Below are 51553 nucleotides of genomic sequence, written 5' to 3'. Positions count from 1 at the left end.
TCAATAAAGATGTAAGATGGTCGCTCAATAAAGCTGCGATTACACTTAGTTCTGTGTCGTCTTCATTTTGATACTAACCCATGAACGTAAAAATATAGAGTTATATTTATGAGGGTGTCTAAATGAATTTTCTTAGATTTAAGCATTTCATTAATGATGTTAGTTTTAACGTTATTATTGTAAGGAGGGTTAAACCACATTTGTTAGTCCCCTTACTATTCACTGATGATGACATGTGTGAAAACTCCTAGTGAGTACAAAAAAAAAATAAAATAAAAATAACACCGACTATAACGATAACTATAATAAACACCAATATCAACAGCAACAACAAACAAACAAACAAACAAGCAAACAATAAATAAATAAATGCAATAAAAAACAAAAAATAAACATAGAAACTGATTCAGTCAAAATATATTATCACCGGAAAAGCAGCTTCGCAGAAAATTAAAGACGAAGCAAATAACAACATTAGCAAATCTCTTTTAGAATTATTAGTTAAATTATTTAATTTTACATTTCGTTCAATATGTCATTACTTTAATGGGAAATCCGTATTGTTTTATCAAGTAAATAATGTTGATCTTAATTGAATATTAATATTCATAAAAAGCAGACGACGGTCGCCATATTGACTTTCTACGTCGCGTATTGGAATTGCTTTTTTCTGTTTGCCATTTGGCATTTATATTTTTACTTTCTTTTAACAATATTTTTTTAAAAAACGAACCATTTGAAGGTAAGTTTGTATTGTTTTTTTTTTATATATTGGTTGTCAAAAAATAAATAAAATTAATTTCAAAAGTTAAAAAAATAAACAAGCGACATATTAGGAGCAACAACTACGAAATAAAAAAAAAAAACATGGCGATTCATTTTAATTCAATCTGTTGACATATTTTTAAGTAGAACGATAATATCTTATGCATATATTAGTATGTCGTGATAATTCATTCAAGATTTTGAAAACAAAAAAAAAAGAAAATATTATTGAGATAGAGATGCGAACAATTTTGTTGTTTTACATCAATAAATATTTCAACTTTTGGTGTAGAATTGCAAAATTCTTCTATTAAAATATAAAAAATGCCAATACATTTTGATATAGGAGTGATTTCTTTTTAAATTTCATTTTAACTTTTAGTTATTACATGTAATAGCTGATATTTCTTTGACGTCAATTAATAATATTGCTACTACCGGACAAAAACAACTTGTCGGCATCCTTAATACAGGCAGTTTTAGAGTAGAATAACATTTTTAAAGAAAATAATTGTTTTCAATCGAAATGCGCCCAGAATAATCGTAGAAATGTAGAATAAACATCTGAAAATTTAACGGATATTCCCGAGTTTCAACGACAAATTCCGGATTTTACCGATGTATGTAAACAATAAAATATGAAGATAAATATTTGGAGAACACGATTTTTTTTTCTTCTTTAAACTGAAAATTTTTTTTATGCCAATTCTGCATTGTCGACGCCTTCGTTCAGTCTCGAAAGACAAAGAATGCACCTTGTAAGGGCGGCTGCGGGCTGCGCGTGTAATTGTGTGGCAAGGGTTGCGCAATCCCAATCACACCTTTCCTAAATCGGCACTGCTTGAGTCCAGTGGCAAGGAGAAGCCCGGGGTGAGTGTAAACAATGCTTAGATAAGCGGAAAGCACATACAGCTCCTAGAAGTCCCAAATGGTCAGGTCACCCATCTGGTACTGGCCAGGCTTGTCGTTGCTTAACTTCGATGATCTGCCGGGAACCGGTGTGTCAAACGTGATATGCCATATAGTTCTGCATTAGGACTCATTGTTGTGGTGTTCGCATTTAAGGTGGAACTATTTATTTTAAATGAAATAAAAAAAAAATAAATAAATAACGATGTTGTTCACGACGGAGTGGTAAGAATACAGATTCTTTTGCATGCAGTATCCATAAATTATATTTTTATATTTCGGTCATTTTAATAATTTATTTATATATTTATTCATTTAAAGAATTCTGATAAAGAAAGGAAGGATGTAAGCTTAATAAATATTTTTAAAACCAAGTTTATTGAAATAATATCAAACCAAACAACGAGACTTACAATTAAAATGTGGAGCTTTAGGGGCATTTGGGCCTGTTTCGAACGAATATCACATTTAAAATTGTCGCCGGTAATTAGTTTTTATTAAGGCCTTCATTTTCCGATATTTTTTGCCTGTTCGTTATTTTGAATATTATTGTTTACAAGTAAAATAAGTAGCCTTGTTATCGAAAACAAGTCAACCAGATTTCGTTTACGATTTTCAAATTTAATTTTGTGTGAGGGGATGGGGTAGGAGTTTCATTTTTATTTTTTATTTCTCGGCCGCTACTTCCACCCCGTGCCCCTCCAAAGGCAGATTTGAATCCCCCACCCTAAAAACATCGAGAAATAAAAATGACCCCTCCCCGCCCCCATCTAAAAAAAAAAAAACCCACTTACTTCACTTGTGCGGACACAGGACTTTTCAATTCTCCACAACCACCACCATCGCCACAAAAAAAAAAAAAAAAAAGTATGAAAGCAAAAAAATACGGAGATTTGAATATCCCCACTCCCTAAAAAAAAAAAAAGAATGACGACCTCCCACCCCATGTTAAAAAAAGAAGAAGAAAAAAATTATGTAGACGAGACTATCTAATGGCGATCCCCCAGTCCCCCACTCCAAAAATAAATAAATAAAATAATAAATTTTTTGAAAATCGAAAACGAAATCGGATTGACTTGTTTTACTTGTAAACAACAATATTCAAAATGGCGACTAGTGAATTTATAAACAAAACATCGAAAAATGAAGGTCGTAATATCATAAAGAACTACTTGCGATACTTTTAAATGTGATATTCGTTCGAAACAGACCCGAATACTCTTGAATATTAACTTTTAATTATAAAAGTCGTCGTTTGGTTTACCTTGTTTGTGTCACTTCCTTTTACATTTTATTTTAATTTGAAACGATGAAATAGCTAGGGGGAAATTATGGTTCTGCGATTATTAGTTTTTTTATGAGGGAGGGGCTAATTTTTCGAAATATTAGCAATTTTACACCAAAGTCTCTTACTATTAGAAAAATCTGTACTTGTGAACTTTTGCCACCGTGCTGAAATAATAACGTTATTATTTATTTTGAAAGCCATTCTTAACATGGGAAGGGAAGGGAAGAGTGGTTTGTAACTATTCTGTACTTCCACCTAACAAATTAATTAAAAAAAAAAAGAAGATATTGCGAAGCTTGAATTTAACCTGAAAAAAAAACTTGTAGCAGCCGCTACAAACAGGCAGAAGTGTTCGAACATGTTTTTCCTCACATACACGCACCCACATGTACGCACACATACGCACACATGGGCAACGTCACTTCCCTTTAAAGGAAATCCAGACATGACCCCGGTATAAAAGTCAACAACAACGTTCAACTTCCTCTTTCTTCCCTTCTGCCTTGGTTTGTCAACCAGACAAGTTCGCGTCCACAGCTTGTGGCCTGAAGACACTTCCACGTGGACAACTGCTATCATGCATACGCGGCTTTACTGAGGTCAATCCTCTCTCTCTCTCTTTCCTTTTCTACATGCTGGACTGCCATTTCTCTTTCCCCTACTTTATTCCTTTTTTTTCATGCGCGTAGTCGTCAACGACTGAACTAAACACATGTTCCACCTAAACCATTTATTTTCAACAGAAATAAACGACATGTTTATTTTATTCAGCAATTGAGTTCTTTTTCCTTCCTTCCATTCATTTCATTATTTTCTTTTTGTAGCGAAATTAGGGTTATTATATCCTGGTCCGCAACAGAAGCTACTTCTCACAACTTCGAGATTTGAAATCCATTTCCTCCTCGCTTGTCCAATCACAAGCTAGCTCTCAATCATGTGACAGAGTATATAGAAGGCGAAATATATAACCATTAATTCTCTTTCTCACTGGTCTGCCCTACAGCAAACATCGCCGGGGGGGGGGGGCTTTGTCCCTGGCAGAACGTGAGTACTAAGAGCTAGCTATGGCTCCCTTCAAACTACCATTCATTTCCACATGCGGTACCCAAACGAACATTCTTTGTCATGCTAAAAAACATACTTCTCACACTCACGCACGACAACACGTCAACACACAGAAAACTTTGCCCTTTCTTTCTTTGCCCCGGCGACTACTAGCTATAAACACGTGCACGCCCGAAAACTGAACTATTCTCTTCTTCAACCAGCCGGTATGATATTAATTCTGTCTTCACGCAAGAACGCTTCAATCTTACTAATACGTTTCTCTCTCTTGTGTACACTCTACTAACACAGGTGACAAAGTTTGTTTCTTAATATAGTATGAAACTCCATTGCATTGCCTCCTTCTCCTCTCCATATTTTGGTGACCCGGACGTGATATGAACACGCAGCTCCAATTCCGTTTTGTCATTTCTATAAACTATTTAAAAATAACGCGGTGGCAAAAGTGCACAAGCACCTAAAAATCTTGAAAGCAATTGTTTATTTATTTATTTTTGTTTGTTTTTGGCAAGAAAAAGTCATTGAGGGTTACTGCAACAACTGGTACCAATCCAAGTATCTCACTCTTAAAATATAATCTGTGGGGTGGGAGGGATATTTTCATATTAAACTTTTGGCACACCGGAAGGACGTCTGACTCAAAGTCTGTATAAACCAGTGTCCTGTTAGATTTGGTTCCTGATTTTAAAAGCTTCCTGTTTTGGGTTGCTTGTGGTTTGCAAAATTTAGTACTAATTTTATCTATTAATTCATTTATTACATTGTTAGACGAAAGTACAGAATCGTTAACAATGTGTTACAATTGGTATTCTACATAATGTCTGTAGTTTACTGGTCATGCTGGTGTTGAATGTTTTAGAATTTTTAATAGTGTTTGTAGAAGACGTTCGTGTTTGCAGAAGATGAGGGATCAAGCTTCAATTGAGTCATAACAACTCGAAAAAATAGTACTTTTTTTTCGATTATTCATTCCAAATAAGGCATATTGACACTTGAGTGTAAGAAGTTACTATTTGGGACCATTTCTGTAGGGAATTATATAGGGAGTTTAGCAGCAAGATGTCTGTATGCATTACATTTGAACTTTTGCATATTACTACAGTCATGGAAGCAGGAATCGAGGAGGGAATTCCAAAGTCTAGCAATCAATGAAAAACCTATTAAAGTAGAGAGGTTTCTGGCATGTAGTAACTTCAAGAGTGAAGATTTTGTTGTTTGCTGAGTTAGTTAAGGGTATGTGCATCAAGGTGGCACAAGTGGTATGAGTTGCTGAGAGCACATAACATTAATCAACGAACAATTTCTCGAGTAAAGTCGACAAACTGCTGTCAAAACTTCCAACTCCATAACTCGATATTCTGTTGTTGAAACTTCCAACTCTATTGTCAAAATGTCCAACTCCACAACTCGTTCCCCTGTTCGCATCATGTTCATTTTTATTCACCTGTCTCATTTGCATAAAAACGGCAACAGTCTGCAGGGCTCGTGTGACCGTCAACCATATAACCAACTGGTATCACCATTTTAGCCTTTCCTTATTACCCTTTTTTTTTGTAACATGGCCGATCCTTGGAAGCATGCACACATGCTAGCCAAGTAAGTTACGATTTTCCCTACAAAAAGTAACTCAGAGATAGGGTAAGATATTCTGGTGAATGATAACATATATAATGAAACAATTGGAACTAATGAATAGAATAAATAAAATTTGATGATTTATGAAATATTTATTAGCATTAAACTTGAAGATGACCATGTCATAGGCCAATGGTAAGTAATCTGTAGCAACATGTGACACAGATGGGAAGTTCATCTCGCGGTGAATCAACCTTGTGTCCAGCCATAGAAGAAAAAAGGGTTGACAATACATAATAATATATTTGTAGTATCAATATGTTGTCATTTATTACATATACATTTTACAATAGTCTTCTCAAGCAATAAACTCCCAGGTATTATTCCCTCTTTTCACATTGGGAGTACCTTAAATCCTGAAGAATTTCTGATGCAATTAACCAGATTATTTTCTAACTCAATTCATTTGGGGGGAAGGAGAGAATTCTCCAGATAAAAATGACCTCGTGTCTAAATTTCTACCTGAGATTCTCATGAATGGGTCGGTTTTTGATGACAAATTGGCTCTAAAACTTCTTAGTCTTTCTTTCTCATCAAATCTTTCATGGAGGTCATATATTAGATCCCTTGCTTGTTCTGCTTCTCATAACATCAGTTCTCTCAATCATTTTATTTTTGGAATATTCTCTATCTCTACAAATCTACTATAAGACCATGTATGGAATACTGTTTTTATATTTGAACTAGTACATCTGTGTACGCTTTGAGGATTCTTCATAATGTGCAAAAATGTATCTGCAATTTGAATAGTCCCACTCTTCTACTCTGTAACTTTTTTTCATGGATGTGATGTTGTTAGTCTCAGTCTTTATAAATGCTATTATAGCAAGTGTTCTTTAGAAGTGTGTGATTTATTCATTGCTTTCTTTGTTCCAGCTCAATTGACTCGATGGTCTAGTGGTTTTCATCAATTCACCATTTTAATACCTCATTGCAATACAGCTTCCCGCATCAGTAGCTTCTTTTCAAGAACTGCAAGATTGTGGAACTTTTTTCTGCTGATTGTTTTCCCCTTGTCTATAGTTTTTTCATCAATTCACCATTTTAATACCTCATTGCAATACAGCTTCCCGCATCAGTAGCTTCTTTCCAAGAACTACAAGATTGTGGAACTTTTTTCTGCTGATTGTTTTCCCCTTGTCTATAGTTTTTTCGAGACTAAGGTCAATAGATACTTCCTGTCTTTGTAATAATTATCTTTTGTTCTTGTTATTTCCTTACATCAAGTGGTTTCATGCCTTGTCTTGAGCGATTTTCACAATAAACTACAATCTTAACTATAGTTTCATGCATTTAATATAATGAAATTGAATTAATTTTTATTTGCATTTCATTCATATCAATTAATTCAAGATAATTTAGTACATGTGGTCTTCATTTTTAAATTTATTAAATATGAAAAAAATTGTAAAAAATAATCAAATATGATGAAAATCTTTAATTTCGAATTCTTCTCAGTTTGTAAACAAATCATTTATTTAAAAATATGAAGGTTTTGCTTTCAGATCCTGAGTAACTTGAAAAAAAATTAACATTATTATTTTTAATTAATTAATTAATGTTTTAATTAATTAATTAATGTTTGTAATTAGAAATTGAAACAAGTGGAATGGAAATATCTAATGCCCCATCAGAAAACTAAAACTAGAATTATAAATTGGAAAGATAGAAACTCAAATATTTTTGATTTTAAAATCTTTTAGTAATGAAAATATAGGGAAAATTGTGGCTTACTATTAAAGCGTCCACGTGTCATGTGGAATCAAGCTTTCAGGAGAGGGGAAAAAGAATCAAGATGGAAGTGGCCACAGCATTTATAACTAAGCAGTCTCACAAATTGACGGAAAATGTTGCGGCTTGTGTGGAAAATCTTACTGTGCAACTGCATAAAAAGAGGTCGTGGGAAGAATGCAGACAAATGATGACGAGAATCCATGGAGACGGTTGTTGTGTGTTACTGAGTCACTTTGCTGTCTTGCCTTTTTTATTACTTTTTTCCTTCCTTTTGTTGTAGAAATAAAATTCAGACAAAGTTGAATTAAGTTGTTGTAATATAAAACAAACTGAAAACTTACAAATTTTAAAGCATATTAGATGTTTTGCATGCCAGACGACCATTTTCCTGAGAAAGAAAAAAACTCGTTTATACAATGGCAGAATTTCATAGTTAGAACTAAGTTACCTTTGTGAGAATATAATCTAATTTGCATACGTAATCTTTATAGAAGATAGATCAAAAACAAACTAGGTGTTCAATTTGGAAAGATGAGAGAAAGTTTTGTTTCTTAAATTTTGTCAGTGTTGTTATAATTTTAGATGAACAAGTGTTCTTTCTGAAGTTCAGGTCGTCATTGTGACTTTATCACGATTATAGGATATTTACTTACATATTTTTTTCTGGCAGAAGTTTTCATTTATTTGCAACCAAAAAAATTAGGAATGGAGTCCGATTATTTTAATTTTGTTGCAAGAATATAAGATACTTCACATGATTGGTCATCGTTAATCCTCGGTTTACAAACTACATGCTGAGTTTTCAGGTTTATTTGTGACTGCTCAATACTATATAAGCACCGTTTTTTTAGTTTCATGTTTTCAAATTACTATATTAACCATTTGGTAAGACTTGATACATTAGCGTTGTAACCTTTTAAATAGTTGATCTTTCATAACAATCTCTAACAAGGGCGCTTACATATTGTTGATGATTTTGAGATTTATTTAGATTATTTGCTAGTTATGGAGTGTTACTGCTATGTAATTTGTAATTTGTCCAAACTATTACATATCAATTTAGTAATACATATATTTCTGAACCAGAGTATATTTTTCCATTACTTTTGCTATTGCTTAACACCCCAGTCGTTATTTTATTTATATTTTCAATTATCAGAGCTATCCGGCATTGCTTGGAGTAAAAGTCTAATATATTTCTATTAAAACTCTATCCCTATTTTTGCACCTTCCTCCTCAAAACTTCTTTTTCTCTTACACTCAGACCGTTCTTATCTAACTAGATTTATAAACACACACACACACACACACAACTCTCTTTTTTATGATCGATTCTTTTAGTAATGGGCTGGATTTTGTTGGTTAATAACTAATCAATTATTGAATTAGAAATCAAATAAAAACATACTTTGTTTATTTCAAATAAAATTCACACTGGAAGTCATATCGACGTTGACAAAAAGATAAATATTAATTAACACATAAAGATGTTTTAGTTTGAACACAGACACAAAGGGACCGTCTGTCCTTATTTACATTATCACAATCTTTATATACAAAGGGAAGTAACTCTAAGTTACTCAAAAAGCTTATATCATTGAAAAATAACGTCATCATAAACACATACACAGACAATGGAAGTAACTCTTTACACGGTTCAAGAGAGATAACTGTTTATTTTTCACAGTATTAAAACCTATATTTACATTGATAATTCCAATAGAATTTTAGTTCCAAATTATTATACAACATTTAAAAAACGACCCCTTGATGAAATTTGGCCCAGTTTATCAACAAAAAATGAATATATTTCTTAAATTCTAGATATTATTTATCCAGGGTAATGCCGAATATCAACTGTCTTGTATAATAGATAACATTTTTTGTACAAATTAGTCACCGCTTATAAAGTCTAACTCAAATAAAACTGTCAATGGGTTTGCCACATGGACGATGAGACAACAAATTGAGAATTGGAAAAAATGATTTTATATTTGGCATTCGACAGAATTTGATTATTTAAGAGGACGGATTGACGGGAATTTGTTAACATTGAATTTGAGAACAATCCTGTTGTAGTCATTTGGTAAGGAGCTTTGTTGAATTGTTTTCCACAAACATTTAGTTTAGAAAGAAACACGGTTTTCTGAGATTACCTTTAGCTTTAGGCACAGACAAGAAGCAAGAGAAATAATTTACACTGATTGTATTATACTGAACAGAGACCACTTTTCTATACTTATATTGTTCCCACATAAAAATGGTGCTTCATGAATGATTGCCTTCATATTGTCCATTCTTAACTCAGTTGTACAATGCCAAAAATCTTTGAAAACACTTGTACTAATATCCTTTGGTATTATTTCTGTCTAAGTTCTCTTTTACATTGTTTAATTGTGACATGATTTTGTCATATTCTTTAATACAATTGTGTTTTCATGTTAGCCTTATGTCAAGAAAGACTGATACTTATATAACTCGATTAACATAAAGGAATCCTATACAATTATAAATATTTAATGTTAGTAATAGCATTTTATCAACCTGAATAATGTTTTATACTTTATAGATTCTTTACTTTTTATGATTCTATTTTTCAGTCTTTAACTATCACTACAAGAACATTATGGATATTCTTTAAAAGTAAAGATTTTTAAACTACAAAATTTGTAGATTAGCTGAAAAAATTTGTTGTCTCATGTTAGAATAAGGACTGATTGTTATACAACTTGAATCCTAAGTAATTATAAATATTTAATGTTGGTAATAGCATTTTGTGAACCTGAATAATGTTTTATCTTTCACGGATTTTTTACCTTTTATGATTTTATTTTTTCAGTCTCCATCTATCATTACAAGAACATTATGGATATTCTTAAAAAAGAAATTTCTTTAAACTGTGAAATTTGTGGATTATCTGCTTCCTCAAAATCCTCACTGGAAAAGCATATGAGGACACACACAGGCGAAAAACCATTTTCATGTGAAGTGTGTGAAGCGAGATTTGGCGACAATTCAAATCTCAAGAAACACATGATAACACACACTGGTGAGAAAAGCTTTCACTGCGACATTTGCGGAGCCGGATTTTACAGGAATTCTAATTTGAAACGTCACATGATTACGCACACTGGAGAGAAACGTTTTCACTGTGAATTTTGTGGCGGTCGATTTACACAAAATTCGACCCTCCAAAACCATGTTCGAACTCACACAGGAGAGAAACCTTTTCGTTGTGACATTTGTGAAATCAGATTCACACACTATTCAAATCATAAACGGCACATGCTAAAACACACGCAAGAGACGCAATTCTATTCTGAAACAAGCGATGATAGATTCCCACAAAAGTCATATCTTCACCATTCCAGAGAAAAAGTTTTACACTGTGAAATGTGCGGAATCGGCTTTAACGGAATCACCAAGCTAACATGGCATGTAATGACTCATACTGGAGAGACGCCATTTTACTCTAATGTATCTGAGGTTGGCTTTTCTAATGATTCAAATCTAAACACGGCGACACATAAAGGAGAGAAGAGTTTTCACTGTGGTATTTGTGGATCTCTGTTTTCAAAGAATTCAAATCTGAAACGACATATGTTAACACACACTGGTGAAAAGCCATACCACTGTGAATTTTGTGGGTGTTGTTTTTCACAAAATTCAACTCTTCAAGGTCATGTACGAACACATACTGGTGAAAAACCTTTTCAATGTGATATTTGCGGTGTGAGATTTTCTCAAAAAACAAGTCTTAAAAACCACATGTTTACACATATACAATGTAACTTTTCTACTGGGCAACTAATATAGTTACGGTTTTCTGCTATTTATATCTCCAATAACATATTCTAAGAAACCATACAAAACCAGATATACTTTTCTATTGAACAACTAATATAGTTACAGTTTTTCGCTATCTATATCTTCAACAACATATTCTAACTCAAACTATACCGTAACAAAACTGTTTTTGCAGGGTAAAAAAAGGCATTGTAGATAATTTTAGTAATGTAAATTATATATTTTTTTAAATAATATAAATTATATTTTTACTGATTAGGAGAAATAAAAAAGATAAATAGAAATAGAGTTATCTAAATATACTAAGAGTTAAGAAAATAAAATATGAGATGAAAACTAAATTATAAACATGAATATTCGACGTGTGACTAAAACACGATTCTAAAAAGCGATGTGTTTAGACATATTTAGTGTAACTTTTCTATTGAGCAACTAATTTTATCACAGTTTTCTGCTATTTATATCTTCATTAACAGGTTCTAACAAACTATACAAAACCACCTGTTCTTTTCTACTGGGCAACTGATATAGTTGCAGTTTTCCGCTATCTCTATCTTAATCAAACTCAAACCATACTGTAGCAAAACTCTTTTTTCAGGGTACAAAAATAATATGTTAGTTTTTTTCATGATGTAAATAATATTTTTACTGATTAAGGAAAATAAAAAGACAAATAGGAATAAAGTTAGGTAGATATACTTAGAGTTAAGAAAATAAAATGAAAAATAAATTATAGCCGTGAGTATATGAAGTGTGACTAAAAAATAAGTCTAAAAACCACATTTTTAAACATGCTTTCCATTGAGCAACTAATGTCACAGTTATATACTGTTTATATCTTCAACAACATATTCAAACTCAAAACATACTGTAACAAAAAATTTTTTACAATGTAAAATGGCACTGTAAATTTTTTAAATAATGTAAAGTATATTTTTACTGATTGAAAAACAGAAAAATAAATAGAAATAGAGTAAGCTAGATATATTCTGTTAAGAAGATAGAATATGAAATGAAAAATAAATTATAAAAATTATTAAAAAAACAATAAACAAGTATGAAAAACATGTTTACACATATTAAATGTAATTTTTCTTAGTAATATAGTCAAATTTTTCTGGTATTTATATTGTTAACATATTCTTCCTCGAATCTTACTGTAGCAAAATTGTTTTTGCATGGCAAAATGGCATTGTGGATTTTGTCAGTAGTGTAAATTATATATTTATATTAATTGCATGAAAATCAAAAAGAAATAATCTTATGTAGATGTACTCAGAGTTTAGAAAATAAAATATTAACTGTAATATAAATTATAGGCAGGAATGTGTGCGGTCTTACTAAAAAGTAACATAATTAATGTTAATAATTTCAATTCAAAGCCACAAATTATCTGGTAGGCTTCTGTACACGTATGGAAGAATTTTCTGAAACGCTCTTTAACTCTATTGGTAAGACTCTCTTAATTGTCTACACCTGTTCAATATGGGTCATCATCATAATCCTCTAGAGTTTAGATAAAAGAAAATTCACAAGGAACAAAATTATATGAATATAGTGTCTGTTTCCATATGGCAATACTCTTTTTGGCCTGTCGAATGCCTATGGATTTTTCAGCAGGTGCATTGTCGTGGTGAAGATTAAGATGTATGAAAATTTATGTGAAACAATACAATGGTTACAGAAAACTAACATTCCAGTTAGATGCTTCCAAGCTATAAGTTTAGTTGATAACACAATGTAGCTGATCAGTCACGTTACTTTTTAGACAAGCTCATGTTTTACTTTTCATTTGAAACAAGAATGAAAACCATGCAAGATTTTGATATTCGAATAGTTAGGAATGTAAATACTTAGAAAATTAATTTTCAACAAATGTGGCTGTTTTTAAAAGAAATTTTAAATCATGCTAATTATTCTATTAAAGTGTGTGAATCAATCCAAAATATTTAAAGAAAATTCTATGTTCAAGGCGAATTTGGTAATTATGCCAAATATGTTGCTGAAAAATAATAAGAATATGGTTTGTATCTCTGTTATATATATATATATATATATATATATATATATATATATATATATATATATATATATATATCTGTGGAAATATGTTTTTTTAATTATATTTCACTTTTTATTTATACCAATCCTTAATTTATGAAACTCAATGTAATATATATATGCTCTCTCTCTCTCTCTCTCTCTCTCTCTCTCTCTATATATATATATATATATATATATATATATATATATATATATATATATATATAATGTGCGTGAGTGTGTGTGAATATTATGGAAGATGATTCAATATCCATTAATGTAAATTGAATTTAAAGTGTCAGCAGCGACTGACTCAAAGTATTAAATTTGCAGAAGATATGTAAAAACGATAGATAAATTGACAAGTTCTGTTTTTATCCAGTGATATTATTTAAATGAAAACTACAGTTAAAATTTGTTGAAATTCACAAATTCTATTCAATGAGATTGAAAAAATAACGTATTTAATTCTTTTATGTTATTTTATAATAGTGTTCGTTATAGTGACCTTTCTGTGTATAATTAAGCAACAATATTATTTAAATTCTATTTGATTTAATGTGAATATTTAAATGAAAAGTACAATTAAAACTCTATTGTTGAAATTAACAAATTTTATTAATGAAGTGAAAATAATGTATTTAATTCTTGCACAAATTTTTTTTATAATCTGTTCTTTATATTTACCGTTTTGTGTGTTAGGATGATAGGACAGGATCAAAGGGCGCTAACCCCTTTTCTTTCAGGTCGAATTACTCTCCTTTTACTTCTGTTATGTGAGTTCTCGTGTAGAGATGTGAGAACTTCATGACAGACGCTAACGAAAGAACGAGTTCGACCTGCATATATAAAGATGGAGATATACTATTTCTGTTTGTGATAGTTGTGATACACAAACTCAAGTAATATCGGACTAAGACTGATATATATAATTTGTACCATTCTATGTGTGGCTTCCTTGTAAATAAATGTGTATGTCAAGTCAACTGTCATTTTTCACACTTATTTCTGTCATCTATCTGTCTATAATACGACCATGTGTTGCCCCATTCGGCCTTAGCTAACCTCAGCGTTGTGTACTGTGGATTTCTTTCATCTTTTTCTGGCCGTGTCGTTATTTCTCAGATTGGAGTGGCTGAGGTATGTTCAGTAGCTCATAAGTATTAAAAAATAAAACAAAACAAGCAAAAAAACAAGCAAACTCCGGCACATCCTGTAAATATCATTTGGATTCTGGATGTGCGTGTGCATGACATCATCAACCCTCTTCCGACTAAGGTCCATAACTACATAGTCATCTGCGAGGCTGTGTTCATCAGTTGATGTCAGCTCATTTCAATCTGCTCTAAGGTACAACTTACATTCAACTGTGTCTTAATCGCAACTCTCCTCAACTCAACATATCCTTAACCTTTGCAAACGTAAAACTGTCCTCAACTGTCATAAACTGTCGCAAAACTCATCGCCACTCCCAAAACGAACCATAAACTAATTCTAAATATATTGACCTCCATTATTTAGTCTGTAGTTCCAAATCACGGCAACACCTTGATTAGCAATCCTATTTCAGCTTCCTTTTGTGCTCCTTGGTGAACAACTTTCTCTCCAGTGTTCTGCTGATAACTTGTTTTTCAATTTCCATGATATTTTCTCTCTTTTATATTTTAGTTTTATTTTTTGCTTCCTAACATGGGGACGTTGATAGTTAAACAATATTGTGGATTGCAAAGTATGCATTAATTTGTGAAACCCACACACAGGATTTACTGCTGAAAGCTGAGAGTAAATCATTGCACATTTTCGATAGAAATAAATATGATTTCAATAAACATGGACAAAATGGGACGTTTTAACAAGGTGGGGAGTTTATGAAGCAAAGAAATTTGTAGTATAAATGAAATACACGAATATTAAAAGAGACAGATTTTTCTTAGTAACGAACAAAATAAGGAAATAAATCTGTGAAAAGTGTAAAATGTTGTATCTTCACTTCTTAACAACGAGAATTCGTCATTTCGTGAGACGTGGAAATTCAGAATGAAACCGAAGAAATATGTCAAGCTACTTGTATGTTCAGTGGTGAAAAAAAGCAGTGAAAGTGAGCATTACTATAGTTCCAAAGGGACTCTTCTTTTTTGGAGAGTTATCTAAGGGGAGATAATGATGACATACTATCACATCATACTTCTTTCAAATAACTAAATGAAAAGAGAAGAAAAGGAAAGTTTTAGAAAACGATAAAAGAACTTACTGTGTGATTGTTTCATATGTAAACCTTTTGGGTTATTTGATTATACGTCCAGGTCTGGTTATTTGATTTGTTCTATTGTTGTATGTGCTTGTGTCTAGTACTCTGAGCTGTGTTTGTTTAAGAGGTAACTATTACTTTTGTGTGTCGTTTTTCTCTACACCGAGTGTACAATTTTTGATGGGCTCTTGAGAGATTTCAGTTGGGCGTACCTCAGGACTTTATGTGGTTCCTGATGGGTCTACTCTAAGGTGCTGTTGATTTTGATTGAGGGTTTTTTTAAGAAGGGATCTGTATTATGTACGACTTTGGTTCTCTGTTCAATTGTGTGATAGGTCCAGGAGACCACTCACCTGCTTCTTTATTTAAAAGAGGCACAGGTTGTCCTACATGCAGTTTGGGCAGAGATTTTGTATGTTGATTATAGAACATCTGATTTGCCTGCCTCTGATACAATCATGTCATTATCTTCTTGTTGGTGTTTTCGTTTGTGCATTTGATTGGAATGTTCCAAGTTAGCTTCCTTTGCTATGGAAGTTCAACTGGTGATAGAGTGATATAATCTAGAGTAGTTGTCTGCAAGCATAGAAATACTATGACCACTTGAAGCAGCTTTTTTTAATGCAGATTTTTCTGCCTGGACACATTCGACTACAGAAATTTGGGTGATGACCTTTGACGTTCAGAGTCCTATTCTTTTGCGAATTACTTGAAATGGACTGAGCTGAAGTGTAGACCATTGTCACTTATCACTTTCTCCTGAAAGCAATCTCACAAAGGGGAATTTGGAATATTAGTTCACAATGTGCATAAAGTTAAAGCTTTCAGTGTGAAATAGGTCAGTATTTGTTATGGCTTCACTTGAATCTCATGTGGCATTGGGGGTTCTGCATTTTTTTGTTTTTAGGTGTTGCTGACATAAGGCGCATTGTTATACTATGTTGCCTATGCATTTATTAATGTTGTACCAAAGGAAGCAACATTTTGTACAAGGCTTTTATTTCTCCATCCCTTGATGTCCATAATGTATTTTTTTAATAAAGAAAGTAGAAAGTGGATCTTGAGTTTACATTTGGCAGCTGCGTAATTCTTGCTTCCCTTATTTCGTCCTTTTACATTCCAGGAGAGATGTTTCTGACAAAGAAGGAAGAATTGCTGTTTTCTGGGTTTGGATCTATTCCATCTAAAACTTATCCTTTGATGTACTATTTTTTTAGCTCTTTGCATCAAATGGCTTCATGCCTTGTTTGGAGCGATTTTCATTTAAAAAATACCTCTTGGTATATTGATTTAGGATTTATTATTCTGTTTTATTTCAATAAAATTCCATTTTCAATGGATAATTTGTCCCAATAAGGTTAATATGGTCGCATAAGAAAATATAAAATGTATTGACCGAAATAGACAACCATATCTAGGCATGACATAAAAAGGAACCACTGTACTTACGGCTTACAAGATATTCAGTATCCCACAACACAGACCCGTACAGATTCAATGTGCATACAAGGGGGAATAGAAATGGATTAAATTCTATATATTGGCCATCAAGGGACCTACTGTACTATAATTATTCTCTCTTCATGATTTAAAAATTGTTAGCCTACACTGCTCCATCTAGAAAGCAAAGTGTCCCCTAGTCAATTATGCAGCATGTGATCCAGTTACCCCTTTAGACAATACTCCAATCAATTCCATGAAAACATGATAGAAGCTTTGTTTTCTTTCTAGTATTCAATTGTTAAGTGATTACATGTTAATAATGGCACGAGAAGAAACAACTGGACACGTGTGTATAGAACAAGAAGTTTTTATTGACTAACTTCTATTAGTAAAATTAGTATGGAAGTAGGAGTTTGCAGTTCATTCAAAAGAGGAGTAGTAGGTAAGGGAAATAACTTCTGTTTGACTCTATATAAGCATATAAAGAGTTAGTAAGTAAAACCAGATAAAATCTATTATTTTAAATTACGATCTTACACCATAAACAGACGAATATATTGAATCTAAACTTTTGTTGTAAACGTTAGGGGTTTCATAGTTAGTTGAATCACTGAAACTAGAAATGCTTACTAATATAAATACTTAACGAATGCAGATAATTCACGAGTACGTAAATACCCATTTTATTACAAATCGACAAACATGAAAGTCATGTAACATCACAAATACAGAACAACAATAATTTGGTACTCACTTAGAAGTGATTAAAGTCCTACTTTTTTCTCATAGTGGGACAATGTTTTCACCGGGATAAAACCTTACATTTTCTGTTAAGGCCAAAACATCTCTGTGTATTTCCCATGGGTGTTATGCCAACGGGTGGGGGTGGGGGGTAACACAGCTGCTCTTCTCGATGCTCAAGCTCGTTCTCCCATGTCTCCGTGTGTCAAGGGAAATCACTTCCCTGGTGTCTATATAAATCGGTGTTCTTTGCCTAAATTCCCCTACACTTTGATTAAAAACTTACATTGATAGGAAACAAAGAAAAATCATGCCAGTATCATATCTAAAATGTGACATTGGAGCTTAGTTTTATAGCAATAGTTTCATGATTTTGTTTATCGCATTTTGCAGTACAACTCTTCATATCCAGATCAAACTGATCAGATTAGTAACTTTGCAGGAGAATGCCACATCTTACTTTGACCAAATAATCATCTGTTCATGCACCCATAAAATGCACCATTCACTTGAGATACGGAATGAAGGCAGAACTGGGTGAAATGTTATCCCAAAGAATAACCCAACAAGTCAGATTCTTTGGAGCTATCTTCGATGAAAATAAGATACACCCTGTTGTGATAGTTATGTCTTCTTATTATAACACTGAAGTTTAGAAACGTTATTGTCCTTATTTGTTATTGTTCCCTTATGTCATGGCGTCTCGTAAATACAGCATGTACTTTGCCTTGCTCTCATCTTATCAATTTATTATCGTAGACATCCTGACCGATGAACTCCATAACATAACATGGTGTCAGAATTGGGATTATAACGACACACTTGTACCAAAAGTGAAACGAATTGGAATAATGAATTAACAGTGATATTTGTTTTTGCTTCATGAAGATTTATAAGAAAAAAACCTAACATATTAATGTGTTCTTACTGGAACACTTAGCATGAATAAAACAGACAAAGCTAAATTATCATGGTTACAAACAAGGAGTGTTAAGGTCACTTCCAAAATGGCCACGCCTCACCTCATTTATTTACAATAATAAAACAGCAGAAAAAACCGGCTATGCCCTCTGTTTGTGAAGGGCTATAATTAGTCACATTAGGATAAGTGATGTAGTAACTCTGCCCAATATATTACATCCCTTCAATTTTGCTTGAAATCACAAACATAATTGTTAAATTTTGTGGGTAGTATTCAAATACGTCCTGACCTGTGAGTGGGTGGCGATGCTGGTTTTTCACCACTGTGGAAGTCCCTGCATCTTCATCCATATATCTGTTCTCAGGTACTAAACTTTCCTCAGGAACTTCAGGTGTGCCGGAAACTTTAGGTGTGCCAGAATTCTCAATATTCTCTGAAGCTTTATCTGTCTGTATCTCAGGCGTCACTTTATCTGCTGCCCTTGATGGAAGTTTCACCAGCTGGTCCACATGCCTCTTTACTATCCCTCCACCAGTCCCCACTTCAAAATTCACTGCTTTGATAATGGTACTTTCAATTTATCATTGAACAGATCCATAACTCTGCAAGAGTACATGATCAGCTACTTTGAATTTACAAAGTGGTTATGGTGTTTCTCACTGAGAACGCAAACGCCGAGTTTGTTTTAAGACTTTATTCAGCCGAGAGCCCACCGCAAGTATCTACATGCTGTCTCTTTCTGCACCGCCCGTTTTATGGTGTTCCCCCTGTTATCGTCCCCTGTTTACCTAAGTACATTACATCTTCCCCCAAAAAAGAAAGGTCCATTTATCATGGAAAAAGGTCAGAGTAGACTTCCCTTGTGACCCTTTTGTGGTCGAGAATTATTCTGCCTCAGTATGTGACCATTGAAATCCCCCCTTTTTTTTAAAGTTAAGAAAAAATAAAAGGTAGTTGTTCAATCTTTAGTCAATCCGGACTAAAACGATCTTATTGTACGACCCGATCGTCGTGGCAGGGCTAGTGGGGTATGCTCACTCACTTCTCTATCTGGCTGCTCATAATCGGGCGAATTCTCATGTGTCAATGGAGTCTGTGGATGTGTGTTATTTTCTGTTGCCAAATCTGGAGGCATGTTTAGTTCCGTGAAAATGCGTTCTGGATTGTTTTCACTCGGGGATTGAGGTGCTGGTTCGGTGATACAACGGCGAGACCTGATGTGATCCTGATGGCGACGAACCAACCGGCCATCCTGCAATCTGATTAGAAAGGATAAAGGAGATACTCTTTCCAGAATGTGACCAGCCAACCACATGGATCCGGAACCAAAGTTCTGTGCAAATACTGCTTGGTCTTCATCAAATGAACGCATCTGGGCAGATTTGTCATGGTGAAACTTTTGACATTCTTGGTTGTTATATACAACACTTGAGGTGGCGGGCTTCATACGATCCAGATTGGTGTGCAATCTTCGCTTCATCAACAACTCTGCCGGGGTAGATCCCGTTGTTGTGTGAGGCGTTGTCCGGTATGTCAGCAGAAAACGGGATATCTTTGTTTCCAGAGTTCCTCCCAACATTTTTTAATACCGTTTTTAACCAGCCCAACTGAGCGTTCGGCTAGACCATTTGATGCCTGATGATGTAGACTGACAAATTTGTGTCCGATACCATTCCGTTTCATGAACTCTGCAAATTCTGAACTGGTGAAGCATGGGCCATTATCACTGACAACAATGTGCGGGAGACCATGAGTAGCAAAACAGCGCCTCAACCTTTCAGTTGTAGTGGCTGAAGTAGCTGCACTTGTGGTATAGACATCAACCCATTTTGAGTGTGCATCCGTAATGACAAGCAGGTACTGGCCATTGTAATCGGCATAATCAATGTGAACCCGCTGCCAAGGTTCAGCTGGCCATTCCCAGGGGTGTAGTGGTGCCTTAGCAGGTAGGCTTCTGGAGCACTGACAAGGGTAACAGTTGTTCACCTTTTTTTCAATGTCAGCATCTATCCCAGGCCACCATACATAGGTCTGGGCGAGGGACTTCATCTTGACTATGCCAGGGTGGCATTGGTGAAGCTCGTCCAACACTCTCTGCCTGAGATGGGGGGGAATTAACACTCGTGAATCCCACAGCAGGCACCCCCTTTCAACACTTAGTTCGTTTTTACAAGCGTGAAATGGTAAATATGGAGCATCATGTGGGAGATTGCACCCTCCATGTTGTGTGGCTTGAACAACCTTAGATAGGATGGGGTCTTTGCGTGTATGAGCACAAATGTCAGTCAAGTCAACGGTGGAATTGTCCAGGTGATCCATGAGATGTATAATGCAGCCTGGTGTTGGGACATCTAACGCTTCCTGCAGGGGGAGACGACTCATTGCGTCGGCAGTGACGATGTGTGAACCAGGCCTATATTCTATCGTGTAATCGTAAGCACTCATCAATAGTGACCAACGTATTATTCTTGGTGGCAGGGTGTCCAATGTTGGCTTTGTTGGGCTAAAGAGGCTGATAAGTCGCTTATGATCCGTAATGATATGGGATACATGTCCAAATAAGTAGTGATGAAACTTTTTAACCCCAAAGATAATACTCAGTCCCTCCTTGTCCAACTGACTATAATTTTTTTCAGCCGGTGACATTGTTCTCGAAGCAAAAGCAACAGGTTTCTCTGAACCGTTGGCAAAGATGTGCAACAAAACAGCTCCGACACCATATTGACTGGCGTCACAGGTCAGTACCAGTTCCTTCTTCGGGTCATAGTGAACCAGGACATTTGTGGTCTGCAATGCATCTTTGGCTCGCTGAAAAGCTGTTAATTGGGGGGTGCCCCACGTCCAAGAGACACCTTTCCACAGTAGATAATAGAGGAAGCCCAACTTATCTGCGACGTTGGGGATGTACTTAGCGTAGAACTGGAATAAGCCCAAGAAAGCCTTAAGTTCGGTCACATTGCGTGGGGCTGGTGCATCCCGGATGGTACGGATCTTTTCTGCTGTAGGGTGAAGACCTTCGGAGTCAATCCAATGACCTAAGTAGGTTAAGGAGGGTGCCATGAACTTGCACTTGTACAGACGAACGTGGAGACCAGATTCTGAGAGTTTCCCTAACACTCGGTCAAGGGTGCTCAAGTGTTCTGCATCTGATGATCCTGTAATTAGTATGTCGTCCTGATAGCATACGACATGTGGTTCATTTGCCAACAAATTATCCATACAGCATTGATAGATACCAGGAGCTGATTTTACTCCAAAACTGAGGCGGTTGAACCTGTAGAGATCCCGTGGTGTATTGATTGTAAGGTACTGCTTTGAGTTTTCCTCTAACGGAACCTGCAGGAATGCTGATCTCAAGTCAAGCTTGGTGAATTTCTTTCCCTGCACCAATTTTGCATACAAATCATCAATCCTGGGGATAGGGTACTCGTCGAGATTTGAACATTTGTTTATTCTAGTTTTATAATCTCCACACAACCGTATTGTTTGGTCAGTTTTGACAACTGCTACTATAGGGGCAGCCCATTCTGAGTATTGTATTGATTCGATAATACCCAGAGACTCTAGTCGATCCAGCTCCTTGTCAACCTTTTCACGCAATGCAAAGGGCACGTGTCGAGCCTTGCAGAATATGGGCTTTGTTTTCGGGTCAACACTAAGTTTTGCTGTGAAACCCTTCAGTGCACCCAATTCATCCTTGAAAACATTGGGGTATTTTGCAATAATATCTTCAATTGCAGGTGTAGCATTTATTGCTTTCAGCTGATGGATGCGTTTCCAGCTGAGTTGCACTACTCGTAACCAGTTTCTACCAAGAAGTGCAGGGCCAGAACCAGGAACAATCACTAATGGCAAACGAAACTGTCGGCCATCATAGTCTACCGACACTTGACACGTACCACACGGCGTGATACTTTCTCCCGTGTAGGTTGCTAGTTTCTGTGACATAGGCTTAAGTACCGGCTTATCAGGTTCACTCCATAGTTTTTCAAATGCATTGCAGCTGATCAATGAAACAGCAGCTCCGGTGTCGATCTCCATCTCGACATTGCGGCCATTTATGCCCACCAACACCATCAGGGGCTCGGTTTTGCTATTTGCTGGCAGGTTAAACAGCCTATGCACCGAGGCGCAGTCGCTGCCTGTATCTTCGTCTACTGGTTCTTCACTGGTGACCTTGTGGGTTTTACGATTTCCAGCTCTGTTGTTGTACTTCCGGGTCAAACAGGCTGGCGAAATGTGACCGGTTTTGTGACAAAAATTACACGTTGCCTCTTTGAAACGACAGGAGTCGGGGTAATGTTTTCCGTTACATCGGAAACATGGTCTTTGTTTTTGTCTCCGTAGTGGAGTAGGCCGTTCAACCTGGTTGACTTTTGTCTGCATTGTAAAATTGGACGTTGAACAGGCTGCCATGTCACTAACATTCCTGTCTGCACTTTCCATGGCAAGAGCTATCTGTCGGGCATAAGAAAATGTTAGTTTCCTCTCGGAAAGCAGTCGCCGACGGATTCGGTCATCCATCAATCCAACGACGAGCAAATCTCTCAACATCTCTTTTATCGTATTTCCAAACTCACAAAACTTTGTAATTTTTTTTTAAATGAGCAATAAAATCCAAAATGGACTGACCTGGTTGTTGGCGGCACATGTAAAAGTTGAATCGCTCAACAATTACGGACGGTGTTGGGTTGCAGTGCTCCTTTAACGAGAGCGAGAGTTCCACATAACTTTTGTCTCTTAAGCTGTGCGGCGTAACAAGATCCTTCAGCAGAGAAAATGTTTCACCACCACAAACAGAAAGAAGGACGGCCTTTTTCTTTCCTGGATCTTGTATTCCGTTAGCCTCGAAATAATACTCCAATCTTTCTGAGTATGTGTCCCAATCACCTCCACTCGGCGAGAATTCGTCGATTTTACCATAAGACGTCATGTTTTTAAAATGCGTGTGTGCAGGTAGAAATATGTCGCTATTTAATTTCTATTAAACGCAATGTTTTTCGGAGAAAAAGTTTAAATAACTTTCCCCTTTATGAGAAATGATCTCATCCTCGTCGCCATGTGGTGTTTCTCACTGAGAATGCAAACGCCGAGTTTGTTTTAAGACTTTATTCAGCCGAGAGCCCACCGCAAGTATCTACATGCTGTCTCTTTCTGCACCGCCCGTTTGCCGGTGTTCCCCCTGTTATCGTCCCCTGTGTACCTACGTACATTACAGTGGTAGTATTCATTGGCTCCTCCTTTCCATTTTATTTTTCATGTGCAGAGCTTTGTGAATGAAACATTGTTTGAACATCAGCTCAGCTGGAGAAACCCCAGTTGATGAGTTAAGAGTTATCCTATAAGTGAATAAAAATCTGTTCACCACCTTGGTTTCGAGTGTAGCCTTGTGGTCTGTTTGCATCCTTTTTGAGTCCTTCCTTGAATGTGCGCACACTGTGCCATGCTTGTCCATTTGAGGACGGGTGTTAAGGAGCCGTGAAAATGTGCCGAATTCATGAATGCTTTAAATTCTTGACTTGTAACGCAGGGATCATTGTCACTCACAACCAATACCGCTAGTCTGTGTGTTGTGAAGATCCCTCTCATTTTCTCAATTGTCGCTGTTGCAAAAGATGTTTTGATTATACATATCTATATCCAATTTGAATGAGCATCCACTACTATCAGAAGCATATGTCCCAAAAATGGACCCGCATAATCTTTTCCTACAGCGAACTTGGATATTTCCAGCAATGAATGGGAATCTTGCTGGGATTACTTTGATTAAGCATGCAGATTCCACAAGCTTTTCCTGTTTTCTCACTGTCAGCGTCTAGATTTGACCACCACACATAGTTGTGAGTAAGGGCCTTCATCTGTATGATCCCTGTGTGCCTGAAGCAGTTGCTGCAAAACTGTCACTCAAAGTTTGGCCAGAATTACAACTCTACTTTCCCATAATACCGCACTATCTTCACATGTCAACTTTGTTCACTTGTTGAAATAGGGCTTCATCGCTGTGTCTGGGATACACTTGCTCCAGCCATTCATGATGTATTCATACACCCGACTCAAAGTTGGGTCTCTTCTCATCACCATTCTTACTGCTGCCACAGCTACTAGAGTGTCAATCAAGTTCATCAAGTGTATTCTGTTAGTGCATGGTGTGGCATGTTGTTTCTGTGCATTGATTGGAAGATGACTCAGACAATCTGCATTTCCATTGAGGGACCCATCAAAATACTCCAACTTATAATTGTAAACAGCTATAAAAAGGGCCCAGCATTGAACCCAGGCTGCAGCAAGAGAAGGAATTGGTTTGTCCTCAGCAAATAGCCCCAATAACAACTTGTGGTCTGTGAACAAAGTAAAATCATTCCCATACAAATATTAGTGTAATTTTTTAACCGCAAAAATCAGGGCCAACCCCTCCTTCTCAATATGTGCAAAGTTCTGTTCTGCCTCAGACAGCATACTGGTTTCTCTCTTTTATCTTCCATTTTTTTTTTTAAGTGAGTGATCACTTTTCTATAATAATTTAACTAATAATGGGTACCCACCATATGGCCATCTGTTTGTTTAAGAAAAAAAAGGGTTTTGCCAATTTTTTTCAAAGTCGAGTGTCTCTCCCCCCCCTCCCCCCCAAGTAAACACATACGTTTTGTTGGGAGGTGGTCAACGTTCGGGTGCTCATTTTATGTAAAATTGTGTTTATTGTACGTTGCACCCTCACACCCAAATAGATGGCTATAAAATGGGTGCTCATTATACGTTAAATTATTATAGAAAAGTGATCCCCCACTTTTTAAAAAGTAACATGTCTTCATATCTAGGAAACTACTCGTTTACTCGAGTAATTGTAAACGCTATTTTCGTTTTCAGCGTACCCTAAAACATAAATTTGTTTTTCAGGATGATTAAAACATTTTTGAAGGAGATTTTGAAGTATTATTAAAGCCGTCGGTACTTGTACAGTTTAATCAAGACATTAAAAAATGAAAATATCGAAAATAGGTTTGTACGTATACGTTAAGGAACAAAGTTCTCCGAAAAAAAAAATTCACTCAATTTCATCAAGTAGTTTTTTTTTGTTTTTTTTACAGCGAAAAAACAATTTGTTATGACACCGAGCAAAAGGTTCGAATTTTAGGAAGAAAAGCTAGTAATAAAGATGGGGAGGGAGTGTCGGCGCTTTACATGTAGTTATCTCCCCGTGGCGTGTTAAAAATTTCCACAATGGCTGATTGGCTGACTTCAACGTGCTCTCATAAAAACGTGTTTTTCCGCTGTAAAAAAAAAACTACTCGATTAAATTAAACGAAACCTTTTTTCGGATATCTTCCTTCAGTCCAAAAAAGATACATACAATATAACCCCCTTTTTTTTTTTTTTTTTTTCGATATTTTCATTTTTTGATGCCTTGATTAAACTGTACAAGTGCCAAACCGTCAATTTCTGGCTATGATTAAGGTTTATTTATTTTTATTCTGTAGTCTCACCTAGCATTAGCAATTTAATAAAACAAAATATACAGTAAATTGAATATAATAATAATTTTCAAAAATCGCACCGTCCTTTCTCTACCTACATGCATTGTCAAAACTCTTATCCAAAAATAAATAAATAAAATAATTATCCATAAAATCTTAAAATGTACAAATGTATTTAAAAAAAGGAAACAAATAACAAAAAAAAGGGAAAAAAGAAAAACGTTCAAATATCCTCCACAAGATAAAGTGTTCGTTTTCTCTCTCTCTCTCTCTCTCTCTCTCTCTCTCTCTCTCTCTCTCTCTCTCTCACACACACACACACACACACACACACAAGAGAAGCATTTTTCATTGACTATTGGCGGTTTAAATACTTCAAGGCCCTCTTGCACTTTAGGCAAATGGAAATTAGGAAGATACAAAAGGAACAGCAGTCGTCTAACACCGGTTGAAAGAATGCCATTGATTCGATAGAGAAATTATGACGTCATTTTATAAATAAACAATTTTTTACGTGTAATTTTCATTAATTAGAAAATAAATAGTTCACTATAAGTCAGCGATAGAATTGTTACTTAATTGACTTTAACTCTTTTAAAAATGCTTCTACATTAATTATTTTGGGGTTTGTATTACTGTACACATAGATTCGAAAAAGTTGTCAAAAATCAAATATATAACAAATAAATGTTATCAAAGGCAAGATAAGTTACTTTTCTACCAAACTGGATATATTTTTCGTGTTTTTATTCAATGTAACATGTTTATTCAGCTCGAAAAGCATACAGTGTTTACCGATGTATTGGAAAATTCAAAATGGCGCCCGACGCTCTCTTTAACACGGTAAGTTCAGGAAAAGATGTTATAAATAATAAACTAGACAAAATACTGTTAGAAATTCGCTCAATATATGTTACTGTGACATTAGTTGACATATATCGGTGTTTTTTTAATAGTATTTTGTCTAGTTTATTATTTATAACACCTTTTTCCAAACTTACCATGTTAAAGAGAGTGTTGGGCGCCATTTTGAATTTTACAATACATCGGTAAACACTGCATGTTTTTCGAGCTGAATAAACATGTTACATTGAATAAAAACAAAAAAAAATGTATCCAGTTTGGTAGAAAAGTAACTTATCTTGCCTTTGATAATATTTATTTGTTATATATTTGTTTTTTGACAACTTTTTCGAATCTATGTGTACAGTAATACAAACCCTTATTTTTATACTATTAAATACTTATTTACAATACTTTCAATTCTTAAATTCTATCTGAACTTAAAAAAAATCTTTTAACTGGCGAGCTAATTAACGTTTTTAAATTTAAAATAAAATTAAAATAGTTCACTATAAATCAGCAATCGAATTGTTACTTAAATGACTTTAACTCTTAAAAATGCGTCTACATTAATTATTTTATACTGTTATTAATAACTTATTAAATTCTTTTACAATAATTTCAATTCTTAAATTCTTTCTTAACTTAAATTTTAAAAATTCTAAAAATACTATTAATTATTAAATACTTAGTTATCAAATTCTTTTCCAATATTTTCAATTTTTAAATTGTATCAATATTAAATAGTAATGACGTCATAATTTCTCTATCCAATCAAATTGCATTGTTTTTACCGGTGTCAAACAACTCCTGTTCCTTTTGTATCTTCCTAATTTCCATTTGCCTAAAGTGCAAGAGGGCCCTTGCGCAAACGTTTGCTTTCCACGAGCTGCTCCATTACCGTACATGCGAAGAAAGTTTTTTTTTTTTTTTTAATCGAGCGTTTTCTGTTTTGACTTTTTTTTCTTTGAATAAATTTCATTTATACTTTTATTTTGTGCTTGTTTTTATTTTATTTGTTCATTTTAAATTTATTTTAATTTTGATTGATTTTAAATTTATTTTATTTCATCTTTAATTTTAAATTCATTTTTATTTTATTTTCTCAACTAAAGTCAAAACAGAAAACACGCTCGATTAAAAAAAAAAAATCCTGTGCGCATGTCCGGTAAGGGAGCCGTTCGTGGAAAGCAAACGTTTTCACAGGGTCCACACTCTTCATCAAGTGCCAATTTTTGTTTTTGATTAATTATCATCGTTTCAAACAAGTTTATTTATTATTTGTTATTGATTTAATTAACATCATTTCATTGTAACAGGTTGTTTACTTTTGTTTTGTGCACGTTAAATTAACATCGTTAATTAATAAGTTTATTTTGTTACTTAACATTGTTATATTTTAAGTTCGTTGATTAACTTCTTTTTTTTGTTTTTTTTTGTTTTTTTGTTGAAACTTTCCGGGATTAACTTCACTCGCCGCTTGCAGTTGTTGTTGTTGTTGTTGTTGTATTATTATTATTATTATTATTATTATTTATTTATTTATGTTTTTTTTTATTTTTGGCAATCTCCAAAAATACCGTTAGGGCTTACAACATGGCCGCCAGAAGAGTCACGTGATCCGGTTGATCCAAAACATGAATCGCCGTATTACGAAACCGGAAAACGCAAATTTAAAGCAAACTTTGACAAACAAGCATAATAATTAAGTACAAAAACAGTTTTTCAATATCATAATAATAAATAATTTATTTAGAACGGTCATTTAATTTTTTGTTGAGAAACAATCACAGTTTGTTTGTTTTTTAAAACAGTGTTTATAAAAAATATTTTATTCAGAGTTTTTCATAAAAATGGTATTTAAAACAAGGTGTTCATTTTTTTTAAGATGTAATGTTATAAAAATATGATGTAAAAAAAAACAGTTTATATTTTTAATTTTCATTTTATAAATTTAGACAGAATAGATGGAGGCGATGCAACAAATTAGCTCACAAAATTTATTTGGGCCAACTCTTTCACGCCACATAAATTCATTTAAATATGAAGTGAAGAGAGCCCTTGATGTACCGAATTGACGACAAAGTTTTTCTTCGCTCGCATCCACGTATTTTCAATAAGTTGAGTATTTATAGTCGCGTCGTTAGGCTCCACAAAATTTCTTTCGTGGACAACAACATCGTGGCTGTAAATACCAAAGTCAATGTCTGCTACGGTTGCATAAGCGCTCCACCCATCGCTTATTATACGAGTCCCGGGTAAGATCCATTGGCGAATTATAGGGACCAGAGTTTCACGTTTTCTGTCTGGAACCTCGATCAAAAGGCAATTCTTAGAGCCTCGTTCGATGGCGCCGAACACCCAATGGCTACGTCGGACAGTTCCTCTGTGATATTTCCGAGGGTAAAAATGGCTTTCATCAATTTCAACCTCTTTTGGGGTCCAGGTCTCATCTACACCCCCCAATTGAATTGGGTTTTGTTCAATGTACTGAGTGCACACTTCCCTCAAAAAGTTGCACCAGTCGCTCACTGTGTTGGCACTCACCTCACTTTCTGTTGCCATAGTTTTTTGTGGAAAATCCATGCTCCACATATACATAATTATTACAATGGTTCTTAGATTGAGGTTGCTTCTTTGAAAAAAAGAGTTCGTTCTAATTGTATTACGATATCCATCGTTTCGGCAACGCCATCTCCAACCATCCTTGGATTCGGAATATCGAGCCAACACGCATGGTGACCCACAAATTTGACAATTGCATGAATTGGCTATCAGACGTCTCTGTGCAAGCCATGTCAATATGTGCACGTCATCTGGCATTGCTAACATTAGCCGAGACAATGTCATAGTTTCGCCAAGTATAGCGTTATTGTCATGAACACGAGGAACGAGGAACAAGGGTGATACGTTAAGGGCCATTGATATTTTTGTAATTCTCTGAGGTAGGTAGCAGTTCCAATTTCAGGAATCGCCGTGGTTCAATTCCAGGAATTGTCATGGTTCAATTGCGTTCCGTCGACCGACCACTTGTTTGTTCTGAATAAAATACTTTTTATAAACACTGTTTTAACTAAAAACAACCTAAGATTGTTTCTCAAAGTTTGCCTATTTTTATAACAACATTATATCAACAAAAAATTAAATACAAACAAATTGTGATTGTTTGTCAAAGTTTGCCTTCAAGGCTGCGTTTTCCATTTGCACGATTCATGTTTTGGATCAACCGGATCACGTGACTCTTCTGGCGGCCATGTTGTAAGCCCTAACGGTATTTTTGGAGATTACCTTATTTTTTTACTGCTTAACACCGACCAATAAAATTTGGCGTTTTAGATAGGTTTTCGGAGTCGCTGACGACGAATCTGATATTCAAACCCGTCGCAAATTTACCGTTTGCATGGTATTAACCCATGAACCCTCGCACTGTTTTGTGCCAACCACCGCAACCGCACGCACCGCCATCGTTTATGCTATTATAAATGATGCGTTCGCGCATGGACGCGTGTAGTAAGGTGACTTGTCACATCGCGGAAGAATTTTTTTAGCAGACATTTCAAATAACAGGAAAGTTTTCAAAAACAAAATGTGGTTCATTTTTCTGTGTTACGTAGTTTTTAATGCTTTTTTAATTGATTTAAAAAAAATTAAGAGCGGTCTACAAAAGCATTTTTATTTTTCGTTTTTTATTTTTATTTTGTTTTGGAGGGGGGGGGCTCAATTATAAAACTTGTACAATATTTAACAGGTGCTTCTGCGGTTTAATTTACCGTTTTTTCCGTAAGTAACGCGCCGACATACACCGAGCAGAAGAACTGTTTCATTTTTCACAAACATTCTGTTTACATTGAGGTGTAGGGCGGGGAGGGGCAAGGGGGACGGGTGGTGTCCCCCCTGCCCCTCCATCGCCCTACCTTACTACGCGCGTCCATGCGCGAACGCATCATGTAAGAATAGCATAAACGATGGCGATGAGTTGGAACAAAATAGTGCGAGGGTTCAGGAGTTAATATCATGCAAACAGTAAATTTGCGACGGGTTTGAATATCAGATTCGTTGTTAGCGACTCCGAAAACCCATACAAAAGCCAAATTTTATTGGTCGGTGTTACTGTTACGGTGTTCTGTTGTAGTTAAAGTAAACATTTACCCATTAAATTTTTCTGCTGGTCGCCATGGAACTCAACGCCCAAGGAGTACCGGCTACAGTAATCGTGTAATCTTTTTCTTCTTCTTTTTTCATTTCAGATTCTTCCATTGTTCTACTGATTATTTCAGCGTCCCAAATTATATCTTGCAAAATATGCTTATTTTTGCTATGTCTATGCTGGTTATCTCCCTTAGATTTAATGATCCCTTATTAAGCACCGATGTTTGTTTTTTATTATTATTATTAAGGAGAAATTCTGAACCAGAACAGTAGTTTTTAAGCATTCTTTCGAAAGAAATTTATTTCTGAAAAAAAAAAAAAAAAAAAACGACCAGTAATAAGGGGCAGAGTATGAGGACAAACAAACTGGGAAAAGGGCGACCAACAAGGGCTATCGCTTACCCGTTTAGCATGTAAGTACATTTCCACGTGAAAAAGACTCGATATCGTCTTAAATTTACAAATTATAAAGGCATTCATTTAACGTTTTTTCGTTAAATTGGATAAATTATTTAAAAGAAAACGGAAAACGTAAGTAAAGCGTAGATTTCTTTTCTTTTTTATTTTGCAATTAAGAGTTTATTAACTCTCAAGGCTTCAGCTTCATATTCTGAATGGTATTTTATTCGACGTTATTTTATACGAAACGCACGTTAAATTATGTAGAAAATAGGTACGGGCAAAAATGGGCGGACAAAAATAGGGGAACCTAGTTTTGAAAGCCGATTTATCATTTTTTTTTTTTTTTTTTTTTTTTAGGTTTCCGACTATTTTTTGATCGTATTTGAAAGATTAAGGACTAAACTTAATTTCCAACAGGGGAAAAAATATTTGTGCACATAAAAAAAAAAAAAAAAGTTATGAAAAATGTTTTCACGGCGAGCTTTCAATTCAGCTAAATTTTGAAGTTAAATAAATTCATTGTAAAAATCCTTTAAAAGATAAATAATAGTTTTCTGGGTCTATTTCAAAAATAATTAGTAAAGTAAAATCCTAAAATATTGAATTAAATTAAAACACCCACACACACACACATACACACACATGGTTTGTACAAAACATACATTAATTAGCCCCCAAACCGAGTGATTTTTCCGTTCACAAAACGCAACAAACTAAAATTTTGTATACACGGAATACACGGAAGCCCAAAATTTCAGGCAGTCGAAAGACTGTGAACATGATGTCATGTAATTAAAAGGGAGGAAGAGGTGTGATATTTTTCTTTTTTTTTTCCCAGACGTGCATCCATACATTCCTATTCTGAACGTTTTTATAATTTTTTCCATTTTTTAATTTTTTTTTTTTTAATTATTGTTCAGTATTATATAAAAAATATGCTACGCCAAAAGTCTCACATTCTTGCAAGCAAGGAAATTATTAAAATCTTGCACATAAAAATTATGCGAAATCTGTAATTTTAAAATAAAAAAGTAGAAATATTTTTTGCAATTATAATTTTTTTGTGTGAAAATATTAAATAAACAATGCTTAATTCAATGGTAATATTGGTAGTTCGAGAAATTCATTTTTATTCGAATATATCGAATTCATTAATACGGACTTTAGGGGCTTTTTTTGTAATGTTCCTGTAAAAATTATTTTATTTTTATTGTTACAAATTACGATGCTTTATTTATATATAAAAAAGCAAAAATAAATTCTTGCGTTTTTTATTTACTACTGAAACCCATAACTTTAGTAAAGGTATTTTTTGTTTAAACAAAATAATATATTTTCACTAAGATTTAAATAAAAATAATTAGTTCATTATATTTCGCGATCATTATTTGATAAATACTGAAAATTTCATTAAAATTGGTTAATTTCCTGATTTTTAGTGATTTTTTTAAGTAAAGGGAGGGGTCAAAATGTTTATACATTTTGAGCATCAGCACTCATTTTGCCCGTACCTAGTAGAAAATTATTCACGTATACATTCCAGGAAAAACGCAAATTCGATGCGAGGGCAAATTGTATAATATCATCATAATTTTTTAAAGATTTGGTAAATGTTACCTTACGCTACAACAGAACATCGACCACTCTTATTTGGTTTTTTAGAGGTATTTGAGGTCGCTGACAATGAATCTGGTAATCAAACCCGTCGCAAATTTACCAATTGCATGGTATGAACCTTGGGACTATTTTGTGCCATTTCATCACCTTCAGTAGTGTTTTTCTTACATGATACGTTTGTGTGCGAACGCGCATAGTGAAGTGTCTTATCACATTGCGTAGGAATCTTTAAGCGGCCATTTGAAATAAGAAAGTTTTTTAAAAAAAAATGGTTCATTTTTTTTTTTTTTGTCCTGCATAGTTTTTAATGCTTTTAATTGATCTAAAAAAAAGTTTTCATGACCGGTTTACAAAAACATTAGCACTAAACATTGTTTTTCGTTCTTTTTTTTGGGGGGGGTATTAAATTACAGAACTTGTGTAGTTTAACAGGTGTCTGCAGTTTAATTAACCGTTTTTACATAAGTAATTTACCGAGTTGCATACTGTTTAGAATTTCACATTTCACAAAAATTCTATTTACATTGAGGTGGGGGGCATTCCCCCAATGTTTGGTGCTTATGTTTTTGTAAACCGCTTGTGAAAACATTTTTAGATCAATTAAAAAGCATTCAAAATTACTCCCTCACTGCATACCAGAATGACATAACTAGCCCTCATTGCACGCCAGATATAACTAGTCTCTCATAAATTTATTGACTTTCACTTTCAAAAAAATAAAAAATTTTAAATCCTACTCTTGAATTGTAATTAAAACTTCTCCAAAAGATATTGATGCCAATACTCAAAAAGTCTAACACAAATCGTAATTATCATTTTGAGTTGTAAGCCATATTTAGTTTCAGTATATTGAAAGTATTTTAGACATAATTTTCGCAAGGCTCAGTGCAAGCAAACAACACTCTTGAAGGATTTCCACTATTACCTGTTACTTTTTCTTTTTACTCACATTCACACTAGGAATGGTTAACAAGATTTTGGTTTCCATCACATTTAAACTTCTCCAATCAGTACAGCCAGGGAGCAGGTAGCAGGAAGGGAATTCCAAAGTCTAGCTGTTTGAGGAAAGAAACTATTAGAATAGAAAGCTTTCTGGCAATTAAGGACCTCAACAGTGAAAGCGTGAGATTTTATTACTAAATGGTTTTGTCAGAGATATGTCCATTGAAGCGGCACAAGTGCAACGAGTTCATCAGCACATTCAATTAAAATATTTGTAAAACAGGCACAGAGATGCAGCATTGCAGCAATGGGACAGGGGTTGGAGCTTAGTTGACAAAGTGGGATCTATTAGATTGAAAACTCTTTTTTAGGCCCTTTCCAAGAGAGAGAGAGAGAGGTTAGTGGTAGACGCACCAACCCAGATGTGGCAACAATACTCCATGCATGGGCGCCTTGTAGAAGTACAGGATACTCTCAGGTTTGAGTAGTTTTCTAGCTCAATAGAGGGAACTCACCTTCTTTGCACCATCTTTTGCAATGGTCTTAATGTATTTGTTCCAGTTCATATTGCCCGCAAATGTTAGGCTGAGGAGTTTGAAGGAAGAATTCTCAGGTAGGGTGTTATTTGTCATGGATATTTTTGCTACTTCATTCTCAGATGCACATCATATGGCTTCACCCCCCCCCCCCCGGTGTTATTTGTTTACTTGGAATTCATTGTTAACTTATTTCTGTTATTATGACTTTATTCTCCTGTTCTGGTTACTCTGCAGATTATTCTTCTATTTGGAAACCACCCTGGTTTTTTTTTTTTCATTTTCACAATAAAAACTTGGTTAATAGACTCTCCATGTCTACGAACAGTCATGAAATCTCTGTATTTCACAAGACAACTACTTTCAAGAATTATCACAACTTTTCCCTATCTTCCCTTTATAAGAGAAAAAAGATTTTTCAACAGTATTAGTGAATGATATGTAATTTGTGCATTTCATGTGTGTTTGAAAGTTTATAGTTGTTTCTTTTACCAAAAGTAAATTCTGGATAATGTTCTTTTTTAAATCTAAAAATGATTTCCTATTAAACAAATCTATCTAAATGGTTTCTTTGCAATTAGTTAATGTGAAGTAATACTTCAATAACTGTTTTATTATGTAATGTATGTGCAACCCATATGATGTTAAACATTACTATTGACAACATTAATTATTTTAATAGAAATGTGGTCAAGTAATTAGTCAAAAACAATTTTTGTCTTTTATACTTATTTTTTACCTGTTTAAGTTATAAAAGTTTCATTCATATAAAATATAAAGATGTTTATTGTAAGTAATCGGTAACAGCCATCTTGCATTTTCAGGAAATAAAGGACCGGGTGAGATATTGCCTTAATTCAAGCATTAAATATAAAGTAGCTTCTTTTATATGACAGAGTTGCATTTCCAGTTCTTTAGTCTGGGACTTCCTTATAAAACAGGTGGCTGCTACTGATTTCTTTACTCACAACCAATATTTACGGCAAATAAGCATGTATATATTTTATATTAAACATTTTTTACCAATAATACGTCACAAATCAATTAGTAAATTAAAATGTCATTAATATCTCAACTGAGTTACTTGGAAATTAACCTATCACCAATAGTAATGCTTACCACAAGTGTGTGTATATATATATATATATATATATATATATATATATATATTCATCTTCATCTTCATGATAAAAGTCAGTGTGTGCTTATTTGTATATAAATAAATCCAGCCTGTCATACAAAATTTAGGGAGTAAAATGTTTCATTTTTAGCCATCAAATGCAAGCATGTCTGATATTGAGAGAAAGTATGAAAACAAATGGCAAATGAGATAATCCCCGCCAACTGAAATAATTTCGGAAAGAAATCCTGGTATTTTTTACTATCACACATATCGTAGTTTGTTGTCCCACTCCCTATTCCCAAAAATCAGATTCTACTTAATTCTCTGGAATTATAATAAATATACAATTCTAGTTTTCGAAATAGTAAAGAAAATCTCAAGTAAAACAAAAAATGTAAAGTATCACAATAACTAATTCATGTTAAAAAGAAGTCTGTAGTTGTGACAAATTTGTATCTGAAAAAGCAAACCACTACTTTCTCAATCTTAATACTTAGAAATTATGTTTTCTATTTCACAACATTTACAGTTCACCATGATTTTTTGGGGTGTAAACGTGGGATTAGGACAAAACCCGACAATCAACTAATGCATTTATATAGCTATGAAGCATATTGAAGAATGTTCTTTTTAATTCTTTTGTTGCAAACGAATGACTAAGTGGAACAGATGCTAGACCATTATGTATTAATGTAAATGTAAATCTCAAATTATTTCATTTGTCAACATTTTACAGAGAAGTTTTATAAAAGAGAATTTCCTTTTTGTTAGATCACCAAAACAGTAAATACATTAAGTTTTACAACTGATTTTATTTTTTAGAAAATTCAGGTTGTCAGGTTATGTTGGAATCTTAAAAACATTGTGAGGATGAGTGGATAATCTTTAAGTGACATGCAAATATTAATAATTCTTTGAAGTTATTATTTGGTTGTTTCGGACTATTGTTCTCATCTTGGATGTTATTCTTGCAATATTTCAGCTGATTTAACCTCCAACCGCCTTGGTGAATTTTCATAATTTTTGGATTTATTACTATTCTAATAAGATATTCTAGTAAAAAATATAATAAATTTATAACTTAAAATATTGCAGCATTAAGAATTGATTATATAATGTTATAAATTGAATTTTAAAAAAAATTCTTAATGCTGCAATATTTTAAGTTACAAATTTATTATATTTTTTACAAGTATATCTTGTCCTTTTCTTTTCCAATTTTAACAACTGGTCCTTTACTTTTCCATGTTTAAGTTTAACCGTATTACTTTTCATGCTCGCATTTTTCTATTGTAATCCATGATTTTTCCAGGCTTCCAATGAATTCATTTGTTCTTTGTTTAATTTCATTCTTATTTTTTGTCCCCATAAACACATATGTAATAACAATGTACGGTACTCGCCTGCTTTCAATAAAATCCTCCCAATTATCTCCGTTTCATGCTCTCTGTTCCACTTGGTACTTCTCTTTCTGCAACAGCAGTGAATTAGTAGCAACAGAAGTCATTGAAGCAACGTGGTTGCTATTGTAAACGGTCATAAAAAGCGTCGCTCGTCTCCTTACATATTTTTACGATTTTGAACATCAGAAAATTCATAACTTTTGTTTTACTCAACGAAAATTGAACTTTTCTTTTCACAATATAGCTGAGATGCTGATTCATAAACTGTAATAATTGTGTGAAATTTGGTCGAAAAATGAGTGAGCGACGAAGCTTTAAAGAAGTTCTAAATGACTAAAACTGCCACTTAATCATATATTCAAACACTACTGTGTTTTAATGATATATTAAACTTTCGTGTATGTGTTCAACTCTAAAATCTTTACTGAATTTTGAATTTAATAATTGCTGTGGTTCTGTCAACTATAATTGGGTAGAAGTAATTCTTTATTATATTTTTAGTATGCTTGCATTGAGAATTGAAACATCAAACTTTCGAACACTGCCACATAGAACTGATTACTACTTAGCATTTTATCTGTTGTGTCATAGGTTTATGTGGACGATTCTAGTGTGAATTTGGGGATATTAAACTATTCTTGTGTGTGTGTGTGTGTGTGTGTGTGTGTGTGTGTGTGTGTGTGTGTGTGTGTGTGTGTGTGTGTGTGTGTGTGTGTTACAACTCATTACTACTTTTTTCTCTTTATTTGTAATCCAAACGACAGCAGTAAGGATTGAATAATTACAAGATTACGAATTCTGATCAGTCAAATTTCTGCTAAAACCTGAAACTTAAATGAAATACATGTTTGAATAATAATGTTTTTCTTCAATTGGAATGATGCAAGTCATGACTATTCTGATGAACTTCAAGATCGTTGCTTATTCAATAATTTTTTATTGTAAGTTTTGAGGTGTGAAAAATTAACATTTACCTATTTAAATTTATGTATTCAAACATACTAATCTCATAAGTGAGTCGACTTTGTTTTTATTATGTCAGTGTCTATTTAGGTAGATACTTTAAAATAGTAAATAATTGTCCGATTATATTGGAATCTTAAAAAAAATTGTGAAGATGAGAGACGATTAATCCTAAGATGACAAGTAAATATTGCTAATGGTTGAGTCGGACTATTGGTCTTATCTTGGATGTTATTTTTGCAACATTTCGGCTGATTTAACCTCCGATCTTTTTTAGATCATGTTGAACTCAAATATCTTTGTGTTAAACTCTGAAATCTTTACAGAATTTTGAACTGAATTCTTTATTTAATCCATAGGAGTTAATTGTTGTAGATCTGTCGACTATGACTGTGTAGAAGTAATTCTTCATTATATGTGAAACATCAAACTCTAGAACAATGTCACATACAACTGGTTATTACTAAGCAAATCATCTGTGGCATAGGTTTATGTGGATAATTCTAGTATGAATTTGGTGAATATTAAACCATTCTTTTTGTGTGTAATGCTACGAGTTATTAATACTTATTTCTCTTCATTTTTAATCCAAGCAGTAGCAGTGAGGATGGGACAAGATTATGAATTCTGATCAGTCAATTTTCTGCTAAAACCTGAAACTTAAATGAAATACATGTTTGAATAATAATGTCTTTCTTTAATTGGAATGATGCAAGTCATGACTATTCTGATGAATTCAAAATCGTTTTCCTGTCGACCTCTTTTTTAATGGTGACTCCTATAATATTTTTATAACTTATAAATTTAAAGTATTTTGCAAGAAGTATTTATTATAACTTATAAATTTATTTAACGTATTTTGTAAGAAATGAAGAATGTAGTAGGGGAAGTCGGGGTAAGTTGAGCATAGGGGTAAGTTGAGCCACCCCCTTTTAACCACAATTGACTAAGCCAATCCAAGTTTGTATGCAATCTATAAACAACTGATTACGTGACTTTAACCTCCACCATTTTGTTTTGCTGAACCAATATCGGAGGTTGATGTAGTAAAAGAAAATCAGATTTTGTGCCAAAAAAGTAAAATAAAGCGTTACAGAGGTGAGTGCATGTTTCTTGTGTGTAGTAATAGTTTGATTAGATATAATATGTAGTAGTTGTTTGTTCAATTACTTGCCTTCATACCTGTAAAAGATTTTTACATTCACCACACATGAGATGCATGCATTTGAACAGACAATTCAATAAGGTCAGACTGGGGTAAGTTGAGCCAATGCTAATGGGGTAAGTTGTGCCACTGGCTCAACTTGCCCCATATGTCTTTTTACACGTTTTCAAGAAACAGATGAATGTGCAACCACATCAGTAGGCCTGTTATAGAGTGAATTCAAAATGCATGTTGTATGTTACATGCTCTACTTGTATAAGAATTAGATCTATGGCTTACCTGGTAAATGTTTAAGATGTGTAAGCCGTGCTTGGATAGGAATTTGCATGCTGTACATGCGCTTTGTTATTCTAATAATAATAATTATTTTTATTATTACTATTATCATTATTATTTTTAACATTATTATTATTATCATTGTAGAATCAAGAATGCACTTACCTCCCCTCTCCACCATTATGGACTAGCCTACAATTAGTCAGGCATGGTGGGTTATTCCATTTGGAGGCGCCTGATTGGCTAAACATGCCAGGAGAGGCAGGTGCCTCTCTACAAATGCCAGCTGTTCTGGCATTCATTGTTCAATGTTCCAGACTTATGCCAGGAACTCCACTGAATCAACTAGTTCACTCTAGTAATATTCTATATCATTATCGGATTTATTGTGTTAACTTCATTTTTTCTTTTTTGTGTGTTTCACAGAAAAAAAGCCCACCAGACATGCGCCACTACGTGCGAAAGACAAATCGTGGACAAACTCCTACATACGTTATGGAACGGGCTGCTGCCGCTGTTACTGGAGGTCAGAGTGTGAGGAGTGCTGCAAAGGACTTTAACATTGATCGAATGACACTGAAGCGGCACATGGACAAACAAGACAGTCAACCAGCAGGGACTGCTTACACACCTGTTTCCTTATGGCAATTGGTTTTTAGTCCTGAAATGGAAAGGGATTTGGCTGACCACGTGAAACAATTGTCAGACATGCTTCATGGTTTGTCATTGAGATGTCGCACACTGGCATATGAGTTTGCTAAAAAAAAGCTGTCTCAATCTTCCACCAAGTTGGGATCGTGAGAAAAAAGCAGGACATGATTGGTGGTTGGGCTTCAAGAAGCGCCGGAACTTGGCAATTAGAGTGACAGAAGCAACATCTTTTAGGCGTGCCACAGCCTTCAACCGCCCAGTTGTTGATAAATTTTTCAACAACTTGAGTCAGATAATGGACAAGTACAAGTTCTCACCAAGTGACATTTACAACACTGATGAGACTGGGTGCACCACTGTTCAAAACCCTGGAGCCGTTTTCACAGAAAAAGGAAAGAAACAAGTTAGTTCAATCACCTCCGCTGAACGCGGGGAATTGGTAATAGTGGTGTACACTGTGAGTGCAATTGGATCAGTCGTGCCTCCTCTGTTCATCTTTCTCAGAGTCCACTACAGAGATCACTTCATCAGAGGTGGACCAACACAGTGCATAGGGAGGGCAACACGAAGTGGCTGGATGAATGAAGAGGTGTTTGTGGAATATTTAAATCACATCATCAAGCACACCAGATGCTCACCAGGAAAGAAAATCCTCTTAATCCTCGACAACCATGACACACACATTTCTTTGAATGTTGTGAACACAGCAAGATTTCATGGCGTTGTCTTACTGACCATTCCACCACACACTTCCCAGCGTCTCCAGCCGCTCGACCGGTCAGTGTATGGACCCTTCAAAACAGCGTACAACAGAGCCATGGATGGGTGGCTACGATCCAATCCAGGGAAAACAGTAACAATATATGAAATCCCAGCTCTAGTGAACCAAGCCCAGATGATTGCCATGACACCATTGAACATTGCTGCTGGATTCCAAGCCTCGGGCATTCATCCATTTAACCAGGACATCTTTAGTGAAATTGACTTTTCCCCTTCTCTTCCAACTGACCGTGAGCAAAATGTGGCTGCAGAAAGCCTTGAGGCAAATTCTACTGTGGAAGATGCAGAACCATCAGGTGAGGTTCCTGGAGCAGTCTTGCCCGTGCACAGTGATGATGTCCGACCACAAAAACAGCAAGAAGATGATCTTATGCAACCATCTGCATCTGGGTCTTGTGTTTCATCTAGCTCACATGATGTCATGCATCGTCCATACATTTCACCATCTGTAATTCAGCCATTTCCGAAAGCAGCACCAAGAAAGGCAAGAAGAGGTGGTCACAAAAAGGACAGCTCAAAGATTTTGACTGACAGCCCTGAACGACAGAAGCTGATAGCCCTTTCTGAAAATAGAAAGAGGAGCCTATTAACAAAAACAAAGCAGTGTTTGTTCAATACTGGTGGGGAAAAGTCATGTCCCCCGAGATCTAAAACCCCATGTTCAAGTGACACTGATGATTCAGATTTTGAATTTGATGATGTGTCATCAGATAGTGATGGTGATATTGATCTGGATAGCCCAATAATCGAAGGTGACTTTGTGGTTGTCAAATGTGCTGGCAAATCACGAACTGTGAACTATATTGCCCGGGTTGACACTCTTAACGGGGAGGACTTCGAGTTTGAAGGTGTTTTCCTTCAAAAAGTTGCTGGGAAGGTAGGAACGGACAAGCCTGTGTTAATTCCAAACCCAAAGGACGAAGCGGGTTTCAATGCAGAAGATGTTGTTTACAAGCTGCCACAGCCAAATAGTGTTGACAGTTCTGTCCGTTGTTCTAGCCAGCTCGTTTTCAGCTGTGACTTGTCACAGTGGCAACTTCATTAACTTACTTTCAGATATATGTTTCAAATTTTGTGCTTGTTCATTCGCTGTAATTAACATTTCTACTTCATTATTATAATTTGTTTTATAACCACAGCAACAATTTTGGGCTTGTTCTTTCTTTATTTGCAACCCATTTTTGTGTGGCACAACTTACCCCTGTGTGGCACAACTTACCCCAGAGGTTGGATCAACTTGCCCCATGGTCGGGGCAAGTTGAGCCATTTGATATGCATTTTTGTAAAGCACATGGTCGGTTTAGGTGTACTAGCAGAAAACTGCAACTTGTTTCAAAATGTTCCCAAATAAAAGAATTTTATAATAATACACTCATCTTTGCAAAATAATTAGTCGTTTGGGTTCTGAAGAGCCAAAATGGAAAATTGGCTTAACTTACCCCGACTTCCCCTACAAAATATAATAGATCACATTAAGATGCATTCTTCAAGAAATTTAACTGTAAGATTTGAGGTGTGAAAAGTGAGCATTTACCTTAAAATTATGCGTTCAAACATACTAATCTCGTGAGTAAAGCAGCAGAGACTGTTTTTATTTAGGTTGATATTTTTGTGTGAATATTTGATAAAATCAGGTTATTTGGTTAAATTTTGGTGACTTGTTCCCAAAGGAGAACATGTCAACTGAAATTACTAGTAATGGATGAGTCAATGGATTAGCATGATCAACGATATTGGAAATGTGATAGTGTTTCCATAGGTTAGTAATGTCTTTGAAAGGCAAAGTTTGAATGATATTACTTTGTATTAGGTTGGTACAAAAGCAATATCGTTTTCTCACATGTTACTTTTACATATGATTTCTGAATTAATTCATTGATATATATATATATATATAAGAGCAAATAGTTAATAAAACATGTTAAAAAACACTTTGAAAAAGAGTTAAAAACATATTTAATCTGAAAAGAAAACACTTAATAAGTGGATAGTCCTTAATCCGTGGAGTTTCGAAGAAATACTTTCCTTCTCATCAGAGGGTAGAAATTAGCAAAATGCGGGATCAGATTTTGCATACAAATATATATATATATATATATATATATATGTACCCATGTTATGTATCATTTTGTGAATTATCCATCCTCATTAAAAAGTCAGAAAAATAATGTTTAATGTTTTATTTGTATTTTAACTACTTTTTCATATTAGATATTATTCTCAATGTTATGGCTAATATCATCGCTGAAATTCATTCATGTGAAAACTCTAGAGTATAGAATTTTTAATTGAACTTTTTATTAAATCCATGGGGTCAATTGTTTTCGTTCCATCTACTATGACTGGACAAAATTTCTTAAGCTTTTTATATTATATTCTTAATATCTCTGAGTAATTATTACATCTTCAACCTCCAGAAGACTATCATTTAAAATGTATTAACACTGAGCACATTGTGCCACAGGTTTATGTGAACATTAGTCTGAATAATATTGCAAATATATTTAATTGATTTCTTGAAATATTCTAATTTTGTTTTCTGTTTGTATTTCAGAAATTTCTTCTGAAGATTTGGTTTGGCAAGTTTTACTGAAGATTATGTTGATTGAAAAAGCATTGTGCTAATTATGGATGTAAATATTTTTGATGACTTTTTGCAAGAAATTTTACATGCATCAGTGGAGAAAAATCTGTGTGTGGATTTTTCATGAATTTTACAAACTGTTTCATTTGGGGTTTGTTTGTATTTAACCAAAGTAATTTAATTTTCATTGAACAAAATTTACTTGATGCAAAATTTTACTTGATACAAAGTTTTATTTGATACAATATTTTACTTGATACGAACATTAGGAAACAGCAATAATATAAATTTTACATGAACATAAATTTTAGGAAAAAACAGAATATATTTTGATTTTAAAAATTGGCCACTTCCCTCACTAAAATCAAGAGTCAAAATATTTAACCCAAACTTTGAAAAAAAATCCTTTATCTTTTTTTTTTTTACACAGTGATCACCACTTATCAAGGCCCGGAAGCCACTCAGGGATAAGGGTTATTGCATGTACAGTACGTTAGTGTGGAGATTTGATGAAGTGTTTAATTAAGGGGGCGGTTCATTAGGAATTTGTTAACATTGGACTTGAAGACATCCAAGTTGTAGTCCGGAGGGAAGCAGGCAGACGGAACAGTTCCACAGGCGTGCAGTTCTAAGAAAGAAGCTTTGTTCATGGAATCTGCGTTTTGATTTAGGCACAGATATAGAGTAGGGGAAATTTTTCACAGTGGGTTCAGCTAGACAGGTGTTTTTGTGAAAGATTGGCAAGGGGTGACCAGAGATTGGAGTTCAGACGAGCACCTGCCATGGAAATAACGATAAAACAAGGATAGGCTCGCAACGTCTCTTCTGTGGGAGAGAGGTTGCAGGGTAGAGAAAAGGGCATCCTCCACTAAGCCACGAAGTCTATTTTGTACTCTGTCAAGGCAGGATAGGCTGTTTTAGCAGCTCCTGCCCAGATATGGCAACAGTATTCCATCCTTGGACGTACTTGGCTTTTATATAGAGAATTGCATCAGTAGTGAGATATCTTCTGGAGCGGTAGAAGGATTCCACCATCTTTCCAGCGACTTTGACAACAGACTTGATGTACGTGTTCCATTTCAGATCAGGAGTAAAGATCTTTTACATGAAATAATCTTGGACCTTGATCTTATTAATTTTAAAATATCTTCATCATATTTATTGTGCATTTCTGTAATTCAAAGCCAGAAATAATGGTGTACTCCAGGAAAAGTGCCTCTACTCAAACTTGTGATAATAATTTAGCAGATGGTTCGACTTTAAAATCCGATACTAAAGAAAAAGGATATTCTTGTGAAGTTTGTGGTTTTTCATGCCCAAAATTGTCTCTCTTAAATGAGCATGTTCGAATCCACAATGGTGAAACTGTGTATTCTTGTAACTTGTGTAATTCTACGTTTCCATCACAATCAGCTGTGATCACACATATACAAACACACACTGGAGAGAAACCATATTTGTGTAAAGTGTGTGGCTCTTCCTTTGCAACAAGTATTCAGTTAAAACAACACATGCATTCACACTCTGAAGGGAAGCGATATTCTTGCCAAATCTGTGGCTCTTTTTTTGCACAGAATTCAAACTTAACAATACACATGCGTATTCACACTGGTGAGAAACCGTATTCTTGCAAAATGTGTGATTCTTCATTCACAGTGAAAGCAAATCTCATCGATCACATACGAATTCACACGGGAGAACGTCCGTATTCATGTGAAGTGTGTGGTTATAGTTTCTTGTCAAAATCGCACCTGAACCGGCATATGCGTATACATAATGGAGGGAAGAAATTTCCTTGCAGATTGTGCAGCTCTTCGCTAACAACAAAGTCGAATCTGAATAAACATATGCTTATACATACAAAAGGCAAATCATAAGCTTTTAAAGTTGATGAACCTGTAAATATATGTGACACAACTAGCAATGGTAAGAAGAAATTACGCCAGTGGAAAGCTTACAGAGAGCTAAATTAGGGTTATGATTGAAAATTACCCCAAAAGGGCTCTAATTCCTCTTTTGCTGGAGCCACTGAAAACACTGGATCATCCTCCCTGTTGGAAGGGCAGATGGTATGGTCGCCAATGTAAAATACATTTCCTTTGTAAAACAAAGTCGAAAATACAAAATATTTCTATGAAGCATGATTGTTTGGAAATATTAGCGGATGTTTGCGTCTTGATCTGACCCCTGGGATCAGTATGAGTTCCTGGGTGCGCGAGACGATTATCAAAATTGTTAGTGGAAAATTACCTGATCTGGATGTGGGGAAGAGGTAGCTGATTATCCAGTTAATACGAACCAAGGTGTGATAGTGAACATTGATTGGATAGCTGGGACACCCCGGCATGCTCCTACCTACTCCAACCCACAATATATAAGCTCATGTAGAGCAGGAAAAAATAAGATTTTTGGCAGTTTGCAGTCCACTACTCCCCTCCCCACCATTCGATAAGCACTCATGCATTAAGTGATTAGCAGCAAGACTCGGTTATTGAAGAAGAAAAAACTAGCTGACATGTCTGTCAACCACGTTACTAGAAAGAGAAAACTTGCAAATGATATTTATTTCTTTTAATTTGATTCTCCTGTGAAAAACTGTACATATTTAATATCTTTATTTTCTCTTTTGTGAATAATTCATTCCATATGAAAACTACAACCAGCATCGATTATTATTGAACTTGAAGAACAACCAGTTTGAACGAAAAGAGGATAGCAGAGATCATTCACTACTGCCCCTAATGTCATATCAATCCTATCTTCATGAGAGTGACTGAAATTGTGTTGCAGAATTTTGGTGAAGGTTCTAGCCACCTAGAACTACACATCGTATGCCTTGTCATTAACTGTGGATTGAAAATGTTATATTGAGGTCTGCGACAAGGATTTGGCCTAAAGAAAACATCCATACTAGACAAACTTGAAAATGAAAGACCTCTTTGTAACTTGGATGTAAGTAGCTGCTATTTGAGACCATGTCTAGAAAAGATTAACAAAATGTTGGCTTACATTACATTTAAATTTCTGTATATCAGTACAGTCAGGGAAGCAGGTAGTGGGAAAAGAATTCCAAAATTTGCCTGTTTGAGGGAAGGAGTTATTACACTAGAAAGCTTTCTGGCATTTATGGACCTCAACAGTAGAAGGGTATAATTTTGTTCGTAAGCGGGTTTGTTGGGGATATGTACATCGAGGGGCACAAGTCCAATGAGTTCAAATTGTAACAAAATTAATCTTGTATTGAGATTTTTTCTGTCACAATTTTTTAAAACTTAATCAATACATTGTTAAATTTGTCTCATTTTTTTAAATGTCAGAACTTTTAACTACTTTTAGAAATGAAAACATATCACATTAATAGTAAAAAAAATTCAACAAAAGGAAAATGAATACTGTAATCAGAAATAAATACTGAATTTTGAGATCTTCAGTCTAAGATTCTACTGAGTTACTCAGATTTTCTTATCAATAGAGCTTAAAAAATTTCCATAACAAAATAATTATAGTTTTGTTGTGATGTCATAGATTTGATTTTCATTATGTTTAATAAAATGAATTTAAACATAATCTATAATAAAAAAAATATATATATAAATTTCACCTGTTTAAATGTATGTATATTTGTATATCTGCCTAAAACTTTTGACACAGGCGACCGATTTTCACGAGATTGATATCGTTTTGAAACTCGACTCTTCAGATGACAAATATAGAAAAATTGGCTAAAAACATTAATTTCTTCACGCTCAACTGGGCACTTTTCTACAGGGAGAGGCCGATTTTTTTTCACTGATATTTTTGAAAGTCCTCCTCTCTTTTCGATTGACTAGCCTTAATTTAAACATGTCACTTCCGGTTTGGAGATGGGTACAACAGCAAAGATGTCAATTTCTTTTGCTTTTTTTTTCACATTCTTTTCCTCCTAAGCGGTACGGGTTCAAGACTGCCTGCCTACTATCACTTTTTTTTTGTGTTTGCTCAACATACACCTCCAAACATGCGGGCAATGCCAGGCACCCAGGCTTGTAAAAACTAAATGAGACATAATAGTGTTAAAAATTATTTTCATAATCTTAAAAATTTATTTTGCTTTTACTACATATTGACTTTAAAAACAATTTAATAAACTAGAATTTGAGTCAATAGACCCCATAATTCTAGTAAAACTAAAAAGAATAAAATATTGTAGATAAAAGGCAATGATGGCAGGCTTTGGGTTTGACTATTTTTACAAGATTTTTGTTCTATTTTCATATATTTGTTTTGTCAAACTTTTATAAAAATCTAAACATTTTCAAAATGAAAAATTTTGCTACTTTTGAAATGGTTAACAATTTTGAACATATCAATTAAATGAAATTAACACGCCAAATATTTTAATCTTACAAATAAACGTAATACATTGGATATAAATGCTAAGTAATAATCAATTCTAAGTAAATCATTTGTTTTTGCTTTGAGCGAAGTGTAATATCTGTTCTGATATTATACTTTCTCTTTTCTGCCTTTGATCAGTGAAGGAGAAATTTTAGACTGAAGCAATTTTTATTGTTATCCCAATTCGGAGTTCTCCTTTTGAGGCACTGAATTTCTTCCACATTAAAAACTAAAGTTGCGTCTTATTCTGCCTTTGTGAAGAGGCAAATAAATAATGACAGTCTTTTGAAAGTTCAAACTTCAGTACAGACGATACTAAGAATATAATTATGAATTATTTAAGACTTCTATCCAGTTATTTTGACAATGTAAAGCAAGTTACTTCAATTGATTAAATAAAGGATTCTGTTTGAAAATACAGATTAAGTTTAACAAGACGCACCTGAATATATGGCAGAAGCACTAGAGGATGACCTCCAATCTGTAGTGGAATGGGGACATAAATGGATGGTCACATTCAATGCTGCCAAGACTAAACTCGTTTCCTTCAATAATTACAAGAAACCTTCTCTACCACCAATAGCAATGGCCAATGACTCTTCATCTGAAAGTACATCCTTTAAACTCCTCGGCCTAACGCTCTCAGGAAACATGAGTTGGAACAATTACATCGAGAGTATCACCAGGACTGCTGCGAAGAAGGTAGGTTCTTTCTACCGTGCTAGAAAGATACTAATACCCGAAAGTATCCTATACCTCTATAAGGCCACCATTCGCCCATGTATGGAGTATTGTTGTCATATTTGGGCTGGTGCATTTACCACTAGTCTCTTGCTCCTAGACAAGGTTCAAAAGAGAGTCGCCAATCTGATAGGTCCTGAACTGTCATCTAAACTTCAGCCCCCTGTCCCATCGATGAAATGTTGCATCCCTCTGCCTTTTCTACAAGTACTTTAATGGTGAATGCTCTAACGAACTGCAAGCACTTGTGCCCCCTCGAGATAAATATCCCCAACAAGCAGCTAAATCCCACCCCTTCACAGTAGAGCTCCTTAGATATAAGAGAGCCTTCTACTCCAGTAGTTTCTTCCCTGCTGGGTCCCTGCTTCCCCAACTGTATGACATGCAGAAGTTCAAGTGGAACATTAACTGACATCTTGCTGCCCAACTCCATACACAGTACCCCTGATGCCTATGTCCCTGATGGTAGCCTCCTACAACAAAATGGCAATATGCCTTGTTTGGGGTGAAAATGTAATAAAAAATTTTTTTAAATTTGGTTGGCCAAAACGTTTTGGGAATTACATCCAAGATGAGAATAGGAGTGTAACATAGCACTGACATGCAAATGCAAAATGACGTCTTTGATAGGGGAGAATAAAAACTTTAAACAAAGATCACATTAGAGACAAGAATAATGTTCGAGATCATGTTCCAGGTGTGGGTAACATCACAGCTATAACAATGGAGAAATAAATGTTATAGTTACAAATAAAAAAGTTGAATTTTTTTCTATTCTTTATCTCATTCATTACTGCAAGGTAAAATACCAGGTTGAGAAACTGGCACACTATCTTTCTCTTGAGAGTAGATGGGACTAGTAGATGTAGCTCTCGTATGCCATGGTATGCACCCCATCTAGTGATGGCGTCACGATAAAAAATACCCTTAATAGCCCTGGCGAGGCATCAACTATTCAGCTACCGACAAGATTTGAATTACACTAAAAACTTGTGTAGTGAGTTCAATCTCGGCTACAGCCGTGCTGAATGGATTTTATTTGTGACTGAGTATACAACATGTGGGTTTCCTGCATAATGTTACAGGAGTGTGTATAACCAAAATGATACATAAGATATAATTATCCACAGACACAGGGTTAATTGTTAATGACTCATCAGTGTGGCTATAACTAATGAGATTTAAAGCCATTATACCCAATACTCATACTGGTTAGAGACGACAAAATGTATCTGTGGATAAGTATAGGCTCTATTTTGGATGGAACACTCAGGTTAAAGGAAATAATGATTAATCTTAGCATTTAAGCAATGCTCTTCCATGAAAATAATTTAATATTTTCAGTTATATGTATGATAAAAATGTACATAACTAAATAACAATTCATAAGGCAATAACATTTCTCCCACTCCCACTATAAGTTTCATAACTCTGCTAGTAGAATGGTAAACAGTTTCTGGGATCTATATTTCACATGTTGCTAATTCTAGCAATACTGGGGAGTTGTATAGATAGCAAAATATTCCTGTGGAGTGTGTGTGTGTATATGTATATATATATATATATATATATATATAATAAATTTCACAGCCAAACAATGTTGCAGCCCACAAGAGCACAGTCAACAAACCAGAAGTCCAAGACTCGAGTTTCACCCTCATTTGGGCCCATCAGTTAGACACATCCAAACTCAGGATTCGAAACCCGAACCTCTTGCATGCGAGGCAAGCACTCTACCAACTGAGCAAATGCCCAGCACATAAGAACTTCTATTAACCAACCCAGATCAAGCAAACTGCGCCGGAATCTGACTGTGAAATGGACCTACTTCGTCTTGACAAGGGATGCGGTAATCCAATCAGCTAATAACCCCAAGCTGATGTCTTGTGGGCTGCAACATTGTTTGGCTGTGGAATTTATTATATATAATCTCTCACATTCTGAAAATCATATATATATATATATATATATATATATATATATATATATATAATGTATGTATGTATGTATGTATGTATGTATGTATGTATGGAGAATTAACGTTGCCCGGGATTGAATAAGGATGTATGAATGTTCCACACTTGCAATATTTTCATTGCCATTGAAATTCATGAAATCACTAATTTTTCAATCAAATCAATTGATTGCTTGCTCTAGTCAGGGACCCATCGTCGTGCACCAAGAAGAAACGTCACATGTCTCCTTGCAGTGACTTAGTACACAATACATTGTACTCTACACTGTAAAGAATCTACTGTTCATTTTATAAAATTATTTTTGGTACTCACGCAGATATTAATCCAGACATAACTTATTATCTTCCAGGGAAAGCTGAACGAATGTTATCAACAGCTCGTTGGGTTCTGCTGCTGCTGTCTGACATAACATAGCTTAGTCAATTACAATGTTGCAGTGACATTGTAATTGTAGTTTTAACTTGATGTGTGTGCACAAGCTGAAAATCAGAGTAGCACACGACAATTTGGAAGAGGATAAAAAGAAAAAATACACCATTTTTTAAAACACCACTTCTTATTTCTATGTCAGAAAACTACTAAAGATGAATTTTACAGTATTAAGCAAGCAGCTCAAAACAACAAACGGAGTCCTCAACTTATTTAAAAAAAAAAAAATTACTGGCAGAGATGGAGAAATGTGCATCATGCAGTCACAGGTGTGCAATCTTGCTAAATGACGAAATATAACTGATTGGCTATGCTTCGAGGGGTCAGGATACCAAGTGCCGATGCTTGACATCAATCCGGACGACTACCTGCTTTGGAAATTCTAGGCTGACAATTGCCTCCATAATAAAAAGTATCTACTTGTAGGTGTTCGAGCGAGCAGCTCAGAAAAACCCTCAGCGCGAATGTGGAATAAGATTGATGCACACCATCGCTGACTGGAAAAATTTTCTTAGAGACATTTG

General features: G+C 34.6%; 1 protein-coding gene and 1 long non-coding RNA gene across 2 annotated transcripts; both read left to right on the top strand.

The window, feature by feature from the left end:
- Window positions 1–433: 433 nt before the first annotated feature.
- On the top strand, window positions 434–13256 carry LOC145252833 (uncharacterized). The gene is made up of 2 exons (XM_080112806.1): window positions 434–742; window positions 10236–13256. Exon 2 carries the CDS (start codon window positions 10262–10264, stop codon window positions 11210–11212), a length of 951 nt encoding a protein of 316 aa, XP_079968932.1. The 5' UTR covers window positions 434–742; window positions 10236–10261; the 3' UTR covers window positions 11213–13256.
- Window positions 13257–30696: 17440 nt separating this feature from the next.
- LOC145252834 (uncharacterized) lies at window positions 30697–49393 on the top strand. Its single transcript, XR_013863685.1, has 2 exons — window positions 30697–31595; window positions 43477–49393. It is a non-coding gene; the product is annotated as an uncharacterized LOC145252834 (long non-coding RNA).
- The last annotated feature ends 2160 nt before the right edge of the window (window positions 49394–51553 follow it).

The sequence above is a fragment of the Euprymna scolopes genome, chromosome 29 (genome assembly GCF_053919585.1).
Source record: "Euprymna scolopes isolate OS-2025 chromosome 29, ASM5391958v1, whole genome shotgun sequence".
NCBI classification, from domain to species: domain Eukaryota; kingdom Metazoa; phylum Mollusca; class Cephalopoda; order Sepiida; family Sepiolidae; genus Euprymna; species Euprymna scolopes.
The sequence above is the reverse complement of the archived record's forward strand: the minus strand, read 5'-3'. Positions and strand labels throughout refer to the sequence as shown.

Excerpts from the sequence above, each read along its gene's own strand:
- LOC145252833 (XM_080112806.1), top strand. The coding sequence starts at position 10,262 with ATGGATATTCTTAAAAAAGAAATTTCTTTAAACTGTGAAATTTGTGGA.